Source organism: Cupressus sempervirens, chromosome 11, assembly GCF_028749045.1.
Source record: "Cupressus sempervirens isolate cs-2001-9-10 chromosome 11, ASM2874904v1, whole genome shotgun sequence".
NCBI classification, from domain to species: Eukaryota; Viridiplantae; Streptophyta; class Pinopsida; order Cupressales; family Cupressaceae; genus Cupressus; species Cupressus sempervirens.
In genome coordinates, this window is record NC_143128.1 from 596,359,081 (window position 1) to 596,431,169 (window position 72,089).

General features: G+C 34.2%; 1 protein-coding gene across 12 annotated transcripts; it reads right to left on the reverse strand.

Moving 5' to 3' along the window:
• Positions 1 to 12,231: 12,231 nt before the first annotated feature.
• TAF12 (TBP-associated factor 12) lies at positions 12,232 to 42,033 on the reverse strand. Of its 12 annotated transcripts, none has more exons than XR_016359199.1 (10): positions 41,528 to 42,033; positions 40,592 to 41,212; positions 39,702 to 39,902; positions 22,165 to 22,689; positions 21,891 to 21,965; positions 13,804 to 13,882; positions 13,516 to 13,580; positions 13,145 to 13,266; positions 12,807 to 12,976; positions 12,232 to 12,559 (listed from the first exon to the last, which is right to left on the reverse strand). XR_016359199.1 is itself a non-coding variant. In XM_089811717.1 (10 exons), the coding sequence occupies exons 2-9, from the start codon at positions 41,165 to 41,167 to the stop codon at positions 12,830 to 12,832; spliced, it is 1,704 nt and encodes a 567-aa protein (XP_089667843.1). In that variant the 5' UTR covers positions 41,168 to 41,212; positions 41,528 to 42,033; the 3' UTR covers positions 12,232 to 12,559; positions 12,807 to 12,829. The 12 variants fall into 12 exon arrangements, 6 of the variants coding, with proteins under 6 accessions (XP_089667843.1, XP_089667844.1, XP_089667842.1 ...); XR_016359200.1 differs by having other exon boundaries at positions 12,232 to 12,605; XR_016359198.1 differs by having other exon boundaries at positions 12,232 to 12,711.
• Between the last annotated feature and the right edge of the window lie 30,056 nt (positions 42,034 to 72,089).

The window sequence follows — 72,089 nt, forward strand, 5'->3', positions numbered from 1 at the left end:
AATGTAACACTGAAGGCATATCCCTTAATCATTAAGCATATAAGGCGGTTCCTAGTACACCTCATGAGTAATGATCATCAGAATGTATACATCACAAGTAAATGGATAATATGAATCATTGTGCAGCCTACTCAAAAGTGTGTCAAAACATCGAGTCATAGGTATCAAAACATGAATAAATCATATATGTTATGATGGGTCGAGGTGAGGCCTCACACCAATAGAGATAAAAGGTTAATTGTTGACACCTTTTAGAGGAAAAAAAATTAACTCTACTTACTATCCATCAACCCTACCATGTATCATGGCAGGGAGCACACCAAGGGCTCTATCCCTAGATTTTGAAAGGGGCACTGCCCCCAAATCGCTCTAGAAAACTTTAGGGGAAAATAGTGTCAATAAAAGTGGGGGAAAGTAACCTTTTGAGTGTAATTATGCTCAATATTAATGCAAAAAGCATTAGCCCTTGTGGTTGGTGTTGCTAGGATGGCATAAAAAGTGTCAATTATATATCAGGAACAAATTGTAGCATTGACAAAAGAAAATATATGGTTAAGAGAAAATTAAGTGTTAGAGTAGGGTATGTTGCTACTATGGAAGGGTCTCCTTCTGATGAGGTGATGAAGTTAAAGACTAAAGTAGCAACATCTGATATTGATAATGATAAATTAAAGGTAAGAATAGCACAATAGAATAAAGATATTAGATCATTAGATGTGAGGAAAACAACTAAAATCGTTCAAACTCTTATTGATTTCAAAGTGGCTAATGTTTCATGGAATGTTGATGAAATATGTACTAAGCACTTAGGATTTCTAAATTTTAAACAAGTCCTTCTCCAATGGCCAATACTTCTTTTAATTGTACATCATCAATCAAATGATTACTTCATCTAATCTTCCTTCTTTACATAGCCTAATGATCAAAACATTATGTCACTCTATTAGGGACATATAAACCTCTTGGCGGGTTCATTATAAGAGCCTTTTGTAAGGACCATGGTTTTGTGTGCTTCTCAAAATTTTCAATCAGAAAGTTGAATTAAATATTCTTATCCACATTCACATACAAAATGAATTGAATTTATTTATACTAGTAGAGTATTCATATCACATAAGCTCTAGTGTAATGAAATTTACAATATTGTATAATTCTATGGGTCGACTCTTACACACTGAAAATGGAAATAGGCTCCTCATTGATGAAGGGAAATTTATTTTATGTTGCAAGTTTAGAAGGGGTGGGATTTTGCACATTGTCATTATGCAATGTTAAACTTTTTTGTAGGCAGTCTTTGCATATATGAACCTCTGCAATAATAATTGGTACAATAGAAGTGACAATGTATACAATAAGGCTTCATTTGTTTCACTTTGAATATACAAATATATGAATGTAAGTAATTTCTCTTTTATATTGACTAATAGTGGAACCTAATACTTGGGAGTTTAGTTGTGTAGTAAAAAATTGTTCTATGTTGTCAATGACGTGTAAGTTGTAACATGCATCAATACAACTTCACAATGTTATACATGGTGAATGAATTTGTCTATTGTTTAATTAAGCATTCTCACAAAAAAAGTGATTCATCTGCAACAAACCAGACCACTGGGTGCGCGAGTGTCCTGAGCGTGCATGGGTAGCTGCTGTTATGGAAGAAAAGGTGCCTGAGATGAGGGTTTTGCAATTGCTGAACACACTCAAAGAAACTCCTAGCAGCTGGCCGACTGAGTTGAATCATCATCAACTTTGCTACGTGGAGGCGTTCTTTGGATCCAAGAAGGTTCTTGGAATGATAGACTCAGGTGCGTCTCACAATTACATGGCATTAAATAGGGTTACAAGTCTGGGTTTGCAAATCGACCTTTCTGATACTTGTTTTAAGGTTGTTAGTAGCCTAGCTAAGAAAATTGAGGGTAATTGTAGAAATGTCGTCATGAGGGTTGGTTCTTGGCAAGGTGTTATAAATCTTGTTGCTATAAACATGTTTGAGTATGATCTCATCTTGGGACAAGAGTTTATCCGCAGAGCTAATGTTGTGATCGCACCCCATTTGGGATGCATCATGGTGCTAGATCCAGATCGACCTTGTATGGTGCCGACAGTGGTAGTTGATGATAAGAGCACTAGAGTAAGCGCACTAAGTTTGAAAAAGATAGCAAGAAAGTAGACAACGAAGTTGTTCTTGGTTGCTATTGTGGGTGGTTGGGATGAAGGGGAATCCTCTAATTCGACTGACCTAATGCTATCAAGGATATTATTTTAATGTTTGCAGATGTGATGCCTGATTCGTTACCAACAGGCCTCCCTCCTCGCAGGCATGTGGATCATGCAATCGAGCTCATGACGGATGCAAGGCCGCCTACTCGAGCTCCCTACCATCTCTCTGGCCCAGCAATGGTTGAGTTGAAGAGACAGATAGGCGAACTTGTGGAGGCAAGATATTTGAAACCGTCGTGTTCTCCATATGCAGCTCCTGTGCTGTTTCAGAGGAAGAAAGATAGGTCGTTGAGGCTATGTGTGGACTACCGAGCTCTTAACAAGCTCACTATCAAGAACAAGTACCCTTTGCCACTAATCGTTGATAGCTTCGACTGCTTGGTAGAAGCATGATATTTCATAAAACTCAATCTTCGTCAGGGTTACTATCAAATCCGCATTGCTCCTAGTGATGAAGACAAGATGGCGATCACGACCAGGTATGGGAGCTTTGAATTTCTGGTTATGCTATTTGGGCTAACCAATGCCCCTGCCACTTTCAGTACTCTTATGAATGATATCTTCAGGCACTTGTTAGATCATTGTGTTGTTGTATACTTGGACGATATTCTTGTGTATAGTAGTTCATTGTTAGAGCACAAAGAGCACTTATCAAAGGTGTTCTCCATTCTGAGGGACAACCGGTTATTTGCCAAGAAGGAGAAATGTTGCTTCGCACAGCAAGAGGTGAACTTCTTGGGCCATGTCGTCGGGCATGGTAAGATTTGGCCAGAATCAGACAAACTTCAAGCTATTGTGGATTGGAAGCCGCTGAAGAGTGTGCACGAGGTGGGGTAGTTCTTGGGGTTAGCCAATTACTATAGGCGATTTGTAGAAGGGTATTCAAGACTTGCAGCTCCTCTCACCAATTTTCTCAAGAAAGAGAGAGGTTGGCACTGGGGCCAAAAGCAGCAAGCAGCGTTTGAATTGCTGAAAGAAAAATTGACTTGCGAGCCTGTGCTATTGTTGCCAAGATATGGTGAACCATTTGAGGTGTAGACAGAAGCGTCAAATTTTGTAGTAGGTGGAGTCCTCATGCAAGATGGTCATCTGGTGGCTTATGAGTCAAGAAAGTTGAACGATAGAGAGAAGAATTACCCTACACACGAGAAGGAGATGACTGCCTTTATCCATTGTCTCAGGGTTTGGCGTCACTACTTGCTTGGTGTGCATTTTGTTGTTAAGATAGACAATGTGAGTTCAACCTACTTTAAAACCCAAGCGAATCTCACACCGAAACAGGCTAGATTGCAGGAGTTCATGGTCGAGTTTGACTTTGATTTGGTTTATAATCCTAGTCGACACAATGTGGTTGCAGATGCACTAAGTCGAAAGACTCAGTTAGGAGTTGTGTCTGGTGTTGAAGAAGAGCAACAATTTGGAAGTCAGCAAGAGCTGAGTGAAGATGTGTTGAATCGGATCAAAGAAGGTCTTGAAGCCGACACCCAAGCTCACCAAGTTATGCTTCAAGTTCGTGCTAGGCAGACGAGGAGGTTCAACATAGTTGACAACATCCTATACTTTACTGGAAATAGAGTATATATCTCGAAGTGGAAAGAGTTGAGGAAGGAATTGCTACAAGAATGTCATGATTCTGCTTGGGCGGGACACCCAGGGCAGCATAGGACGCTTGCACTATTAGAAAGAGGGTTCTATTGGCCGAAGATGAGGGATGATCCCAATGCATTAAGGGAGTATAGTTTTAGTTAATATTTAGGTAACATGCTATACTTGTGAGTGCATTGACAACTAATTCGTATAAAATTTAAAAATTGTTAGGCAAATTTGGCACTACGTAATTTTCACACATGCTTGATTCACAAAATGATGTGTTGTTCGTTTACACTTATAACAAGACTTTTAATTATTGTACTCGTTATTTCACTTTCACATTCATTGTGTTTTCTTCCACCGCTATTCTCTCACAATACACAAAATTGCATCCTCCAATCTAAGAATACTTTTCAAAGGATAAAAATGATTGGAATTTTTTTAACCCATCTATAATTCAAAATAACCCAATAAAACCCTCTTCTTTTCAACATCTAAACCATTTTCAACCCTCTAAATCTATTAGACCCTAGAGAATAAACATACCAGCAAAAAATTAACCCTGGTTGGTTGGATGTGGGGAGTGATTAGAGATATGAAAGGTGTTGTGGTCTGTACAGTGGCACTCCCTTTGGATATTAGGTCTAACCACCTAGTGAAAGCCATGGGACCTCTTCAAGGGCTTAAATTGGCTAAGGAGATGAAGGTTGATAATGTGTGGATTGAGGGTGACTCCTTAAAAGGGGAAAGTCCAACTTCCTTGACTATAGATAGCATCACTAATGAGGCAAGGATTATCATAAGGGATTTCAAAAAAGTTTATATCTCACATATTTATTGGGAGTGTAAAAAGGTGGTAGATTTTATAGCCAACTTGGTTGTCAAAAGTAATCATGGGGAGAAATGGGAGGGTGGGGATAGGATTAATTATGACTGGCAAGCCTCATAAACCTTGATAGAGTAAATGGTAAGCAAGCTCATATTTTTGCCTAACTTCCAACACGACGATATAATTTTGAAATTAGAAAATAGCATGTCATTACGGAAAGATGTCACGTATTAATTAGTGATCATCCTCTACATGCTTTCTGGATTAGAAAAAGGTCCATGGTTTTTGGTGCTCATTTGTTTTATCTTCTACATTTTGAAGGCGACTTAAACTAACATAATCAATATGGATGGTGATTTGAATAGGCTTGAGTCTGCAACCTGTGAACATGTTTGGAAGAATTTGGAGATATGGAATAAATTGTTTAAGGGTGGGGATACTCCCTTCATGGAGAAATTAAGTGGGTATGGCATAAATGTTACAAATATCTTCGTTGATGATTGGGATTATGGGGCCATTACCATCCAAGGTAAGAAATTCTTTATCAATGAGAAGATTGTGGCGGAGGCTATAGGGATGTCAGTTGTTGTTACCAAATTTTTTAATGACATAAAATTTGCTAATAAGGCTTTTATTAGATACCCTAAAATTGAGAAGGAACAAGATTGTTTAGATAAGGGGAATAATTCTTACTACAATCTAGATCAGTTAAAGCTATTTTGGAAGATAATCTTTAGTAATTGTAGAGCTTTTCATTCTAGATGGCAGGTTCACTCACCTTCACACTTTGTTTTGTTTTTCTAAATCATTTGAGGCACAAGAATCACATTTATTTCCTTTCTATTTGATTTCCTCTCTAAATGTGAACATATGACCATACGAAAAATCCTAAGAAAATAGTTTTGCATCAAAGGCTTATGTTCATTCTGTAAAATTATTTAAGAGCTAAGATTATTGAAAACCTCAAGATAACAAGTGGTCTGGTAGAGCTTGAGTCCCTACCTTCAAGGGTTAGAAGGTGGAAAAGTACAAAATATAATGATATATAACATTATATTAATAGTAAAAAAAGAAGACATATATATAAGAATTTGACGTTCTTTTTGTTTGGAGAAATAATTTTATGCAAGTGAAAATAAAACACTATATACTTTAAGTGGAGGTTTTCTTTATTGTAAAAAATGATAATAAGAGTTAAAAATATATATCTCACTTTTATTTATTTTTTAAATTAAAAACATACAAAAATTGACACAATTAATAAGATAAAAGAAGATAATTCCCTAATGTACTTCTAGATCTTATATGAGAGTTTAGGGTATTACTTAGCCTCTCAAGGATGTTTGGAAAACTTGAAGAAATTACAATTGAAAGCAATATTTATAAATATTGAAATTTAAATGTCTACTTGTACTATAAATAGTTTGAAAAGTTTAAAATTGTATATTTCATTAAATCCATTGTTGGATAGTTCCTATTCCATTTTATATTGCAGATCTAACATTATATCATGTAAAGAAACATGATAGATGAAAATGCAATTGTTTTAACATTTTTTTCCATTTATGTAATATCATGTAGGAAATTATTATGTGAATTAATTCAAAAGCACTCACTTCTAACTTCTATATAGTAATATTAGTCGATAGGTGCACCTTATATAACTATATGTAAATAATTGTTTTTATTGATGTATTAGAAACATTTTGTGTAACTCTATAACTCAATGATTAAATTCTCAAATGTTTTATTACCAAAATAATCTATTATTATTATTATTATTTTATGGATACATAAGGCACATTTATATCACCCTTATCCCCTTCCGAGTTCACAAATACTTGGGAATATACATTCAATTTCGTTATGTAGCAAATGTTGGTTGTCACTTAACATATACTAACAAAATACCCCTTTGTGGATGGATTACGGACACTGTGTTTACAATAATTGCAGGCTGTTGACATTTGGGATCGATTACAATTCTCAGAGGGAAAGCTCTCCTCCACCGAATAAAACAACACAAATGCATCATATTCCTGCGTATTAAAATGCTCAAGATTAATTTGCATCGCAAGCTTTTAAACTTCTTGGATTCCTTAAATGAAAGATTTACAAATAGTTGAATCCAAAAATTTGTGATTGCAAGAAATGATATCCGTTATTCATACCTCATCAAAAAAATCATAGAAAACAAGTTATTTAACGGCTACCACAAGTAATTATTGGACATCTCCTCAATTGTGGTTTTCATAATGTGTTCTGCCATGTACTATATTGCAGATCTAAAGACTTATTGCAAGGCAATTTTGCGTGACTGAAGAGCTTGGAAACCACGACAATTTCCAAGTATGAGATATATATACCACAGCTATTTACCTTTGGCCTCTTCATATAATGAACCGATTTGTTGCTACCCAAAGATATTTTTGAACTATTGTTTGCATTGGCAAAAGCTTCTAGATAATTGCCGTTGGAATTACAAGAAGCTTCGAGATAAAGTTATAGAATTTTTTTCTTCTGTTTTTTCACTTGAAAAATGATAAAACCCCTAGCTAAATTAACAATAGCTAATAGAAAAAAAGAAATTAGCATTATTAAAATATTTTAAAAATAAAACTGTACTAAACTTTACAATTTGATTAAAGTTTTTGTTACAAATTAATTACAAGTGAGCCACCGGGAACATTAGTCCCTCCCTATATATAGGCAGGGACTAATAAATGAGGATGTGGGGGAAGGTAAGAGGGTTTTTCATTTGGATAATGATGGGGAAAGTCAATATAAGGAAACGTGGGATGAGTGGAACACCAAGGGGAAGAAGACGGTTTTTAAGAAGAGACAAGTGTCTTCCAAGACAAGAATTTACAGAGGCAGTGATGGGGAGGGTACTGAAGATAGTGGTGTTGAAATTTTTAAAAAGAAGAAAAGGAAGTCCCCTCATAAACCCACCCCTAAGAAAATGGTCCTTGAAGGTGACAAGGTATTCACACAACAGATAGCGAGGAACACGCATAGATGATAGCAAGGAAGACACTCATGCTAAAGGGTCTCCAACAATTGGCTCGGCTCGTACTTTATCTATGAGTTCTAGGAAGGATATTGTTGAGGAGGTGCTCGATGTTATCAAGGATGTTATCAATACATTCCCCATGTTTTCACAGTGACTGGTAATGATCAAAAGAAAGATGTCAATTCAATTAATATGGTCAATAATATGAAGGTTGGTAAGGAAAGTAAAACCCCTCTCCTTAAGGATTTTACTAGCAATATTATTCATGATGTCTTTGTCTCTACACCGCCTTTTGGAGAGGATGATGAGGAATGTCCCAAGGATGTATCTGTGGATCTTCGAAATAATAAATTCCAAGATAAGAAAGCACCATTGTTTGTGGTTTTGCAAAGTGCCAAGAATTTGTCCCTCGGTGCTTATTGGATTGATAGATGGACCTTCCATGAGATCAAAAGAAAGAACCTTAAGTACAAGGCTCTCTCTGCTAAATTTGAAGGAAGGATGAAGCTGGGGAATAAGGAAGTGGATGGTGAGGTGGAGAATACTCTTTGGACTACACAAGAGAAGAAACATATTCCTGATTCTATGGAGATGGAAGGGGAATGCCAGGAGGTTGCTAAAAGGAAGATTGACTCTACTAGGGCTCACAAGACTGAGGACATCTTGAGGAAGATTCTAGAGCTCAACCTCAAAGTCGTGAAGACTTATGTTGATAACATGAACACCCTCATAAACAAATTGGAGGGGAATGTGAAGAGAGGTGTTGTGATCATTGATGTTGTTAAAGATGAAGATGAGTATGTGAGCCTGGGAAAGTGCGTCAATCTAGCAACAGTAAGATGGCTACCACTACTCTGACTATCAATGGTGCAAAGGATGACTATTATGGGGAAGAGGTGGCTAATGCTATTAAGAAGTTGGTCTTGCTTTAGTCAGCCTTGTGCCTTGTTTTTCTATTCTTTTCATTTAGTGTTTATTGTTTCTGGTGTTTGTTTTGTTGTTGGCCTACTAGCTTTCTCTAGGTGTTGGAATTTTATCTATTCCAACACGTTATGGGGAAGAGGTGGCTAACGCTATTAAGAAGTTGGTCTTGCTTTAGTCAGCCTTGTGCCTTGTTTTTCTATTCTTTTCATTTAGTGTTTATTGTTTCTGGCGTTTGTTTTGTTGTTGGCCTACTAGCTTTCTCTAGGTGTTGGTCTTTTATCTATTCCAACACATGTTTGGCTTGGGACTTTTTGATACATGTACTTCTTATGTAATGGGTTTCAAGACCCTGTAAAACCTATTTTTTCCATAATCAAAAACATACCAGCAAGAAATTATGACAAATCTATTGAAAACACTAATTCTTGTGGATAGAGTTGACATGTGTGCTTGGGTGTTGGTGTTTGCTTGCCTTCTTCATATTCTCATTTGAGCATCTATGTTCTCCAACCCATCATAATAATTTGGAAGACAATGTAATGAAACCTCACATGTTATGCTCTTCTTAATGCTTTTTAAAAAAATTATTCTTCTTTTGTTGTGTTTCTTGTTAAATTGAAATGGGTATCTGATGAGGCCTTGTGAGGTTTAAGAGTGGGGAGAGTAAAATATACACTACTATGCACGAGTCAAAGATTATCAGGAGACTAGCTAAGGGCAAACACGTGTGCGGTTAGCTAAGCAGTTTTGGATGGATAGTTTTTCCGTTTCAATTTTGAAGGCAAAAAAAAAATGTCCCTACTACTTTGCTTACAGCCGTTGTTACCACTTAATTGATATTTTAGACTCACGAAGTTCAATGACAAGTGTGGTCAACCTTTTCCAACTCACAATCAAATTTCTCAGGCATCACCTTTTTCAACTATTGGGGTCTAAATCTTCATTCTATAAACCTAACAACAACATATTGAATCCTTACGATGACATCTTTTATCCCATTTCTCACTTTTCTATGCCCATTCACTTTTATGGGTTTGGTATTATTATTAACTCTGAAAGTTTCATAAATTCTAATCCAAATTAAATCAATATAAAATGAAGAATGGAATTTTTATATTAGTTATATTTATGTACAAAATTTTATTCTATGTAATGAAATGCTTGAAGTTAAGTTTGAAAAATTAAATATATAATTTTTAAAAAGAGAGAGAGATCCAAGACTATATCCGCTGTGAAATATTTTACCCACTGAAATATTTTATTTGAAATAAATTTCAGATCAAAAAAGAAAATACAAAAATTATTGATTCAGAAACTTAGTACAATAATAATAAACTCACCTAATAAGAAAACAAATTGCAGTAATAATAATTAACTCACCCAAACTCACCTAATAAGATGTCAAATTACAATTAACAAATGACCGTAATAATTGGAAGCAACCATTTGGAGACAGATTTAACATGAGATAGAACAAATATTTTGACATATTCCACGGAAATAGCATCGTTAAAAATTGAATATAGGAAAGAGCTATTGATATGTAAAAGTTTAAATGAATTCAAATTATGCAGGCAATAACTACTTTGACGACGAATTTAGTCTGAACCTCCAAAATCCGCAAGATTTCACATGCTCTAAGTGTTCCATCATTAAAAACTACTACTTAGCTCCATGCACTCCATTAAACTGCAGAGTAAATGTTAAATAGCTGATACTCATCCCAAATTTATACTCGCTGCAACACAAATCAACAGTCAGCCGTCACGCTTCGGACAACAGTTTTTAAAGCAAAGTTAGCTATTATAATATCTAATTTTCTCTTACATTTTATGCAACTTCAAATGAATCTATCAAGCCCATCGAGGAGCCGCTACTAGCCATGCAAATAAATAAATTTTTGATCTTTTTGCTGATATTGCCACTCATACTACCAAGAAAGGTGGAAATCCCATTTAAGGAAACCGATGGTTTAAGAGTAGGTAATAACAGTTTCAAAAGTCTACATAAGGGTCGTCTTAATTTTCATTTTTCTGTGTTGTATTTTCTTCTTTTGGGGGGAGTATCACAGATGCTGTGATGAAGTAGTGTTACCAAGAGTTGCCATGCATCAGTCATTAAATAAATTTAAAACATGTTTTCAAAGATTATAAGATCTCTTCAAGTACATTTTGCATTAAACTTGATAAATGAATAATTAAAAAACAGGAACTCTTCAACTAAATTTTGTGTAACCCAATCAATATCATGCACTGATTCTTATGATGGCTTCTCCTACTTAGCAAGTTTGAGAGTATATAAAAGAAAAATACTTGTAGATAATTTGATCATTAGGCATTGCCAGCGTGACACCAAAATCTTAACTTTCTAGATTTGGAAGATTTAATAAGATAACTTAGAACATACTTTGTGATTTCATTTCACTTTGCTTTCGGTCATTGAATGATGAAACCATCCACAAAAATTGTACCTTTTTAGCATACATCGGATATCATGGTTACAGGGGGACCCATCTTCCCCACCCCAAAAGTCATGTCTTGGTCTTGGAGATTTTTCGCATCACCTCAGACCTCCAATCTCCTAATCCAAAAAGTGAAGTCTCCCCGAAGTCTCTTGATAAAATATAAATGTAAAATATAATATTAAATAATTTTATATATTTTAGCCCTCATTTTAATGTTTTTAATGCAAAAATTAAGACCAATGAGATACAATATTGTGATTATGTGAATTTTGAATTATTTTGACTCTATATTAAGGTGACATTACTATTATTATTTACTTTAATATTTTAGTTTTATAGTATTACTATTTGCAAATTTTGTATTTAGTATTAGACTCTTTAAACAATTAAAAAAATATATTGCCATCTCCTAGTACCCCCGTCTCCTATTTTTGAAAAATTGCCATACTGGTACCAGTACCAGTACCAGTACCAGAGACCTCCAAGTCTCCCTGTCTCCCGGTGACCTTGTCAGATATCAACTCGGTTCATTCCTCCATTACATTCTGATATTTCAAATCTAGCACCTAACCCTTACTCTCACTTCATGGATTTGCTTTCTAATATCTTTGGATCTAGCATCTACAAAAATTATACCTTTTTAGTGTACATCACAAATCAACTCTGTAATATCCTCCATTACATTCCGATATTTCAAATCTATCATTTAACCCTTCTACTCTCACTGCATGGATTTGCTTTCTAATATATTTGGATCCAACATCTACCCTTTCTAATCTCACTCCAGGAAACCCAATATGTCAGACAGAAACCAATACGATGTCTTGATGATGGATCCTGTAATTTAATCAATTGTGGATAAAATAACCAATTTCCTGGTATAGTTGTGCAAATTGCACTCTTAAATGATGCCTTCATAGATTATTGTCACTCTAATATAAATTTTTCCCCTGTACCACAAACCAATCTAGGTCGGAATAAAGAAGTGGGCTAGTAGAATTTTGAAATCACATGAATATTTGCCGGATGTCTTAACTGCTTTGATGCCTTTGAGAGCAATTTAATCGTCACATTAGAATTGTTTATGTTTTAACTGGAATCCAGAAAGAATAAGACAAACCTACATAATGAAATTGAGAATTAATGAAATTACGATTCACATATATGTCTTCCAACAACCAAAAAAGGGTATGATCAAAAAAATCAGAGTCTGGCTTTAATTTATGAGAACAAATTAACCTATAACACAGTTTCCTTTCATGCTGCGTAAATTGAAAGTTTGTGTTTATATTTGTTCCTTGCAAGTGCACATTTTCTGCCCCTAGTTCAGAGAAATTTGCTCAACAGTGCTATGACATGAAACAGTAGAATATGTGTTCATGTTGCAGCTCAAAATACAAGATGACTTCACATTCCTTTTTCGCTTTTTGAGAGTAAATAAGTCATGTACTTCTACAATAAGTGGTCCAGTTCTCCCAGAAGATGCTGTTTGGGTCCATGCTCCAAAGAAATTCAAGAACTATTATCATTGAACATCAGACACATCAGTTGCTGGTAACTGTAATCTGAATACGGAAGCAAAATTTTTGGTCTTTATAAGATTCAAATACTGGTCACCATACAACAAAAACAACAGCTGACCAACAACTGACTGACAAACCCCACACAGTCCTGCTTTGTAAAATACATTGAAACATTAGAATTGGGAAACTCTAGTTTTAACTAACTTAATAATCATTTATAAAACAGATAGGTACAAATTTTACCTTGGCACAAAAGCCAACACAAATTACGGATGGTCTCCTGTAGCAGGTGCTTCCTGTGCTCCCTTTGTTCCAGGACCTTTAGCACTAGCATTTCCAGTAGCTTGTCCCGAAGAGCCTTTGGAATTTCCTGTTTCATTTCCTGTCTGTGATGTTGCAACTGACTTCCGAATCTGAGGACACTTTCTTATGTCAGCTAACCAATAACTAATATAATAATCCACCTATTCTATATGTCTTTAAAATCAACCATACAAGGATGAAATAACATTCGAACAAATGTTGTAATATAAGTGCTAATAGAAAAAGGCTGAAGGGCAAGATATTGTATTGAGTTATACCACAGCAAGTCGTTGCTTGTGATTCTCGTTCACAGACTGCACGCAATACCCCCAACCAATCAATAAAAGGCATGTGATCAGAGAGAAATATTTTTATTCGCTGGTAAAGAACGAGAAGAGTCCTGCATAGCACTAAGGCCTTCAATAAGTAGACTAATGCTTCCTACGACACTACCAATTACTTCAAATAAATTAGCTATGAAGCATATTTAAGATAAACTAGGGCACATAAAATTTCTGATAGCAAAATGACAGAAAATTTAGCATAGAGCTTAAAAGGACAGCTCCTGCTACTTATATTTTCATTGTCAATGCAAAACAGGTCCATCTTTCTACATAGCTCTTGGCAAGCAATCTGAGAGAAATCTTACTGGCCTCTTGTAGGTTCTATATTCATCACCACTAAAGCCGGGAAGTGTTATATGCCAATATCTTTCTGCAGAAAAATATTCACTGTTCAGATGAGAATTATGGGATAACATATTTGATGCATCAATCATGATGAAAAAATTCGACAAATATTTAAAAATGACATCCTTAAGCATGAAGCAAACGCTAGAAAACAATGTACAGCAACTCACTGCACATACAAATGAATTGAGGAACCATCAAAACCAACACCCGTTAGGTATTACAAGACATGAAACTCCAAAACTTACCTAACGGGAGCAATATATCCTTGGGTTCCAAGTACTCTGACTTTCGATGTTTTGCCATAGTACAGGCACTAGTTGCTACCTGATTAACAAAAACAGATCATGTTGAATATAGGTTAGCACAAACTTACAGAAATAATACTTCACAGAAGATGGCCAATGACTAAAAGTAAACACAACAGAGATATAAACATTTATTTAAAGTCCTGAATAATACAGGTGGCCCAGCAGATTCTCCTTTGATAATGAAGTGTCAAAGTGCAAGAAATTACAACATATGTAGAAAGTGCAATTATACAGATTTTTAAAAGATATTGGCTCCAAATCATATTTAAGGTTCTTCTTGCATCTAATAAAATTGAAGTGACTAGACAAGAAGTAATGCACTGAACCTTAAACCTCAATAGAAGCATAGGGTTGAGAATCTTGAGATCAATAGGAATTAATTGTATTAAGAGATTTGAAGGGACAAGACATGTACTAATTCCATAAGCCAGTCTTGGCAAACTCTGAATGGCATCCAATATACGAAATGTTGACATTGTAGTCGATGATAAAACATGTCTGATCATCCTTCCCTAGACTAGAGATACAAATCACTGACTAACTATAAAATATGTTGTTGAGACTTCTTTACCCAGTCATGCATTTAGGAGATTCATTTTCTCAAAACTGTGTCCAACCCATAACAGAAACTATCATGTCTATAGCTTTTTTCCCAATTTTGCTGTCTCCTGGGCACTGTTACCAAATCTGGCCAGATCCCATTATTGTGTACCAGCCAGAATTTTCTGAGTTGGTTCATTATTTTCAATTCCTCTACAAATTTTAACAATTTGTTTGGCTCATTGATGAATTGAATTTTTTGAACCTGGTGAATATGCTTCTGCACATCACAAACTGGATATTTCCTAGTGAGTTTATTCATTTTAGCTAGATGCTTTTAACATTTGTTAGAAACTACAAATTAATAGTTACACTCCTTAAATTTGCAGCCCACAAGTCCCTTAAAGGACCTTGGATGTGTTTTAAATAGTAATCTTCAAAATTAACAGATTTCCTTATCCCTTTCGACGAATAAAAAAGGAAATTCAACATGGTACTATGGAGAAAGTGATGGATAGTTTGTACATGTTTCTGAAATAAATATATCAACAAAGCATTCGATTTTCACAATTAATAAGTTGATGGAACCAAAGATAGTAGCTTTAAGATTGAGCTTTATAATACCTTAAAGTCATAAGAAAACAAGTAGAGGAAGATGTTTAAAGAAACTCAAAGTATGCCAATTTCATCAGAAAAACAAAATATTATATATGCTCCATAAAATTTCTAAAAACCTAGTATAAGTACATAGAAGCAGTTTCAAAAGATATAAAACACAAAATAGTTAACAAAGTTGAATGCAAGGCCTGTTAATGAGCTTCAAAGGGTTAACCCTCTTCCACAAAAGGTTAAGGAGGTGACATGGATTCCACCCTAAGTTGCTGTATTTGCCCCTGAATGTAAAAGTCGACATTTGATTTGCCCAAATTCATAGTCAGTTCACATTCGTCTCAAATTCATTTTTTTCCTGACAAATTCCCTATGGATTCGCAATTTCGAACCCTGGTCAACTTTGCAGGAATTTCAATCGAATTTGGTAAAGGTCAAATGAGCCCGGGCAGAATGTCAGTGAATTTGGGAAACACCAAAAATATTGTTGACTTTTCAACATTTCAATAAAGCACTTTTTGGTTTGGTTCGACCTAAAATGAAGCTGTTTTGGGCTTTTATGCAGTGGTAGACCTGCATTTTCAATCTTATAAATTTATTGCATACCGCCCTCCAATTTAACGGACATTGTGCTTCCATTTTCCCTCACCTCTGCCAAATTCAGTGGTGTCATCCAGGATTAATCTTTTTATCTTATCTGGGAGGCTCAGCAACACCAACACCAGCGTTCGACCACCTTATTGTGTAGCGTTTGAACACTAGTGTTCCCCTTTGCCCCTTTGCCAGCGTTCAAGCAGTGAGCAAACAAAGAAAAACATAGTGAGCGTATTTGTTTACACTCACAAGTATTTTTGTTAGTTTTTTTTATTTTATTTTTTTAAATATATTATTATAATTTTATCAAATGCATACTAGATGCCAATATTAATTTATAATATTATTATATCGAACCAGAGTTGCCAGAAACTCCTCTGTCCTTCCTTGGGCGCTCGTATCCCCGTATCCAATTTGGAAATGTATCCGATACTGCCTGGATACACGTCAAATATTGTACCTATGTCTACCTAAAAAAACTTGATTTTCCAACCATGCCAAATACTATAGGATTTGATTTTTTAAATGATTGGATGTAAATCTTCCCAAATTTGATTCCAAAAAAGCTTTATTAAAGCAATTTTTTTTAAATGGTTTAAACAAAACCTGCACCAAATGAGCAAGACAAATAAAATGTTTTTCTATTTCAGCAACCCATTTTTTCAGTTATCTTCTAATGTAACTCTACTATGTTTACAAATTGTGGAGTGTAAAATTAACTTATAAGTGTCAATATTGCTTTTGAAGTAATGAAAATCTCCTATAATAACTTTAAAACTATGTTAAATATGTGTATGTTTTATTAATTAATGTTGTGTCCAGCCATATCCATATTGGTGGTCTTAAAAAAATGGCCGTATTCGTACCCAATACCGTATCCATATTTGTATCTGTATCCGTATCCATGCAACTTTGTATCAAACTTTACCAGAACAAAAAATTTGTGATTAATTTGTGATTTTATGAGAGCATATGTATTAAAATTTAATTTGTGATTGCAGATGTGTATGACTGAGTCTGAAAGTTGTTTGCTTTGCATTTTTACAAAATAAAATGATTTGTTTAGGTTTATTATTGAATCTTTTCTAATTGGTGTAACTTGTTTTGTTTGTTTGTAGATTCTATCATGGTTGCAAGTGCTTCTGTTAAAGGAAACTCACTTCAAAATCAACAGATATTCCCCATTTTGGAAATATGTGCAAATGGTTCGACCAATGCCAGGTGGAGGAGGTTATGTGTGGATTTGTAGCCACTGCAAAGTAGAATTTAGTAGCTCTTATAGTAGAGTGAAATTACATTTGTGTTTTATTCCTCAAAAAGGTATTAAATTTGTATCGGGAAGCCAAGAGTAAACAAAGTGCTACCTAAACCCTCCCCTTCCAAACTACATTGTAAACAAATACATTCAAGAACAAAAGCAAGCAGAGGAAGTTGTTGGGAGGGCAAATTCTTCTCACCCGTTGGAAAGTGGTAGCCCTTCAAAAAAAGGAACAATATCACCTATGTCTTCAACTACCACTCCTAGTGAACCACTTGTAGAGGGCCATCCATTCTTGCATTATCCTCAGCAACAAATTGTAAGAGAGCAATGGGACACTTGGAAACATCATTTCAAAATGAAGCTAGAGACATTGCCGATCAAGCCATAGCAAGATGTGTCCACGCAAATAGATTGTCATTTAATGTTGTTCGCTCACCGTATTGGCAATACATAGTAAGGGTAGTTAATGAGGTTCCAAAGGGGTTCAAGAGCCCTAGTTATGGGAAGATACGCACCACTTTATTGGATGATGGGGTTGTCCGCATAGAGGAAGCCATGTTGCCCATCAAGGATTCAACAGATGTGACAATAGTATCAAATGGATGGAAAGATGCAAGGAACCATCCTTTGGTGAATGTTATTGCAGTGTCTACAAGAGGTGCAGTGTTTCTAACAATTGTGGATTATGAAGGACAGGTAAAGGACGGCCCTTTCATTGCAAACATTCACATCCAAGCTATTGAGCAAGTTGACCCTTAGAATGTTGTTCAAGTAGTAATCGACAATGTGAAGAACTGCAGGGTTGTCGACTTATTGGTTGAGGAGCGATACAAACACATTTTTTGAACACCTTATGTTGTGCACTCACTCAACCTATTGCTGCGAAAAATTGGCACTAAGGTTGAGTGGATAAAAAAATGTATGAAGAGGCACAAGCTATCTAAAAGTTTGTCACGAACCACCACATGACGCAAGCCATACATCGACAAATTCCCAAAACTAGAGCTCTTCAAGGTAAGTTCAATTGTTTAAAATTTAAACATGTTTCAGAAATCTAGTCACTTTAGTAAACTTTCTATGTTTTCAAAATTTTAATTTATTATTATTTTGATTTTAAAATATGTTGTTGAGACCCGCTTTGCCTCCAACACTATTATTTCGAGACACCTTGTCAAGGTTAAAGAAGCATTGTCTAGAACGGTAAGCAATGTTAATTGGAGCATATGGAGGTAATCTGATAGTGCCAAGGCAGCTGCCATTTAGGCCTCTTGGTGGGATCCAATTGAATACCTTCTGAAGATCATCAAGCCTATATTGAGCATGATCCAGTACACTAACATGGACAGGCCTTGCTTGGGTGAGGTATATGATGGCATTGACTCCATGATTGAGGATATTATAAATATCATAAATGAGAAAGAGCAAGATCCTGATGAAAAGTTCTTCGAGGAGCTACAGGTAATCATGGTAGAGAGATAGAACAAAATGACTACCCTTTGCATCTACTTGCCTTTGCATTGAGCCCCAAATTCTATAGCCAATTGGTCCTCAAGGGGAGTACCACTAGAGTTGCCCCATACAAAGATCCTAAAGTTGCTCAACGGTACAAGGCAGCTCTTCGAAGACTCTTTCCCAAGCACCTACGACTTGCAATGAGGTCTGAAGTTATGAGTTTCCCAAGCACCAATAATTGTGATCTTGAAGCTCTTGAAGACATAGAGAATGCTGATGCTCGTAAACTTATGGACAAATGTACCAGCACTAGCAGCCCATTGCCATCAAAATTTTATCACAAGTTTTTTAATCTTTAGATTCTAATTTCTAATTTCTTGTTGATAAATATTCAAAACTATTCATTCTATAATTGATAGGTTACTAGTCCATCATCATTTGAGAGGAATTGGAGCACATACTCCATCCACTCAATAAAATGCAGCCAATTGAACTCCAAGAAGGCAGTTACCTTGGTGTTTGTGCATTCAAACTTGAGGCTCACAACTCACAAAGAGAATGCCTACAAAAAAGGCAAGGCAAAACATTGGGATGTCAAACCAAAGTCCACTTTGATGCACTTGCAATTGATGGTGGTGATCACGAGATACATAATGATGTTGAAGCTGATCCTAAGACTACGGCTGAGACTGCTGATGCTAGTGGCACTAACTGTGCTTCTAATCAGCAACTGCCTACTGATGATGAAATCTTTGATGATATTTGATCACATGACTGATTCGTAATGTTGTCATTACTGTTTTTCAACTAAAACATTGAAATGGCGGTGTATTTTGACATTTTGTCATGCCATTCGAACTAAATCATTAATATATGTGGTGGAGTAAATTGCTAAATTGCTTTATTATTAGCATAGCGTTTGTATGAACTTATTTGCTGCAGCATATTTTTACAAATATAATATATAAATTAATTAATTAATTAAATTCTTGTACAAACAAAAACCCAAACCCAGCCCAAAAATAATAATTTCATACCAGCATCCAAACCAGGATCTGAACCAGCAATTTAGATTCCGCCTGGTAAAAGATGGACAAATAAATTTTGACATGGCCTCAAAAGGCAACCCGAGGCCATTTGGTGCTAGGTTTGTAGTTTGTGATTGGACAGGCAACACCTTGATGATTGGGGCAAGAAGTTTGATGAATGGAACAAACAAGAAGTTAGTTCAGGCAGCCTTCATAGCAATCAAAACAAAAAGAACACTCAATGTGTCAAAACTCCATTTGGAAGGGGATTTCCTAATCATAATTAATGCCATAAAAAAGGGGAGTCAGGAGTAAGGTATCTAAACCAACAAATTCAAAGGATTACAGAAAAAGCACTTAATGTGTCAAAACTCCGTTTGGAAGGGAATTCCCTAATCATCATTAATGGCATCAAAAAGGGAGTCGGGAGAATGCTATCTAAACCAACAAATTCAAAAGATTGAAGACAGTTGAGATCTTTTGAAGAAATTAAAATTACTTGTGTGAAGAGAGAAGGGAATGAATTGGCCAATGTCATGTCAAAAATAGGAGTTTCGTTATAGGAACAAGGCAAAAGAAAGTGTTAGAGGATTTCCATAGCACTGAAGGGAAGCTTTTTACTTCGTGGGTTGAAGTAGCAGCAAACTCAAATGGAAGATGAAGTTTATTTTGGTGGGGTCTAATGGCTGAGTTGAGATCCAATGTAGGCTATTCCCTGAGAATTAAACCACACCACGGATATCTAATTTCAAATTTATATTTATAAGTTTTCCCTCCTCATTGGAGCCGTTAGGTGATGGTAGATTTTAATCATACTTTGGCAACCTGGCAAAGCATTGTTCAAAGAGGAAGGCAAATACACAGTGCCATCATGACATGATACAATTATCATTAACGTTGTACACCCCAAGGCTGAAATGGGAGGTAATTGGAGTCAAACAGTCTAGAAGAAGGAATGGTGGCCCATGTGTTGTAAAGGGCAAAACAGTTGTTTCCCTTTTGCATTTGGCTGAGTCTATAATCTCCAGGTGGTTAGATGTGCAGAACAGTGATAGAGCAGAGGTATGGAGACCAATTTCTCTTTGCAAATGGCCAGCCAGCAGCAAATTTTTTTATTTTATTTTTTTTGGGGGTGAGGGAGTAAGTCTGACATGGCTAAAGGAATTTTTCTAATTAAAAACCCTTAATTCTGGCAGATTTTAAACATGTTGCTCGGAGAAGAGTTCATGGAAACAGAGCATCATTTTCATTCCAACTCAAACATTCCGTGTGCAGTGTCCGCATGGGCTCTTCAACTTGGGATGAAGGAGGATGCTTTGTGGATTATGAAAACACGTATCCTCAGTGGAATAGTAGGATGATTCCAGTTTTACCAATGGCAAAGCCAAGTGTGGGATTGAGGGTTGAGGAAGGTTATTGTGGAGCAGTGGAAGGAATGATGCTGAGCTACAAACCATTTCTTGTCTGCAGTGCAACAATACTGAAAGAAAAACAAATATAGGCAAAAGTCGAATGGGAGATGTTAAAGGAGTTCCTGATTCAGATGGTGAAGGAGAAGCAACTGAAAGAGAAGGTAACAAGGATTACCAAGAAGGCTCGGCTGGACACTAGAAGTGACATCTTAATTCCAGAAAATTTGAAAGTTATGGCTTCAAAGCCAAGGTCAGCAAGTAGTCAGTTCTGGTGCTTCATAGTTTTTTGTCAAGTTTTCTAAATCAGTGTCTGTATATGTTAATGGCCAGTTTTGTTATTGAAGGGGCATGGTATTTTTAGCCGGTATAGTCTATACCATAGTTCAAAATATCATTATTGCCAATTTATCTCTGAGGACCAAAAAAGAGATTGGGAAATATGGGAGGTAAGTCAGAAACTTCTCGGGAAAACATTGGGAACTTAAAGTCTGTTTTTTCAGACAAAAATCTGCTTTTCCAATCCTGATGGAACCTTCTTTCTCTTCTTTGCCCTTTCTCTCCTCTCCAAATCTGTTTTTCCAATCCAAAAAATGGTTTTCTTGACCATCCCTACATCTAACAGGCACGCGGTTGATTAATTTGCTATTTACCAGGATAAAACAGAGAAATATCGCCGATATTTTACCAAATTCTCTGCGATATTTTGAAGCTTTTCTGCAATCTGAGATAAATTGGCGTTACTTCTCGGGAGCCAAAAAATATGATGATAAGTAGGCTTACCACAGATGTATTTGAGATATTTGGAACTATGGTCTATAGTAGTTGCAGAAGGTAGTCAGGGTAGTTTGTGCTGTAGCTTAAATGGCAGACCATTTCCAGTCAGTATGGATGCATTATCTTGAACTGTTATTGCAGAAATATTTTAATATTAATACAAAAAATATATTACCGATTAAAAAAAAGGTGATTGAAAAGAAAATGAAGAAACTAACAAGCATAAAGTGACAAGTACGAAAATGTCAATTCTAGCAATCTTTGACAACTATTTGAATTTCATGAGAAAAACACACAAGCAATGTAAAGATGTTGCGAATAAAATACAAAAAGAAAGAATGTATAAAATTGTACTCTGCCAAGAAAATCTTCTGCTATCTCTATAAGAATGTCTTCGACTTCACCATCTAGCTTCTGCCGAGGGTCAATCTGCACCATCAATAGAAGAACTCACATATTTAAAACAGAACTATCCTCTGTCCTAAATTATTAAGTTAAAAACGAAGGCAGCCTTGGTACTGTTAGGTAGAAATTAGTGATAATCATACATGTTAAATTGAACAAACTCACTAGTTAAGAAATTCAACAAATGTTGCAGACCTAAAATAATGACATAGCAAGTCCAAACCTGATCAACTAACTCTTGGATGCTCCTCTTCTCAAGTATCTTATTACTTGTTTCAGTTGTCCGATCATTACTTACAGCTGGTACTGCATTTCCGGCTATAGATGTACCAACTGGAGTTCCAGCTGATATTGAAGCATTTTGAGTTGGAGTTCCTGCCACTCGAGATATCTGGTGCTGCTGTGATGTGATATGCAAAGGCTGTGACATCCGTTGCTGCTGAAATTGTTGAGTCTGTTGTTCCTGCAATGGCTGTTGCTGTTGCACTGTCAAAGGGTGTGCCTGTTGCTGTATTTGACCATGTGATCTCTGCTGCATATTTTGCTGCTTAATGTTTGATTGAAAAGAAGAAGCTATAGGAGGCAAGCCGGATTGATGCATTTGCTTTCCTTGAGGTGGCATCCATTGAGGCTGATTTGAAACTGCACTTGAAGCCACACTAGCTTGTCCACCTTGTGATATGCCAGGTGCTTTAGAACCAAGTGATCCCCCAGTTGTGTTTCTTTGAAAATTTGGTGAGTGCATCTTCTGGAAAATATCAGAAGTTTAAAACTTATTTTACAAAATTCACTTGCCAAAAAAAAAATCAGTATTTAGATTAACATGGAAAAGAGGATTTGATATATATATAGCGACTAGTAGCTATGTCAACTTGCTGTGAATCAATATCAAATGACATTGAATATGTCAATCACATGCTGAGCACAAACATAACAATACATAGCAATATGTGTACACAGGAAAAGTAAGATTCAGGAGCCACCCTACCATCACCCTATGATATAGGGTGCACTCTGTTGCCCCGAAAGGAAATGCTAAGAAATGAAAATAGATACGAATAATTCTTAGTTAAAAAGAAGAAAAGATCCAAGATCTAAGCTGTTTCTCTTGACAAAGATGCCATAAACATTGTATACAGGTAATTTTGGCTTGTTTGAGGACATAATGATAATTTATTAATCAAGTTTTTGATAACACCCTAATGATAATTTTGCTGGAAGCCCTGAATTAAAAGTAAAATCAATCATTCACTTTGTCAGTTATCATAATCCATACATGTGCATAAATTCTGTAGTACCAGGAAAAAGGACTTGAAAACAGAAAATCTCTGAAACAAAATAAACGTGTAAAGACACTAAAGTGGTCTAGAATCATTTTTTAGAAACTTAAGTAAAGCAAGTCGAAAAGTCATTTTATTGCTCATGTAACACGCAAGCATGACCACTATGTGTGTAGGACTCAAAAACAAGCCACTACCACTCATCTACATTATATTCTGCATCTGGGAAGTGATCCAAATCCAAAGTTCTCCTTCCCCTCACATACAAACAAACCTTGCCTTTATCCCTTCACTTTGATGGTTGCAAATTTGAACTAAACAACCACCTATTGCTCTTCATTTCCAGTAGCTGAACTTCCCCCAATAGTGAGGCTACTCATCTATTCTTGTCATTCTTCTATCCTGGATCAGACTAATTGCATGGTCAGAAGAACATTGTAAATGAGAAAGAGAGAAGATTTAAGGGCTGTACTAACACCCTAAGAGTTGTGCAACTTATAAAGGAGGTACTCTCACATAAAGAAAAACCAGGGAAGAAAAATGTATCTGAAGCCTTATTTGGAATGAAGATAAAGACCAATGCTTTTCTGCATCATGGCCCACCAAATCTAAAGCCTTCTCTTTTGGAGGCACCATACATATTAAGAGCATGGTAACATTAAGCTACTTGAGGAACTCTGAGTTTACTCAGGGTTGTACAGAGACATTGGAGAATCCTATCAGTAGATTGAATCACATATACAGCTTAAAAAGTTTGACTTTTGGGATGACCGCAATTCTGATAATTTATTCATTTTCTTAACTTCCAAGTCCCACTTTGTCATCCAGACCTCAAAAGTAAAACCCCACTCAAGTAAGGATGCTATTAACAAGTATTAATAAACTGGAGCTTTCCCAAAATGGCAAATCTTCTCCTAGGCATTAATTAAATAGTTCCAGCAATACTGGATCCCCAATGTTTAAGAATGCAAGAAGCTCAAATGAATTAAATCGAGATTCAAATTCCTTATATATAATTCAAATGAGCATTATGAAACAACATTATCCATAAGGGTAGTACTGCAAATATTTCCTCAATGAAAAATACAGTTATAATAGAGCCTCTAAATTCTCATTGTTAGTTAAAACAAACCAAAATGCTCAAGATCCTTGAAGCCCATTCAACTACAACAAAGCAAATAAGAATTGCCAACAAAGAAGCAACTTCCAAAGGTTGGGTTAAGCAAATCTTTATACCACAACTCGAGTGCTAGATCACTGCATTAAAACAACGATTTCCATACACCATTATGGTCTACAAGAAGCTTTTCTTGTACTAGAGAACAAGGTGCCTGATGTCAATTGACCACGTCATCATTACATCAAAAGAGAAAGGAAGGGACAATAATGAGCACAGCTATTATGGAACTGAGTTGGAACCAATCCAAAAGATGATAATGAGCACAGCTACTTTAAGACTCAATTAGCATGACTAGAAAAAGATGGAAGAGGTCATATAACAGTAGTAATAAGCGGCATGATTACAAGAAGAGCTACATGAACAAGACAATTGTGTATCTAGCACCCATAATCCAAAAGAATGCATGCAGAATAAACAGTGTAACCCGGGTGCGGCACCCAGATCAAAACCCCGACGCACCCGAGTACCCCTACCAGGAGAATTTTCGCCGCCGCACCCCCGCCACACTAGTCGAGCACCCAGGTGGGACGCGGTGCTTCGGTGCGTGGCAGGTGCTTGGGTGCGGGGGTGCTTCCTGGGTGCTCAAGGGGTGCTTCAAGATAGATGACCGAAAAAGTCAAATAAGAAGTTTTTTTGCATTTTTTTTTTTTTTTTAAGCATGCTAACCCTAATTGGGTGTGGGTCCCATGTGGTCTATTTGAAGGTTTAATAAGACTAATAGACCTCATTTTTATTTCACCATTTCATTTCATTGTTTTGGAGCAGCAAGGAGCTAAGTGAGCAAAGAGTTTTTAAGAGTTTGTGAGAGCTTAGTTGGTGATTTTGCAAGAGATTGCAAGATCTAGAGGAGCAAGAGGAGCAAGAAGATTTGATTTAGCAAGTGTCTCCTCAAGTTCAAAGTAGGTTTTTTTTATTAGAACTTTTTTTGGTTTTAGAAATCAATTTATAATTTTTAAATTTAGCATTTAGTTTTACTTTCAAATTGCAACTTAAATTTTTGAATGTTTCATTCTTGAATCTTGTTGATAGTTGATAGTTCTATGATTTTTATTATCTAAATTAATTTTTTCATTGTTCTTAAATAAAAATATGGCAATATGGCATATGCTGAAACGTATTTAGTAATTAATATTTAGCTTCCTTTTTTAATATTTTTAAATAGTAAATGCTAAAATTAAATAGTAAAGTTTTAAGTTTTAAGTAGGCTGAAACTAATTTGTATAACTTATTTTTACTTAGGCTGAAATGTACCATAATCATTTTTATAATTTTATTTTCATTTTGTGAAATGCAGTTTTATAAATGGCATCTAGATCCGGCCAAAGTGCAGAAGACGTAGAAATTAATGAGGCAAGTGCATCTGACTATGAGCCTGAGCCCAAAGGAAGTGATCATGGGGCTGATGTAGATGGTCAATTTGAGGAAGAGCCTCCTTATGTTGCACCAGGGGTGCCTTCTATTGATTGCCCTTCAGAGATTTTGACGAAGTATGCTAGGGGTCCTTATGATCCAAAGTCCCCTCTAAATCAGTTTGCTACGAAAATTACATGCCCTACACCTTCAGGTGGTGGCAGACGTAAATGGAAGTGTAATATATGTGGCACAAAATGGTTTGGCAGCATTACAAGAGTTAATTCACACCTTTTCTAGAGTGGCTATGGTGTGAACCCATGCATATTCTTGTCAAATCCTGAGAATGTGAAATACAAAATTGAAATAAACAAACTATGGGGCATTCTTGATGATAGTGATATTTCAGTGCCTAGATCTTTGTCTGCTAGGCAACATGTACAGAATATACAACAGTTACAGGGGCAGCGAGATACATCTACTCGCATCTTGCATCAAAGAGCAAAGACTATGTCACCTACACCATCATTTTCTTCACCTACACACAGTGCAACAAAGAATAGCGGTAGGGGGGAAACGGAAAGCAACTACAAGTCGTAGTGGTAGTAACCCCATTGCTCATTTATTTAACATGCACACAAGGGACCAGTTCGATGATGTTGTTGGTGATTTCTTCTTTGCCAATGGCATCTCTACACATGTGACTCGATCTCCCTATTTTGTGAGGATGAAGTCCATGGCAGTGAACAAGGGAGAGCCATCATATGTGCCACCAGGTGGCCATAAGTTGAGGACCACAGTGTTGGATAGAGCCTATGACAAGGTTGGGATCTTGATGGAGCAGATAAAAGCATGTTGGATGGATTCAGGCTGCAGCATTATCATGGATGAGTGGATGGACATTAGTCATCATCCACTCATCAACATTATGGTTACATGAACCGAGGGCCCATACTTTTTGAAGGCAATTGATTGTTCAGGGCATCGTAAAGATGTTGACTTTCAGTTTCATATGCTTAGGTAAGCCATTGGGGAGGTTGGGCCACAAAATGTGGTCCAAGTTGTGACAGATGCAGCACATGTGTGCAAAGCTGCAAGGAGGCTTGTTGAGGCAGCCTATAAGCATATTTGGTGGACTTCATATTGTGTGCATGCCATGGACAATGCACTCAAAGACATGGGGAAAATAGAGTGGATTAGAAAGGTGGTTAATGATGGGAGAGAGGTGCAAATGTTTATCTGCAATCACCATACATCACATGCACTTTTCAGGAGCTTTGCAAAGAAACAATTCCTAAAACCAGTTGAGACCAAGTACGCATCGTATTATATTCTCTTGAAGAGAATGATTGAGTTGCAAGAGCCATTGCAACTCATGGTTATGACACAAGAATGGAATCGATGGCCTGAGTCCAGAATAGAGCAGGGGAAGAGGGTAAAGGAAACAGTGAAGAGTAATCAGTTTTGGAGTGATGCAAAATACATAGTCTCCATCATTACTCCAGTGTTTCAGGCGATCAGATATGGAGATGCAGATTCACCTAGCCTTGGAGAGGTTTATGAGTTCATTGATTCCATGCTTGGGCAGATGAGGGTTGTTGTGCGTGACAGAGACCCCACTCTAGCATTCTATACAGAGCACATTGAGCCTATCATTCACCGTAGATGGGAGAAGTTGAACACTCCTTTGCACATGGCTACCTATGCATTGAACCCGAAGTGGTACATACCTAGGCCTGGTAGAGTCACACCACTGTGGGATGATAAAGTGAAGAATGAGTTCTTTTGATGCATTGCCAGAATGTATGATATTGAGACTACTCGTGAGATTCGCACCGAGTGGTCAAAAATTTGCTAGTCTTTCAGGTAATCCTTAAATCTTGATTCAGTGCTCTAAACTCTTTATAATTATAAGTTCTTTTAATAATTAATGGTTACTTTACTTAGAAGTTATAACTTTATTTAAGTTATTTTAATATTATGTTGTAAACTTTAAAACTTATAACTTGTAGGATACTCGGATATTGCAAAGGTGGATCTCAAAACAATGGCACAAAAGAATCCCATTTTGTGGTGGAAATGTCATGGGTCACTAAAGTCAAAGATCACCTCACTAGCCATCTGATTGCTTTCTCAAGTTTGTAATACTAATTACTAATTCCAACACTTTATAATCTTAACTTTAAGAGTTTTACTTTACTTATTTTAATTTATGATTCTTTGATTCAATAATCATTGATTTACCATTTATCATTTGTTACAAATTGTATAAACATTTGTTTGTAACTTGTAAGTCATAACTTTCAACTTTGTTACCTCAGGCGTCTAGCTCCTCAGCTGCAGAGAGGAACAAGTCCACCTATAGCTTCATTCACTCTATTAAGAGGAACAAACTTATCTAAGAGAGTGGAGAAGTTGGTAGCTGAACATAGTTACTTGCGGCTCAAAGATCGCAAGACACGCGAGTACAAGGAGAGCCCTACAACACAATGGGATGTGGAGCCAGGGGATCCAGCTCAAATTGATGAGGATGACAATGTAGCAAATGCCAATGTAGGGCTAGTTGGTGTTCCTTTAGAGGATTAGGATCTTACCCACGAGGAGTCTAGTAGTTCCAGTGATGAGGACTTTGGTATAGGGGATGATTAGAGAGCACTTGAGATGATTCCATTCTCATTATTGACATTTTGTCATTTTGTTGATTGTACTCACTTTGATATGGCTATGATACATTATTATTATTTCACTGTTTCATGCTATTTAGCTCATTGTCATCATGAGCATCTTTATGATATATGATATTCATAGAATCGTATTTGAACAATGAATTTTGAATCTTGCATCTTGAACTAAGTTAATTTGTTAAATGGTCATTGGTAATGGTTATGAAGTTTCAAGTTTCAAGTTTGAACTTATGGTTTGTGAATTGCATTTCAATTTTCTCTATTCATTGTATTCAACTATATTTGGTATGTTAATGTTATATAATATATTGAAGTGTCATTTCATAATTAGCATTTTCAGTCATATATATTATATATACACTATGCAACCCCCTTCCCCCCCACCTCCCCCGCCGTCCCCAAATTGAGGCCCTTTTTTTCCCACACCCGAAACTCGTCCTGACGTCCATCCGCACCAGGGTAACACTAAGAATAAATAAGGGTTACCTAAACACAGAAGATGATTAGATTGGGCAGAAGGAAGCTGTCAACTTGGTAGAACAAGTTATCATATTTTCAAAAGAATATAGGAGAGGTCTTATTGAAGAATACAAAAAGCCATGCATGAAGCTGATGAGAGTGAAACTTCTCACTCATGAAAAGATTTAAGCCGTCAGAAAATTTGAAGTTTGGTGAAGCATTATAACTGTTGCTCCATTTTGAATCACTTAATTTCAATGTCATTAAAATATTATGCCAAAAATATTGCCTGCCATTGACTGTTCTGCTTAGTACTTGTGAAGGGTCAAACAAAAGAATTTTGAGCATAAACCAAGTAGCAAGGTGTCTTAGATTATTAATAAGACTCCCCTGAAAGTTTTGCACAATCTCAATGTTTTATAGTGATATTATAATTGCTGCACCCTGCCCTCTATTTTGCCAAGATAGACCCACAGTCTAGTATTTCTCCGGCTTTAACCTTATTTAGTATGATCTCAGAATTTGATAACAATTCAATTCCCCACATCACACCTCCCTAATGGAGAGGCTCTTTGTCCCCATCAGCTTACCTATAAATATCAATTTTCCTTCCTTTGTCTGCAAGGAAGCTTTTCTTGTACTAGAGAACTAGGTGCCTGATGTATCAATTGACCATGTCATCATTACATCAGAAGAGAAAGGAAGGGACAATAATGAGCACAGCTATTATGAAACTTAGTTGGAAGCAATCCAAAAGATGATAATGAGCACAGCTACTGTAAGACTCAGTTAGCATGACTGGAAAAAGGTGGAAGAGGTCATATAACAGTAGGAATAAGCGGCATGATTACAAGAAGAGCTGCATGTACAAGACAATTGTGTATCTAGCACCCATGATCCAGAAGAATGCATGCAGAATAAATAAGGGTTACCTGAATACAGAAGATGATTAGATTGGGCAGAAGGAAGCTGTCAACTTGGTAGAACAAGTTATCGTATTTTCAAAAGAATATAGGAGAGGTCTTATTGAAGAATACAAAAAACCATGCATGAAGCTGATGAGAGTGAAACTTCTCACTCATGAAAAGATTTAAGCCGTCAGAAAATTTAAAGTTTGGTGAAGTTTTATAACTGTTGCTCCATTTTGAATCACTTCATTTCAATATGTCATTAAAATATTATGCCAAAAATACTGCCTGTCATTGACTGTTCTGCTTAGTACTTTAAGGGTCAAACAAAAGAATTTGGAGCATAAACCAAGTAGCAAGGTGTCTTAGATTATTAAAAAGACTCCCCTGAAAGTTTCGCACAATCTCAATGTTTTATGGTGATATTACAATTGCTGCACCCTGCCCTCTATTTTGCCAAGATTGTCAGTACACATTTCCCACAGTCTAGTATTGCTCTGTCCTCAACCTTATTTAGGATGATCTCAGAATTTAATAACAATTCAATTCCCCACATCACACCTCCCTAATGGAGAGGCTCTTTATCCCTATCAGCTTACCTGTAAATATTAATTTTCCTTCCTTCCCTTGTTTTGGGCTAAATCTGTCTTTGAGGGGCACAATGTTTGTTTCCTTCCTTGTAATCTTTTAGTCATAACATGTACTTGAGGGGGTCTTCCTCAGTTGCTAATGTACTTAACACCCTCTGATGGAAGGTGTAGCTCCCCGCCATTATTGGTTTTACCTGATTCTTGGCTTGGAGTTGTACTCAAAACCAGAGTTCAAAATATTTTAATTAGAAATGAAATTTTGTTGCAAAATTGAATGAGATGAATCTAAGAGTGAAGAAATGAGTAGACAAAACCAAGCTGTGTATAGATATATTTAAATGCAAAGAGGGTATAAATGACATCCTCGTGTGGAATGCTGATGCCTGGTAGTCATAGCCTGACAATCTAAACTTTGAAGTAAACTAAAAATAGCAATTTGATCATAATGGATTCAACCACCCCAGCTAAAAAACAAGCCCCACTTTGTTTTGTTGACACACCTTACAATCTCTAGCATGTTGCATTACATTCTTTTTTAACCATTTCCAAGAAAAATGTTTTTCAATTGTTTGCATGTTTTGTATTAGCCTTGACGGTTGACAAAGGTGGTATCCTGACGAGCCTTGATATTTTTTCCTTCATCTTGGACTCGGGTGTGATGTACACACATCCCTTACAGAAGATCAAATCATTTGCTACTCTAAACCTGTCATCTGGCACTTTCACTTCCAAAATATCATCAGCAAATGCATTCTTCACGTAGCTGAAATCAATGACCTCCAGTCTCTGACAATCTAAACTTTGAAGCAAACTAAAAATAGCAATTTGATCATAATGGATTCAACCACCCCAGCTAAAAAACAAGCCCCACTTTGTTTTGTTGACACTCCTTACAATCTCTAGCATGTTGCATCACAATCTTTTTTAACCATTTCCACGAAAAATGTTTCTTCAATTGTTTGTATGTTTTGTATTAGCCTGTGTTTTGTATTAGCCTTGACGGTTGACAAAGGTGGTATCCTGACAAGCCTTTAATATTTTTTCCTTCATCTTGGACTCGGGTGTGGTGTACACACATCCCTTACAGAAGATCAAATCATTTGCTACTCTAAACCTGTCATATGGCACTTTCACTTCCAAAATATCATCAGCAAATGCATTGTTCACGTAGCTGAAATCAATGACCTCCAGTCTGCAGATTAGTAATAGAATTCAGATGTAGTTACCTAGAGAGTGCATCAGACACTAAATTATTATTTGCCTTTATATAATCAATACCAAAGTCATAAGCTGAACTTTGCTTACCCATTTTTTGATGCCTATCATTCAAATCTCCTTGGTTTAAAAAGTATTTCAAGGTGTTAAGATAATTTTTTACCCAAAAACATACCACAAACCAAGTACCGCCTAAATTTGGTTAAAGCATGCATAATGGCCAGCATTTCTTAATCACAAATAGAGAACTCACACTCAGCCTCCTTGAAATTTCTAATCTCACATGTTATAGGGTGTTTATATTGCATCAAAACAACCCCTGTTCCTTCACCTGAAGAATCAAAGTCCAAAAAAGGAAGTGTAAAATCTGAAATTGTCAAAACTAGGCATGAACTCATTACCTCTTTGAGTTTGTCAAACGTTGATGTTGGGTTTTCGAAGTTCTTTGTGAGATTCGTCAAGGGGGGAGCACATTGTGAAAATCCCCTCATGAACCTTCTATAATAGCTGCACAATGTTAATGATTGTAGCTGCAGGAGATATTTTCTGTACTGAGATTGTTTCTAGCCAGTATATCATGTGGCAGTTTTGTTATTGATGCTTTGAAGATGGTTGGAAGTCTTTCGGATCTCTATGATAACCATCACCATCAACATTCATTGCTGGCATAATCATCACCTATTAAGCTGTATAGAATTAACTACGCTTGTTGGGAATGATTGAAATGTGAGCGTCTTCCTTTATTGTCAATATTTTATTGTTCCATGCTGGATTGTTATAGTAAAGAACAGTGTACGCGTAACTGTTGAGAAGTAACAGCTTCTTGTAACTGTCGTCTACTGTTTAATATGCCACAAGCAGTGACTCTTGGATTCCCAGCATTACTAATCCTTCTGTGCAGTATCAAGTTTGTGTAGAGCTATCACAGAAACAGATATATAATATATATGTATATATGTATTTGTATATGTATGTATATACATTAATATATGTATGTATATGTATATATGTATATACATATATATGCATATAGATACATATACATATATATGTGTATATGTATATTTATGTATATGTATGTGTATGTATATGTATATACATATATATATATATATATATATATATATATATATGTGTATGTATATGTATATACGTTAATATATGTATGTATATGTCTATATGTATATACATATATATGCATATAGATACATATACATATACATATGTATATTTATGTATATGTATGTATATGTATGTATATGTATATATACATATATATATGTATATATATATGTGTGTATGTGTGTGTGTGTGTGTATGTATATACATATGTATATATGTAATACATATGTATATATGTATATACATATACATGTATATATGTACATGTATGTATATATGTATATATGTATACATGTATATATGTACATGTATGTATATATGTATATATGTATGTATGTATGTATGTGTATATATGTGTATGTGTATATATGTATATGTATATATATATATACATATATACATACACATATATATACATACATATATATGTATACACATATATATGTATATGTATATGTATGTGTATGCATATACATGCATATGTGCATTTACACGTATATATATGTACATGTATATGTATATGCATATACATGTACATATATATATACATGTAGATGCACATATACATGTATATGTGCATCTACATGTATATATATGTCCATGTATATGCATGTATATGTACATGTATATACATATACATGTATATGCACATGTATATATGCATATACATAATATGTATATGTATGTATATGTATATATATGCATATACGTATATGTACATATATGCATATACATATGTATGTATATACATATACATATATATGTATATGCATAGATGCATATACATATACATGTATATGTATATATACATACATATACATATGTATGTATATATACATATACATGTATATGTATATGCATCTATGCATATACATATACATGTATATGTATATATATAACCTATAAATCATAAATTCGCGATTAAAATCATATAATAGTTGAAAAATTATGGAAAAAATTTATGACTAAAAATTGTGGACAAATTTTATGACTAAAAATTGAATATAAAAAATATAATAAATTATTAATATGATCAAAGTATATGTTACCTGCATATCAAATGCAAACCATTTAATCCTCCAAAACTGAAACTGCACATGCCCCTCATAACAAAACATTCCATCATTTACAACAGTTAGTAAACAAGATATTCCATCATTAATAACAGTTACTAAACTCCGTACAAAAATATACCAAACAGTTAATTCTGCAGAATCTAGTGTGGACTGAAGTGAATACAAATGTGAAAATTGATACTCCTCTTAAATTTCAAGCCCACAAAAAAATTCCCTCCACCTCAAAACTTTGTTTCATCCTCAAAATGGGTGTTTCTTGCATTGAAACGCATTGCCTTCATTTAAACGCAAAACAGCAAAGAGCCATCGCATTTTGGGCAACTTAAATTGTTTTTATGATTATTAAAGGTGAGGTTTATTATTATCATGACATTATTGGATCTGCTCCTTGTATTCACATCTATGACTATCACATCCAAAAGTTACATAGCATTTGCACAGATATTATGTCCAAATATATACTATGTTCCCCGGGGACGCGTACCCGGCGTTTCGGGAACGGGGGGACGGGTATGGGACGTCCCCTAACCGTCCCCAAAAAGTGAAAAAATGCAAGGGACATCTCGGAAACTTGGGGACGCCTAAGAGGAAAAAGGGGGACGGCCAGCCGAACTAGGTACTTCTAGCCGTCCCCCTTTTTTGTTTGCATAAAATTAAAAAAGTTTTAACATAAATTTTTTTTTTAAAGCCTCCAACTTGGTCGGCCAAGTTGTCCCCACCCCTCCAAATGCCCTAAAAGGCAGTAGAGGCAGAATAGGAGCAGCAAGCTGCTTCATTTTTCTATGTTTCTTTTTTATGTTGAACATGAACATGATTATGATACATTGATACTTATGACTTTATGGCAGCCCTCTATCCTTTGGGCCTATAGCTTCGGGCATATTTTGATTTTGATTTTCAGATGTATCATGTTTATCATTATGACATTATGATATTGACAATTGTTAATGTTCATTGTTCAGTGTTCACTGATATTGATATGCATTTTGACAATTGGGTACTAAAATCGGATATTATTTCCTAGATGGCATTCAAATGTTGTATTTTATGGTTCTATAATGTTTTAATGACATGCTCATATGAATGACATGTATATTTGCAAATTTCAATATATATTTTAAAATTTCCCTATATATATATAGCCGTCCCCGTTTGCCGTCCCCCCCCCCCCCCCCCCCGTCCCCAAAATCACCAAAAAAAATTGCCGTCCTGGAAACCCGTCCCGCCGTCCCCATACCGGAAACTTGGGGGAACATAGGATATATATGAAGCAAAAAGTATGTTGTGGGGGACCCTTGGTGGAGCGTTGGGTTCTGTTTTGCAAATACTATGATCATGTTTGAATGATCAGAAAGATGATCATCTGTTGCTACACGGTCAAGGAGGTGAAGAATCTGTTCATACATTCTAAGAGAAGTCAAGTGTATGATGATCATGTGCCTAGAGCACAGTGAAAGTTTTGGCTATTTGTTTTCAGTGATTCAATATCTCTCTCTGAGTAATCATCGAGTGGCTATTTGTGCATTTCATGTAAAAGCAGTTCATATTCTGCAGAGCCATCTTTATTCTGTAGCTGCATGTTCGGTGATAACAGACCTTAGGAAAAATCATTCATCTGATTTATCTTGTGAAGCCTTGTATTGGATGTTTTGAGTGCTCAATAAAGAATCAACTGTTTGGATGTGGCTGGGTTTTTTCTCTCAGACTGGAGGGTTGTCCCAGTATAAAAATTCTTGTGTCTTCTGTTCTTGTGTTTTGAAGTTTCTGGATTTTTCTTCTATGTTATTCTGGTTCAAAACATTAACATGGTATCAGAGCAGGTCTAGAAAAGATCCAGAATCAGAACCTATATTTCTATTATAGGCTGGCTTAATTACCAATATAGTTGGTTCTCTATTTAAAGAGACTTGGCCAAAGGTATTGAGCATGTTGTTTGATTGGATATCCCCTCTGAGTGCGCAGATTGCTGGGACACAAACCCCATGGTCACCAGTAGGTAGGACAACCACCCTATGCCAGCCTTTCATTCTGATTAAGTGTCACAAGTGAGGAAGGATATTGTTCATTCTCTGATTGCAGAATACATACAGGAAGTTTAAGATCATAGGAGGCCATTGCATCACTGCATCACCTAATCAGCCCACCTAGGAGTCAGAATCGCAAGATTTGGGAAGCGTGATCATCTATCTTTGCCTTTGTCTCTAAGAGAGCAAAGCCATGGTACTGGTCGCAATTGACACAGGGACATCATCTGCAAAGAACGTCTACAAAATAGCTTGGAGTCAATCACACTCAATCCAGAACTACTGTAGCTTGTGCCTGGGAATGCAAGACTAGTATTGTAATCTTCTTAAGCCTTCCTAGGAGTATTCACACTCAGATTCTCAGTATGACATTTTCACTAGAAGTCCAGGCCTGCCTTACATTGTCAAGGACTGAGGATCTCTGCAAAGTCTTATATAAACATCATTTGTGTGGAGGATGCAAATTACTGACAGAATCCTAGCTATCAGATTCCCGTTCAAAATACTCTTGTAAATTTATCTCTGGTATTGAATAGAACACAGACTTTTTGGTGTTTAAAATTTTATTTATCATCTTTCAGAGGTATCAGAGTCTTAGGCCTGCCAGCCTGAGGGCTTATTGATGAATGAAAGGTAACAAAAGTACCAACAAAGAGAGAAGAAGGGTACCAGTATGTGAGAGAAAGACGATAGCACAACTAAAGCCATCTTTAAGAAACCGGAGGAGCTCCATATTGACATGACTGAGACAATGAGGCAAATGGTCCAATTGCCAAGAGTTTCCAATCAGTATCAGAATTTTGATTTTGATAAGTCAGCAAATGATAAGGGTGAAGATAGCAATTTTAATTGGGAGAAATCTACTGCAGACACTGAATAATCATTAATTAATACCGTGTCATTCAGAGCCAAGTTTCTGTCAAGAAAAGATATGAGCGAAACTGAACCTGATCAAACTAATGAAATGGACCACCTTCATGTTGAATACAGTGCATTGAGTGAAGCAGTAAAAAATGACACAACCTTCACTAAACATTGTGGACTAAAAATGAAAGAAGGGTATAAGAGCAAGGGGTATGAAAAAAGAAAGGATATCCAAAATAGTTTAGGGAAGACCACAATCCCCAATTTTGATGGGCCAAGCAATACATCAGCAAGACCATGCTTGCAAAAACTTATACCTATTTCTCCTTGAAACAAATGCTCGAACAAGATGCTATTAAAATTGTCAATTTGCATTTGGAGGGACTCAGTAGTTATCACAGTATGGCAACCAAGGGCATGGCTATATTACTACTACAGGGCTATATTACTACTACAAAAGATCTCAGTCAAAGGTCGATTGAAATATTTGATAAGACAGACCCAAAAATCCATTTCAAAGATCTGGCAAAACTGAAACAAGAGGGTAAGGTGGTGGATTATGTAGAAAAGTTTCAAAAAATCTATGTAATGGTGTCAATGTGACAAAAAAGAGACTTGTGGTGGTCTTTGTTGAGGGATTACTTGAAACTCTTAACGGTTTACTGTTTTCGATCTGATAAAACTAATGGAAGCCATCACACGAGCTCTCAATTTAGAAGACTCGATAGTTAGGAACAGCTTTCTTAGCAAGAGGACAACAACTTCAATGCTGCCTAAAAGGCCCTTCCAGAAAAATTCAAAGTTCTTTAAGAGTCAAGTCACCACCAGCCAAGCCCAAGCAAGCTAATAGATGTATCTAAAAATGAATTGCAAAGAAGTAAGTTATGCTTCTCATGCCAAGAATCTCGGCAGAAAAGGCATAGATGTTTGGATAAAGGTCAATACATAACATTGAGGTGGATTTTAAAAGGTAATACAGAAGGCAATGAATCTGAACCTGAAAATGAAGCAAAAAGTGAGGAGCTAACACGCCAAGGACTTTTAGGAGGCGCTCTTGTAGCACTGAGGAGAATATCAATCTTGGGTACTAAAGAGGATGCTGAAAAATGAATTCATCACAAACATAATACTACCACCTGGAAGTGAAACTAGAAATAAAAAAGCACAATCCTCATCCAATTTGAGTTGCCCTAAGGATACTATTATTTTGATGGGTAGCAATATTCTGAGGGATCAGAATGTCACATCCTCAATATTTTTGCACAACCTTAACGAAGCCTAAGTTTATGTATTGTTCATGGCTGAGTAGACATGGGTAAAGCTTTAAATTTTCAAAAAATACAAGGGAACATCACTTTTGAGATAAGTCACAAGGTTCAGGTTTGAGTTCGAGTTTGACAACTATGACGATTGGATAACGGTGGACAAGGTAAAAAAATTACTAAAAAATCAAGAATAAATTTGCCTTATATAATTTTCAAAAAAATAAAAAAATATAATGCTGATTCCCAACTCTAGAGGGTTTGTAACTTTGTGGAAACAATTATAGATTATGATATTTATTTTACTTTTCTTCGCTAATAAAGTGAATTAAAATAAAAGAATGATATTTTTTTATCTTATCTTTACTAATAAAATAAAGCTGTGAATACTACAGAATTAAAAATAATAATAAAATAGTATAATAATATATAAATTAATAATCATAAATAAACATATAAAATATCAATATTTTACCGATAATAAATATATACATAAATATACATAAAATATACACAGAATATAAATATTTTTCTATGATAAATACATACAGATACAAGTATTTTACAGTTAATAAAAAATTAATAAATATAACATTTATTATTATAATCTTATTAAGCTTTTAAACCTCAACAAATAAATAAAAATGTTACTCTAACGGAGACCATAGGCTACAAATGGCCGTCGCAGATGAAGTGTTTTGGCAAAGTTTGCAAGCACAGGTCTGTAAAAACAGAGCAAAGCAGATGCAGACAAATGCATAGTAAAGCAGATGCACATTGCATAGTAAAGCATATGCAAACAAAAATGGAGAAGACGAACGGCAGGAGGCTGGAGCACACAAATTTGATCTGACATGAGCTTCAGACGCAACCCTCCAACGGCACCAGACAAAATCTTTTTGTCAATGGTTTTTTTTTGCTCTAACCATGCTTCAGATACACAAACAAAGGACATTGTTTTAGAAGAAGTTTTTGGGCAGAAATCCAAAAACCACTTCATGCGAATATTATAACGAATTTAGACGAATTTTTTCCATTGTTTATGGGTTCACCAAATTTCAAACCTCAAGCCGAAAATTCAGCAAACCCTGAGACTGCTTTTGAGAAATACAAAGGACCATGGAACTATTGAACCCAGACTTCCAACAGTAAGAAAATTATATAATGACGCAGGATCATCTAGGGGTGTAAAAATCAATCTTACATTACCCAAGAACATTTTCTTTCACATCTGTTTTGTTTTGCAGATACCTACTAGTCTCATGGCCAACACGTTCTTATCAAAGAGTTTAATTCATTGAGCAAAGGATCACTCCTGCCAGAGTCATCATTTCAGCACACAAAACATGAAACAGTATTTTTAGTATGCAATAACACATTTGATAACAGGGAAGTCAAACTGATATCAGACATTCATCAAGACATATTATATCAAACCACATCATCCATTAGTGTTCTCCTATCACTTAATGCAATATCACTTCTCAAATTCCCCAGAAGGGGGAAATAATTCCACTGTGTCCCACACATTTCAATCTCATGCCAATTCATACCATCATGCATGAGATTACATTCCAGCACAGGTAATGATCAGGGCCTCGGGCAGTGCAGCAAAATTCTGGTCAACAACAAGGCTTCTCTCTTTGTTATTCAATAAGTTTTAATGCAGTCAAAGATAGCTTTTCTATTCACCCCTTATAAGAAGCTAGGATTTTTTTCTTCATAATCATATCGGTGACATTATACCTGTTGACTGAGAGGTTGAAGTTGAGATGGAGTCTGCGATCTTGACAGCCCTTGAACAGGCCTTTGCTGACCGTGACTAAAACCACTAATTGGTCTCATCTGAGAACCTACTGTACTCATTGATGGAACTGGTAGCGTCTGACCTGAAGACGTGGGATGTTGGTATGGAGGAACCTGAACAGATCCTGGCTTCTGTCTACCCTGTTAAAGCCAGAAGCCTTAAAACTGTCAATGCTTATTAAAACAATACATAGCTCCATAAAATATATCATTTAAACAGACGAAACAGCTAAAACTTGATTAAATTAGTGGTCAAAGCAGGAAATTGGATACAAAACTAGCTGAATACAGAAACTTCAGCATCTATTATTGTAAAGTTTCAACAGGACAATCATGAACATTTCAATAATGTAAAAAAATGATGTGCCACATGAAAGGACGAAGCAGATATGAAGGTCAAAGGTAAAGCAGATTTAGCATAGAATAAAGCTAGCAGATAAAGAAATGGTAAGCTCTTTAGTATCTAGAAAACATCTTGTTTCTTGCTCATCAACAAAATGCAAATTCTCAAACACAGGGCTTGTCCACCACTAGGTAAATGTGCAAGTTTAGTCCTCCTCGTCAATGTAACATATGCAACAAGACAAGACAAAAAACGTTCAAACAAATATTACTATCCTCAGCTAAAAGTATGAATTTCAAAGCATTCGCAAATGAATTAGACAATGTAATTTTAGAATTAAACAGACGTAATCTTTATCCTTGTGCTCAGTTCCACTTTGCTAGTGACATTGGCCATTGGTGGAAACAGAAATGATAAAGACAATACAGAACACTGTGACAATAGGAGTAAGTGCAAACAGATCGGCAAATACCGTACAAAAAATTACCTGTTGACCTGCATACGGTGCCTGCATATTGGAAGCTTGGTCCGTCTGTCCAGCAGGTATCATTGAAGAAGTAGCTTGTGTTTGTCCCACCATGGTTCCCCTCGGCATACCGTAACCATATGAGGGTGTTCCCAAAGTCTGAGGCCTATGCGGACTTCCCATCCCTTGCATTTGAACACCCCCTCTTGGCTGGTGCATTGCAGTTGAATGTGACACGTGTGTGTAAGTTGTTGGGTGCTGTCTGCTTCTGTTTACAGCCACACCAGGCCTTGATTGCCCTGGATGGAAACTGGATGATGTGGACACAAAATGTTGATGTGTTTGTTGCCCTGAGGATACAGTAGGTGATGGTTGTTGTTGATGTTGCCCCCCAACAATCCCTGTCCCTCCCAGTTGCACCGAATTTTGCTGCGGGTTTTGAAGAGTAGAAGCCACAGTGGGTGATGGGACCCCAATTGTCGATGACACCCCTACTGTGGTCGGGGTCGGGGTCGGGGTTGTTGAGGCGGCCAAAGAAGCCGTCGAAGGAATATTTGTTGCCCCTTGCTGTGAAGACGAACCAGATTCCCCTTCCATTTTACTACCCAGTAGAAATGTAATCAATATTCCAATTTTCAACACCTAGAAAGACAACCGATCATATGAATTAGAAACCCAGCTTCACAATTAAAAACCTCTAAAAACAATATTTCATCAGAACGCCTTCTAATTTTACAAAATCCAAATCCAGAAACCCGATAAAAACATGTACAGAAACCCCAAACCTAACCATTGAAAAAGAAAATTAACTTAGTCGCATCTTCAAAAACCTAGCCATTGAAAAAGATAATAACTTCGTCGCATCTCACAAACCTAACCATTGAAAAAATAAGTCACCTAATCGTATTTTCAAAATTAGGAACACGGAAAAGAAAACCAAGAAAGCGAAAAGCATACCTGGTTGCTCTTAACAGCCTTACTTCTTATCAAACTGATTTTAAGACCACTTCGCTCATCCAGATATAATTATTCAACACGGAGAGTACTTGAGCGATGGAGGAAACTTAAAAGAAATCGAGTATAACTTAAGCGCCCTGTAGTATTTAACTGTAATGAGTAAGGAATAACTTCCATCCAACAGAAATTGTTCAACACGGAGAGTACTTGAGAGATGGAGGAAACTTAAAAGAAATCGAGTATAACTTAAGCGCCCTGTAGTATTTAACTATAATGAGTAAGGAATAACTTCCATCCAACAGAAATTGTAATGGCTAACTCCTCTACATTTCACACTCCACTTCCTCTCTGCCCATAAATTCTAGAGTAATAGCAGTCGCAGTAGTTTCCGGGTCTCCCTGAACCTCGTGCAACTTTCTTGTATACCCTACATTGTTTCCGGCCTTTTTTGTTATTGTTTTTGTAATTGTCATGGGCCAATTTTCTAAAAGGAACGTTGTCTCCTTAAATTTAACGGATTTCTAAGAATGGTTCATAAGGCACAACACTTCCAAGGTTTTGCAAATAAGGTTGCAAGCTTTGGGCTTAACCATGGAGGAAATTTCGTAGTTGGAGTACAACTAGGATGGGTGACCTCTCAGGAAGTCTCTGTGCTTCACCCCTGTGAGCATCACCTAGATCCAAAGAGTGTTAAGTGTAATATCACAATTAAATTTCTTAATATGCCGTCAAAATCTCTTATAAGAATAATATAATAAAATACTTTACTTAATAATATAGAGTATATGCAATATATGTATGATAAAATATAACATATTTTAATGTATATATTTCTATTTCATTAATATTAATATAGGTGTGTGCTTGTTAATGAGCTTGGTAGGGCTAATCATAATGGTTAAAGGTATGTTGGATACCAGCAGTGGAAGGATGGGTTAAAATAATCTTTGACGGGGCTATCAGGGGAATTTGGGGGTCTTGGGGTATGGTTGTGTAGCGAGAGATCATAAGGGCAACACTCTTGCTTTCATGGTCAAACAACTGAACGATGACACGAATAATGTGGCAAAATGTTGTGTGGCAAAAGAGGTTTTAGTTTTAGAAGCTAAATTGGGCATTTAAAGAGTCCATCTTGAAGGGGACTCAGAGATAATCATTAATGGAATAAAGAAAGGGAAGCTGGAAGCATGGCATCTCGACAAATACATTTAGCAAATCAAATAATTGTTAATGGAATTTGAAGATTTTAAGGTTTCTCATACTTACCGAGAAGCAAATAGGGTGGCAGACAAGTTGGCCAATATGGGCGCGAATGCAGCTTTGGGGATTCATAATGAAATATATGAAGACCTTAGACTTCTTATTTTAGATTGAAGAGAGGATTTATTATTAAGAGGCCAAAAATAAAAAATACAACATCCTCGTTGATCATTTAGGGAATGTAACTTTCATCATGACTCCATCCCCTAATGGCATTCATCAAATTGCAGTATGCAAAGATCAAAATCTCCAACACGTATCAGATTGTGATATCATTTTTGGCACCTCGACGTATGCTTGCTTCCAGAGTATATGAAGCAAGTTAATATAAGGAGGAAAGACGGGGCAATACACAGAGTTTTATACAAGGGAGGCAAAAATGGAGGCAAAGCTTGTGCTGGGATAAAAGAACCAGACGCAAACTTATGAAGGAAAGATTATAGTCTGGCGTTTGAAGAACATTTTCATGTTCGATGATCTGGATTTCTTGGAGGGTATATAGCAGATGTACGATTTGAAGTACCTAAATGATTATTGGAAGCGGCACTCAAGTTTAGACACAACCTCACTTTTTGTGGCACTAGCACTGGTGGTGGGCAAATCAAAGGAGGAAGTGTGTCGGATCATGGCAACTTGTGTCAACCCATAGTGGCTACTGGGGTTGGAAGAGATAGTGGAACGTGTTGTGTTGAGTGTGGGTTTAGAGATGGGAAAAGAGTCATGGAGACTGATTGGAGGTGGGGAGTCTTTTGTACAACCCCTAGTAGCTTGGTCTTCAGCAAGTCCAAAAGGGGTGCACATCACTAAGGCAAAGCAAGGATGGAGGAAGATAGTGGATACACTAGATGCATTAATGAGATTATCGTTAAATAGATGCAACATAAATGATGTAAATTGGAATGAAATATATAATATATGGAAGAACTCAAAGTCAAGAAGAGTTCTTGACCTTTGATTAATTTGTTTTTATCAGTCTATGTTTTGTATCCCAATTTTAAATGAATTTTTTTTTCTTCTAGATTATAATATTAGATATTTTACTTTTGAGTATGTTTTTAATATTTAATATGTTAGAAATTACATAAATTTAAAAGTAATTTATTAAATTATTCATATTAAAAAAATAGACAATCAATATTTTTTCTTAAAACATAAAATGAAAGGCACTAAAATGAACCGGTCATATCAAAAATTCATATGATAGGCAGGGGTGACCCTCAAATTCAAGGCCTACTTCCAATTACATGCAACTATTTTTATGTTTTAATGATATATGTGAATTGAGATTTTAGGAAATACTAGTGATATTATGAAGCAATATTTTAGACCCCTCAAAACTTTATGAGGCAATATTTTAGACTATTTTATTGTAGATTTAGTTATCAATTTATATTTTTATATTCAACTATATCATAAACTTTACAAATATTTTTGCTACAAATAATATTCCAAACACTAATTCATTATTTTTCAATAATTATATTGTATGTATTTATAAAAAGTACATAAAACTTATTCTTATTATAATTGTATTATTTCAAATTGTATTTAATATTATATAATCATTTTATTTAAATGAATTATTTCATCAAACTTTTATTACTTATATTTTACCCTTTTAAGGGTGCAATAGTTACATCCATACTAAAATAAATATCGTATTATTGTTATGCATAATGTGTTACCTTTTGCAAAGATTTTTTTTGTGTTTTAGTTGTTCATCTTTAATTACATTACTATTTCCAATCTCAAAAATATTTGTTCTCTAAGCTTTTCATTAAATCACACTCTTGTCAAAAATATATTCTAGTACTATCTAAGTGTGTAAAGGTCAGAAAATATATTCTAATTCTAATTCTATTGTTGTTATTTAATGAAAAGCTTTTCCATTTTAGTTTATATCCATTTAGAAAATATATTATTGAATCTAATTTCAGTCAATGAATCTTGTTTGTTACTTTTATTCTAAGTTGAAAAAATCATTTTAAAAAAACTAGTTGAATAAATGCATTCTCACCTCCAAATGAACTATTTGAAAAATCTCCTAAGAGTGGAAATTTGCATGTAAGGTAATAGATTTTAAGGAATGGTTGAACGTACAATGTAAATATACTCTCTTAATCTGTATGTAATTTTTTTAATTTAGATTCTAGAGAACAAATATTTCTCTAATTTACTATAACTACTATAACTTCTTAAAGTCAGTGTGCAATTTTTTTGTGATATTGAATTTTAATTGGTGTTTTTCTTTCTTATTATTTTCAGAGTATTTGTACTTTTTTGCTCCCTTGTGCCTTGCATTGTCCTTCGGAGTATTTGTATTTTTTCGTTCATTTTTTGGAAGAACAGAGGATTCAAAATGGCCAAGTGTTGGATTCAACCTATGATAAAGGAGGCTTTGTCTTTGTATAATTGGGAAAAAATTGTGCTAATGTTTTTTAGCCTGTGTTATGGGTGTTAACTGACCAATAATGGCACAATATTGAGCTCTTTATTTTCTTGGCCTAATTTGCAAAATAGGTTAATTTTTTACTCCTAAATAGTTTGATTTTATCATTGGTTATGGTTTACTAGCCTGTAAAAATTAAAAATAGTAAAACACTTGAATTTTCATCTAATAATTCATTGTGAAAATACTGATACACAAGGATGATTCTCTTTACATTGCTTGATCTCTTTTTTTTTGGTTCTCTTCATTAAATGGAATTCTAAAAGCTAATTCAAATTGATTAACCCTCCTACCAGGGGAGGCTTTTTCAGAGGAGAATGGGAGCATTAGGCACTGTACTACAAGTTTACTCCACATATGTACAGATGGACTTAAGTTGATACATTATAGTTTTTCTCTAATTTATCTCTGCCTCTCTTGACAAATTTCTATCTACTATATTAAATCCAACAATTTTGAATAAGTGGAGACAATTTTTACTCTTTTAAAAAACGTTTAGAAGAAATATTGGATAATTGACATGATAAAGAGAACAAAATCTTCTTGATCGTGATAAGGAAGGCAATTTAACTTGAAATTGTAATAAAAGAGGCTTGATTTTCTAAATATATTTTTATTGTGTGTAAAATTCTAGTGTGGCAAAGGGGAGTAGGTTGAATTTGCTTTTAGTTCTTTTGCTTATTCAACATAACCTGACTCGATAAGTAGGAGATAATTTCCATAGCAAGTCAAATTGTGATATTGCTATCAGGTTTTAACTGTGTAATCTTTGAGTCAGACTCATTGACTCATGTTTCATGAGTAGTGATTCAACATGAATCCATCTCTCATGACAATAAATGGAACACTTAGCACTCATTGGATCTAGGTGATGCTCATAGGGGTGAAAGCGGAGGACTTCCCGGGAGGTTATTCATCTCAGTACTACTCCAACCTAAGCACACTTAACTATGGAGTTTCCTCCATGGTTAAACCCAAAGCTTGCAACCCCATTTGCTTTTGAAAAATATAATCAAGTTGTTGAACATTAATATTTTAGACCACCACCATTTGTGGGAGCTAGAAGTTATATAGTATGATAAATTTGGCAGTACACTAACCTCATATTTCAGTCTTCACTTAATGTGACAAATTGCCTGATTTCTTTCCTTGTCGGTCTCATTTTGACAGTTGCAGTTGAAGTTCAAAATTATTCTTTACAATTCTAGTAAACAAAAAAGAGGAGAAATGGTGACATTGGATTTTTTAACCTTTTGAACGATTGTGGCATTAAATTCTTAGTGTGATTATGACATTGCCTTAGCTTTAATTGGATTTGGAAAACGTGTCGATTTCACTTCCCATACAAATGTTTGAATGAAATTCAAGAAATTTACATTGATCATGAGATTATTTGACGCGCTCCCCACCTTCCCCACAAAAGGAATTCATGTTAGAAATAAGAAACTCAAGTTTTTTTTTTAGTTGTTGAGAGACTAATGTTTTCATTTCTCCAAATGCAAATAATTATGCCTTTGAAAACTGTGCCAAAAAGTTTATTCTATAGTTTGTTATATATATGTTTAACATTTCTATTAAAATGACTTTTCTCTCCATTTTTTTCTTTATTTTCATTGGTTAGTAAGATTTTCCCTTAGATTTTTATTAATTTTATTTAAAAATAATTTGATGACCAATCAAAAGGAATCATCCAAATTGTTTTTATAACTTCTCAATGTTTTGTAGGCATATATGCATGGTGCCACATATAAAGTGTATGGAGTCTTCTAGAATATGTGAGCAAAATTTTCTTGGGGATATTAGAAATAATAAAAATCCATTTGCAAGATAATTCTCAAGAAAAGTCGTAGAGCAAGTTGAAGGCCCGTTAATGAAAACAAAAATATAAAATAGCATACTATTGAATCACAAAGCTGAATAAGAACAAGAATAGAATAGAGAAATATAACTGGTTTTATTGATAAATTTATGTGACTACAGTATATCACAACCTGTGATTATGCCTCTATTTAAAGAGGACTTTCATGAGCCATAAGCTGAGGAGGTTTCTAGAAGTATCTTCTGCATAGGCAAGGTCAAGCAGTGAAAGGAGGAGTGTTGACAACACTACTAGCTCATTTACTTATTCATATACTCATTAGATGGGAAATTGTTCCAAACTAGCATTAGACTAAGAGTTATGTTATAATCGATTGGAGACATGAACATTAATTACTCTAGAACACCCTCCCTTAATTTCTACCACTAAAACAAAAAAATTATGTGGGAGAAATTACAAGAAGAAATTTAAATAGTTGTCACCCCAAAATTAAAATAGGATGGGTCCCGACATTGAGCCTTCTTAGGTACCCATTTACAATATAAGATTTGTGTTCCCCTTATCACTATCACTAAGAAAAAATATTCATCTTTGACTTATGCTTTGGGTTTTCAACCGCTTGATCCATAACCATTTAGGATTTCCCCCAAGTAGTGCAATTGCTCTACTTTAGGGTTTTTCACCCAAACAAGTGGTTTTGGCTTACCACAAACCCTTTAACAAACTTTTAGATTTTTTCACCTAAACAATGTGGTTTTGGCTTACCACAAACCCTCAATAGAATTTAAGATTTCTCACCCAAACAAGTAGTTTTGGCTTACCACAAACCCTTCAAGAACTTAACAAAAAATATCATTTCAATGATGGTGAACTATCTTTAAGCTTTTCTCCTTTATGAAATCTCACTTTTCATCGATGTCTTGCTAGATGGTGATTTTGATTTGATCAAACCATTTACAATCCTTCCTGAGAGTTCACACTTTGCTAAATTCTAATTATTCCTCGCATTTGAACATTTGTATTTAAATAAACCTCTAATCATACTATGTGCTAGAAAATGTGACCTGCAAGAAGCATGGGTTAACAAACAAACACTAGTTAAAAACTTTGAAAGTATAGCAAAGATTCATCAACATGAAAAGAACAAACATTAACTAATGCTTGCTTGGGTTTCGCAACCCTAAGCAGCTAACAAACCCAATCTTCCAGCCACCTCCACAGCTCAACAAAGGCACCCATAAGAGGCCTTGTTGGTGTGTTAAGATGGGGGTATGTTTGATGTGCTCTCCCAAACACAACAATAAATGAATCTCTTGAGTGAGTGATTGCAAGTGTGTATGCAAGTAAGATATGAATCTAGACTAAATGAGATGAAGAATACCTCAAAAAATGGCTATGGAGAGAGCCATTCTTGAAGGCATTCAAGGATGAAGATGATATGCAATGAAAGAACTAACTAGATATGCAAACTATGATAAAAATGCAAGCTAAAATGAAACTACAAATGCATGTAGAAACTAGATTAACAATGCATGATGTAAACTAAATCAGCTACCAAATTGTTAGTATGATCTTAGAAATCTCTATGAAAATCAAACTACAATGCAAACTCTTAGCATGAGAACTCAAAACTCAAAATGGCATGGTAACAATGCAAAAATGAGAAATGTAAATGCTTGAGACAAGCCCTCTATTTATAGGCTTGAGGGAGGGCTTTGTGAGGTGGCATTCAAGTAGGTGCCACATAAGGTGACGTGCAAGCCATGCAAATGGTCAAGAATTCAAAGTTTGCTCACACATGTGTGAGCAAACTTGAGAAAAAGAGTGGGAGACAAGAGTGTGTAGGCATTTCATCTCACACATGTGTGAGCACACTCTTAGGCTAATGAGGGGGATTAGGGAGAAGATTAGGAATGATTAAGTGGGATTAGAGAAGAAGTAGGCTTAAGAGGATGAAAATGATGGGTGTAGGTTAGGCTCTAGGTTAGGTTTAAGATTAAATTAAATGAAATTTAATTTAATCATGGGTTTAGAGGAATTAATGGGATGTGAGGATTTAAATAAATAAAATTTATTTAAAAGGGGGGAAAGATGGACGATCATGTGTTAAATCAATTTAACACATTAAGGCTAGAAGTATTTAAATAGTTTAAATACTTAGGAGAATGAACTCATTTAATTAATTAGTTTAATTAAACAAGTAGAGGAATGTGAGCAATATAATTAATTAATTAATAATTAATTACAATGTCACGGGCAATATTAAAATTAACTAATATAGTGTTTAGGGACAATTTTAAGCGTCTACACATACTTGTGATCTTTTGCCAACTTGATCCATAACTCCATCCAACATCCATTTTAAAGCATTTCTACATAGAATTATTTATACACACTCTGTTCCAACATGTCTTTTCAGAATGACTCTTTAATCCATAAAGACTGCATGGATGTAGATCCCAACACTTATCTTTTGTGTGTCCTTTCCTATTACAATTTAAACATTGCACATATTGTTTACCTTGAACAAATTTGATTGAATCCATATCATTATTTATTTTATCTGTCATATATCCTAGTCCTTCATACTTTAGTCTCATTGTTGGCTCAATAGGCTCTATGATTCCTTGTTCATGTTTTCCCAATCCTTTACCTTTGTAACCCATTTTCTTCATGATATTCCAACCAACATTCTTATTATCGCAAGTGAGAGTATTTGATGCCACATTTTCATGTTCTTTCTTGCATTCTTTATCATAAGCAACTTTAGTAGAATCACACTTATCTAGTGGTAAATCTAAATCATTTGTACTACACGAGACATCCAAAATTGATTTTATTTTCAAGCATTCATTTCTTAGAATAAGTGATTGATTTAATTCATCTTTTAATAAGTCATTCTCCTCTTTTGGTTTCCTCATTTTCTCCTCTAATTCCTCATTTATTTTCTTACCATCACGAAGCATCATTAATTTGTGTTCTAGCTCTCCATTTTCTTATATATAAACATTGATCTGATCTAAAAAATTAGAGTTTTCTATTCTCATTTCATTTCTAACTTTGTCACTTCTTCTTCCAAAACATTCTTTTCACAAATTAAGTTTATATTTTCTTTCTTCACCTTTATTAATTCTTCTTCTAAAGTCTTTGTCCCATAAATTAAATTTGCATTTGTCTTGAACACTCTTTTACCTTATTTTCCCATTGCAATTAATCTTCAAACAACACTCTCTTTGAATTTTCAATAGGTACAACAATATATTTACCTCACTTCACATAAACAAATCACAGAAGATTGGGGCAGTTTCAGATTTCTTCATCTAATCCTTTAGAAGAATTCAAATGTAATCTTATTTAACATGACCACCATCTTAACAACAACACACCATTTTATTTTCTATACATTGACGAAATTGATAATTTTACCTCCAACAATTTCATTATTCTCTTAATGTGGTGATAGACAAAGTAGGAACAACCAACCTTCCCTTCTCTTCAACAATATTTGATCAATCATTATTTTTCTCCTTTAATCTGCAACCTCACAAACAGAGCAATCCATTCCACCATCTATTTGGCTTTCCAAACACTCAAAGATGTCTTTGATGATGCTCAATCATATTATAACCTACAAGAAGAAATCATCATTTCACACAGAAAAGAAAATTATCATAGCCCAAGAATCAAATTTGTTCTAATACCATGATGAAAACTTAAATATAAAATAACACACTATTGAATCACAGAGTTGAATAAGAACAAGAACAGAATAGAGAAACAAAACTTATTTTATTGATAAATTTATGTGACTACAGTATATCACAAGTTGTCATTTTGCCTCTATTTATAGAGGACTTTCATGAGCCATATGCTAAGGAGGTTTCCAGAAGTATCTTCTGTGTGGGCAAGATCAAGCAGTGAAAGGAGGAGTGTTGAAAACACTAATAGTTCATTTACTCATTATTCCAAACTGGCATTAGACTAAGAGTTCTATTATAATCAATTGGAGACGTGGACATTAATTACTCAAACACTCATACTATTTGTGGGCTAAGTTTGGCTTCTCTTCTTCTGAACAATTTTCATCAATAAAATTCACTCCTAATGAATGAACAAATTCTTCTCATCTCCCTTCCTCTACTCATTCTACAACTGGTAAGAAAAGGGGAACACTAGCCTCTTTTTATAGTAAAATTTTGTCAATTTTCTTGTTACAACTATGATGCAAACTCTACCCATTTTCTGTTACATTGGTCTCTATATATCCCTACTTTAAAATATATTTGTTTTTTGTATTATTATTGATTTAGGTTTTGAAGTTTTTCTTTTTTCTTTTTAAAACTTAGATGTTTATGATTTCAATTAACATCAAGCATAAATCCTCCAATTAAAACCCTATATGTTGTGGTTCCCAACAGATCTGAAAAGCTTTGAATATTTTGCCAATGGCTTTTATTGGTAATTTAAATTTTTTTTGCATTGGAGAAAAAATTCTACATTTGGTTTTCAAGAATTCTAGAAATTAGATCAAAACAAACTTATTTCATTTATTTTTCAGCTTTAAAGGAACATTGCATCTCGATTATAACATTCAAGAAATTTGAATGTGTTTTACTTCTGAAAATTTGGGAAAAGCACTCAATATTTACATTGTTTGAAATTTGCAAGTTGCAGTTCACAACGTTTGTTATTCTTGACCGAGCAACTCTGTTGCGAGTTTAATTTTGTTAGTTTAGATTATTCTCCTTTCTCTATATTTTATGCATGTATGTGTCTATTTTCCTAGCCTTTGATTACAAGGTCTAAATTTTATGGGAGGACTTTGACAGATAGTAATGAGATTGTGCTTTTGTGTTTCAATTATGGATGATGCTTCACAAAAAAGAAATAATCAATTTTATTTTTACTTTTTTTGTCAAACTTCTTTCTTCTTTGTGCTCCATTTGAGGATTGCAGTAATTCGGGTGGAACCATTTATGACATTGAGCAAGTGGAGATAAGTGAGATTAATATAGATGAAATTATGATGATTTTTGGGATGGAGGAGAAGAGAAATCAATTACCAATCTTCTTTACATTCTTTTTTAATAGATTGGTCTGTAAAATTACATAAAATACTATTTTATGTTGATTCATAACCACTATTACATTTTATTAATGTTTTTCTTCATTTTTCTTCTAATGCGGATAATTTGCAGTTTGAGAGAGTAAAACTTTTTGATGATTATGGTGGATTTTTAGATTGTTTTGAACATTAATATAACTCTTTATTCTCTTTGAAAGAGTTAGCAGAGCCTTTCGCATGGGCTTTCTATTTGTTTGCCTCATAAGCTAATTTTATGTCTTTGGGATTGCCCTTGTGTTTTTGTTGAGTGAGTTCTCCTTTGCCTTCTTTTCTATAAAGGATTTCTTGTATCTTATACTTTCTTGAAAATAATTTCTTACTATTTATTGCTTTTTCTTTTTTCAGATATAGTTGTTACTGTTATGGAAATAGAAAATTTGATGGGCATGTTCATCCCTTGACTTGAACAAATTACATTTCTTTGCCTCCACTTGTGATTGCCTATTTTCTTGCAGACATTGAAAGATTTGTTCAATGAAAGTTATTATTTAGTTAATTCATGTTTGCATCTTCAATATTATAGATCTAATGTAGACTTGGAATGGTAATATTTAGAGTTGAAATACATGTCATCTTTGATTTGTAGGTTGACATTGACTTTGAGATAAAATCCATTGGTGTTTTGAATGCTAGGGATATGTATTGAAAATAAATGCATGTTAACAAGAAATGTATCAATTAGAGGTTGAATATTGACAAGTACATGTGACAATGCAAAAATAAATTGAACAATCATGGTTTATTGCAATTAGCTTCACTTTGTCAAGAAGTGTCAAAGGTAAGAATCAACATTAGCCGCTCATTTCAATAGTTCATTTTAAGCCTTTTAGTCAAATTAAGGACAAGGTAATTAATATATATTAGGGTGTAGGAATGAGAAGATGCATTCAAACATTCTTGCACACATTTCACCTTGTTTCCACAGAAAGAAAAATAATTGTTTATAACTGAGAAGTGTGGGTGTGGATGAAAGCTCTTCGTAGTGTTCATTGCTACTGAAATGGTTAAAATATATTAGTTTATTTGCTTCAAGTGTTGATTTTATTTTGTGGGGTCTTGTAAATAATTTGTCTCTTCATTCCCAGACCTTTGTTTCAGACTATTAGATCCAATATTATGGAGATGATACCTGAAGGTAGAAGGAGTGGGATAATTTGTCTCAATTTGATCATACCTATTATTTTATTTTTTTTGGTGCTAAGAAAGACATTGTAACATTGTTTTATGTGAATGAATATATTTTTTTCAAGCAAGTACAAGATATAGAAAACAGTAATGCATTGGCTCTATATAACTAAAGTTCAGACTACAAGGATACACACTAGGTTCATGCCTATAAAATATATGCAAAATGTTAGTAAATTATTCTATAAGCTTTAGAAACTTAAGTAGATGGGAAGTAACATCCTACCTCTCTGCACTTAATTTTAATTGAAAATAACCACTTAGCAGTTAACAATAGAGATACAGGCTTGTCACTGCTTTGATTAAAGTGTTGGCATATTTAGCAACAAATGCAAAATCATAACAATTATAATAAAGGAGAACTCCAACATAGAGGTTACTAATAAAATTAAGAAGAAGTAGCAAACTATAATTTGAATCCATCACGAGGATTATTGAATTTAAACCCTTGTTGCTTGCAATGATTATTAACCTAAATATTCCAAAATAGCGGTAATTGTTGATGTTGACAACATCCTTGTTATTAAAAGCACCACCATGAGCAATATTATAACTTGAGTGAACATATCAATACAAATTCAGATATATATCTTCATTGACTACTTGTATTGTGCCAATTCTTTGATTCAATTTGTGATTACTCTGTAACATCCTTCTCAGATATGCATAGTTTCCTTAGTTTGAACAAGAGCTAGAAATAGAGGTGTAGAAATTAAATCTTATGTTGTTGTAGCCATAGTTTGATGCAATGAAAACCCAAGGGAAAACTAGGAGTCTAGGAGTGCATGTGTGAATAAGTGGATCCAACATATGGTTTACTAACCCCTGCTTACTATATGCAAGTAGATTGATATTAAGACCAACTTATATGTGGTCATAATTGGTGATGCAACTTTAATACAATGTTTATATACTTCACTTTTTAAGTCAAAGTCAATTGTCTTCTGGTTACAAACCTACTTTCTATTGTTGACAAAAGGCAAGGACTAAAGCTCTATCAAAGCTCTAGTTATAAATAAAAATTCTAAAAATTTGTAGTTCAATAATAATATTATACTAATAAAATAATAATCAATCTTTGTTAGTAAATTATATGTTTAATAATAATAATGATTTTTATATTTTAATTTTAAAAATGTAAAATATCACATCAACCTTTTTCATGTCACAAAGGTGCAGACGATGGCATTCCAGGGAAATGTGAAGCTTGAAAGATGGAGCTAAGTTTTGAAGCCAGTAGGTGATATGGCCAGGATAGTGGTTAGTCGAGCCATTGGAGAGGGCACTTTCAATTACAATTATACCTGACAGGCCAACAATGATATTATAGGGACATTTATAGGTTGTTTGGCCAGAGCTAGAGTGGAATAGTGGGCTATGATTAGGCTTTGTTGCAACATCTTTGACCCAGTTTGGCACGTGGGTCTAGAAGAAGCCATCAAAAGCATTGACAAGAAGCTCAGGATTCCTCTTCTTGAAATGTATATGGCACACCCACCTGGCAGTTTCGACTTGGCCATTATGATTCGACACCCTTCCCTAGTCATTCATGAGAACGTGACTTTTTACAAGGAATGGTCGAAAATGGAGGCCAGCATCTAGTTCCTCCTTTAGTGGAGAGGGATTATTGAAGACAATAGTAAAGATTGGCTTAAAACCTATCTAAGCATTTTTAATTCATATATCCATCTAGGTGTGGAGCTAGACAATCTGGAAGCATTAAATTTTTGCATCCCTAACATGGAGAAATCTAGCAAGGACAAAAATGCATTTGAATTCTTGCCAAATTTCCAACTAGAGAAGCCCAATGACATTGTAGAGATCATTATGGTATATTGGAAGTAGGCATCTAGGCTAGGAGGGCTTTCTCATGTTGTGTTGTTGGTTTGCTTCCGATTAGGCTCCCCAGATGGTTGGTTGGGGGTATCCCCTATTTTTGTTCCCCCTCCCTTGGTTTTGGCTTGTCATGCTTGTTTTGCATTTTTGGCAGTGTTCCTCCTTTTTTTGTGTAGGCATTTTTTGTTTCCTTTTAGGTCTTGTAGGTCTTATGCATTTATCTTATATGTTTTAGTCATCTGTCTCTGTCCAGGATCTCATGTAGTCAATTCTTATTTTGAATCATGTAATTTCCATAATATATGAAAGGATAGTAGATATAGGAAATACATATTGCATCCTGGTCCCTCCTCCAAAAGGTGGTCTGTATATATGGATGTTTATTAATCTCCCAAATTAACAATATGTAAATCTTACCTTCTTAATATATATGAATGTTTATATCTTCATCCTCATGCTTCGATTAATCGGCTATCTTTACCTTTTCGAGCACTGATGCTTGTAAGAACTAGATATTATTCTTATTGTCATGCTCAATTTCTTTCTTTTTTAGCAGTAACAAAGGATGTGATTTCTATTTTTTAATAAATGAAATGAAAGCAAATGGAGTAGATGTGAAGTACTTATCTCACTTTGGTTTAAGTTTAATTAAACTCTACACATAATGTCTTTTAGAGGAATCTTGATTAAGATCTAAATTAGAAAAAGATATTTAAAGAAGATTTTCCTCCTTTGAACGGTGTAGTATAGCTAGAAGGAATACGCTTGGGAAGAATTACATTTATTGTTAATAATTCTGGGCTATGGTTACAACAATGATAGAAGAAATATTTGATTATAATTAGACTAATAAAGATAATAAAACTAAATAGTTTTAAAAATTTCAAAGTATCCTAGAAGGGTAGTTAAGTTACTTTACAAGACATCCCACAAATACAAATCAAGAAAGAACAATATTTAAATATGATGTTATTAAATGGCATTTTTGGTTTAAGTAACATTGAAACCCCCTTTTCATATTGTTAGTAAATAGATTTGTCTTTCCACAAAATGATTACAAAAATTACTCAAGAATGCCCAAAACGAAGATACAATAATCTACCAATAGTTGGGTTGCTTTGCCATTGGATTGAACAAGCACCCTCTGAATTTTACAAGGTACAACTCCCCAATTAGATATGCAAAGAATGAGATTTACAATGCTTTTAACCTGAAAGTGAAGGCTGCCCTCACTATTCTTGGATAGTGGGCACATAACTAAGCAACAACTAAAAGAAATAGAAAAGATAAAATGAACAACTTGTCTAACATATGCACAATATAATTATCCAACATTAGAAAGAGACTTTAACAATTCAATATCAATTCAATATTGAGTTGACAATGAACAATCCAATGGCAAAGCGACCCAACTATTGGTAACTATTGTGTCTTCATTTTGGGCATTCTTGAGTCATTTTTGTAATCATTTTATGCGAAGATAAATCTGTTTACTAACACATATGGAATAATTAATCACTAACAACTCAGTGGAATTTAGATTGACATATTAAAACTTGGTTTTTAGTAGGACTCTAATGTATTAATGTGGTATTTGGTTTTGACTAAAGAATGTTAGGACTAAGTGAATATTTTTAATCATATTTGGAAATGATCAACATTTTTGGATTGATCTTGGTTAGCAAAGCTTGTTAGTATCCCACTAGGAAAGCAATTTTCAATTTCTCTTAATTAATAATATTGATGATTTCTTCTAAGTTGCTTTACTGATCTACAGAATAGTAAGGCATGTGAGTTTTAGGCAAAACAACAAAGAAGGGGTGCCTATTAAGAGTCTAAAAGCTTTGGCTAGAATGGTTTTGTTGGAATAGAAATTGGTATCGGTTCCATTAGAATTGTCAAAATTTAGATTAGGACTCTTGTCCACTCCCTTGTAATAACAATCAAATTTGAAGTATGCCTACTGGGGTATACCCCTTTTATAACGTAATAATAAAGGACTACGGTCCTAGGCAAGACTAGAGGTTTTCTTCTCCATTCTTTCCTACCAGTGCTCGTTTGAACAGAGATACTTCTGTTGTATCTTTATTTTAATTTTAAATATAATCAAAGGCTTCGACCGTTTACCGATCAAAAAAAAAATTCATGAAATATGATTTTATAATGTAAACAATTTAAGTCTAAAAAGTAATATTAGTAAAATTTGTTTAGTCATGAAAATACTTATAAAACAACCTTGAAATGTAAACATTAATTCCGATTTTCACACCTCTTCCACATTCAACTTGCAAAGATTCTCTCCCCGTACCGTATTAGTTTCTCTTCTCATACCAGAGGCTTGTTGTAAGAAAATAGTTAAATAGAAATACATGTACTAAACTTTTGTATTACAAAGATTGGTTGGATTGATAGTATGGTAAGTCCTTTTGGAGAAACACATTTCCATAATCAGTCTTAAGGTGTTTGAATAAATAGACATAAAACCTAAGAATTCATTAATGATAGTTTGAATTCCTTTGCAATTTTGAAAAGAAAAGCCTTCCCTGGATCTCATTCATGCCCAATCACCTCTATTGACTACTCTAAAATAAGCTTGAAAGCAAAAATCAATAATGTTTAAGCATCTACTTCAGTGCTTCACCGAAATTTCTCACAAAATAGGAATCTACTAAAGCGTTTAAATATAACTTAAATTGGGCTTAACAAAAGGAATTGTGAAGCTAAACATGTCCTTAACACAAAATATTTCAATTAATTTTTAAAAATAGAATTCTTCTGTAGGTCATACTTGGCCTCATAAGAAATGACACAAACCTTTTAGATATCGTTAAAAATGCATAAAATCAAAATAGTCGAGTTCAAGACCATCCATAAAATAACTAGTTTATGTTTTCTCAAACTAATTTACTAATAACCAAACATAAAATTCAAATAGATAATCATTTATAAAAATAATGAGCCATATATTTTTATATTTTTTTGATAAGCAAGAGGCTGAGGCCATATATTAAATATGAAAAGAGTACAATCCAACTTTTGAGGCACTGAAAGGATGAAATTGGGTGATGGTCCCTTAGCTTAGCCCAATTTTTAAAAATATATCCTTGATTCCACATCCAATGGTTATAATTTTTCATCTTCTCCAAAGAGATCCACTCTTGTGTCTTAAACTTTTTGAAATGTCACAAAAACACTAACCAAAATAGACAACTCCATATTACTTTATTAGGGGTTAGAAAACTTAAATAAAGATACTATTGAAAAGATAAAAATAAGAAACTACAAAAGGCCATCAACTAGAGATTGAGGAGAAGAAATCCATAAAATCTTAAAGGATCATCTAAATAGAAAAGAAAGGCATCAAATCGAGTAAACATCAACACACCTAGAATTGATTAATAACATAACAAAATACCTTTTTAAAATACTTGTACATACCAATCACACTGATACATCTCAAAATATGATCAGATAGAGAGTAAGAAAGGCAAGAAGCTTGAAAGAGGGGAGGCTTCTACCAATTACTTAAAGGGAGTTATAAAAGCCTCCCTTACGACCTCATATTTCCAACTTTGCATAGATTTAGAGCTTGTGGATGCAATCATGATTCAATAAGGGGAAGAGCACAAAAACTAAAGATATCTCTCTTTTCCTACTTAAAAGAAAACTTGTACTTACCATCTTTTTTGAGCCTTGTAAATAAAAATTAATAAGGAAGATGAGGCAATAATTAAAAATTTGATGCTAAAAAGGCATTAATCTCGTATCAACTAACTCATCTACTCGCTTATTACCTTCCTAATAGATATGATTGAAAATATTTTGTCAAAATATTTGCAAAGTTCTAAAGCTATAACTATTTTTACGTTTATTCATCGGTTAGAAAGGGAAACTTTTCTAAGGGCATTAATTATAATGACAGAAACAAAATCAACTTCTAAAAAATAAATATTTAAGGACTTGCACGATCGAAGGCCCTCCACTGGAGCATAAATCTCTGCCTAATTGCTTGTAGCTTCACCTATGTATTTGGGCAAATTAGCTACTTCAATCCCTTGATCATTGTGAATGCAACACCCTATACATGCTTAACCTAGATTTCCTCTAGAGGCTCCATCAAAATTGAGCTTGAACCAACCATCCTATAGAGCCTACCAAACACATTATAATCTCTTAGTTTGTCTAGAGTACCTCCATCACCCAGAAAGGGAGGAATTTTCAAACCAATCCATCTGTCTCTCGTCCTTTCATCCCAATGAGCCATCTTAGCATGTTTGGGAGAGAATTAAGAAATTTTTTGTTAGTTAATTCAATGATAGAGACTTCAATCTTTTATTTTAATATCAATCAACATGCATATGCTTATCTTGGAAGATTCTATAGTTCCTCTCCTTCCATAGTTTCCATAGAATTATGGAAGGAGGTTTAATTCAATGGCTATGATATATACTATATGTTCTTAGTAGAGGCTAAGAAGTTAACATGGTCCTTATTTAATTTGGAAAAGCCAACATAAATTTCAATTGCAAGCATAACCAATGCCAACATGAGCTTGAGTAAGGGTAGTTAAGAAAGAGGTGGTCAACAGAGTCCTCATTAGATTCACATAATGGGAATCTGCTAGGCCCCTCAATCCCAAACTTTTTGAGCCCTTCTATTGTAAGGGCCCTCTGATGAAGGATGATCCATAAGAAAAATCATGTCTTAGGAAGGCAAAACTTATCCAAACATAGACAGAGAGAATCCTTGCAGAGATTCAAGATAAAACTAGCGCATTTTTGAGCTATACTCTTCATTTTTGCTCCCATCCCATACGAGTTTATCATCCCCTATCTTAAAGGAGATCACTCTAGATCTTAGAATTAACTGAAGAAGAAATTTCTCTTCTAAGCGAATGTCTTTAATATCAATATCCATTCCCAATGGAATCCATCTTCCCTAAAAATCACATTGTCCTTCACCTTTTTTTCCCCATCTCTCTACCAAATAAGATTTGTCTTTCAGAAGGGAAGGATGACAAAAAAGGGGCTTATAGCCACCCCAAGAGTCTTTCCAAAACAAAGCCTCCTTTCCATCCACTAGATTTTATGAGAGCTTATTCTAAATAATATTTCTACATTTTAAGAGGAAATTCCAAAATCTTGAGCCTTTGGCAGGGTTGACCTCCCTAAAGATATTGACTTGATTAGGGGATGAAAGGTACTTGTGGGAAATAATCCTAACGCATTTGAGGTTTTGGAACCTAACCATCCTCCATAATAATCGTGTTCCTAAGGTCATTCCTTGATGTCTAATATTTTTTATACTAGCTCCACCTAGACTTTTAGACCTACAGATTTAGTCCCCAAAAAGAAGGGAAAACTTATGTTGATCTGCATTACCTTGCCAGAAAAAGGTTCTAAGCAGACCTTCAATTTCAAACACTTTGATATTTGGGAGATCCAAACATGAAAGCTAAAAAATAGCTTGCACTAACAAAACAATATAAACCATAGTCTTCCTACCTGTTGAGAAAAGTCACTTACCTTTCCATCCAATTATTTTTACTTTTATTTTTTCTACTAGGGAATCCCATGGTTTAGAAACATTGTGACCTGAATTAAAAGGGAGATCTGAGTATTTGCAAGGAAAGATATGTGATACCCTCCTTTGCTATCATGTAGACTTAGTTGTTAAAGTTCTATATAACTCCTCTATAGATGTGTAAGCCCTTAATTGATATTTGAAATGCAATACTTTGATATGTTGAGTATTGATTATATCAGGTTGTAACAATTTCTTACTTGTGAAGAGGATGCTTTAATTGCTATTAGTTAGTTAATGAAATTTATTTTATGATGATGTCATATAATGTTTCTTCGAAAGATGTCTATTATGTCCTCATGATGATGATATTTTCATGTTAGAAAGTGATGTTATTTATATTTTGGATTCACTATTATACTTACCCCATAGTTGCATGTGAATGGTGTGTGTGTGTGTGTTTTACATTTATGTTTGACATGCTTGATATGGTTGAGGGAGGGAGTTGTAATCACCAGCTACTCGAGATCTATATGATGTACCATTTCCTATCATTTCTATTTAGCTTAAATATATATGCATGTGCACATGTTCATTTTTTATATAGATTTGCAAGGATTGGACATCGACTTCTCTGAATTGCCAAGATGTGTGTGCCCTATCACAATAACTCAATGGTAAGAATGGGGAGAAAATGTTCAGGTCCAATCCCAACCTAGCCTAATTACTTGTCACGAAAAGTAGGAAACATATTTGATTGTCCACCCTTTTTAAACCCATGAGTTTATCTTTATGTGTAGTTTAGTTTTGAGTTTTGGTAATGTTGCTTTTATGCGATATTGGCTATGTGATTTATTTGGTAAATGGTTTAATTATAACATTTGGGTTAATAATATATAATTGATTAAAAAGAAAATATTAAAAAATAAAAATATTTAATTCATTAAAAACTAATTAAATAGGTGCTTTAATTTAAAAGATTTAATTTAAAAATCTAATTTGGAAAAATGGATAAAGAGAATTAAAAGATTAAATATTTAATATTACTTTATTATAATTATTAATTAATAATAATTGAATTAGAGTTACATTTAAATAGTGAGCTTTAATTATTATTATTATTTAAATAATAAACCATACTTTAAATAGTGCTTGTAGTGCCTCTCATGTTTGCAGTCTGTACCTTGTTCTTTATTTTGATTCGAGAGATACTAGATACTCTTATTTTGTACTTTGAGGATGGCTTGAGGGTTAGATGTTATACTTTGATTCAGTACCATAGATATCTTACTGTTATGTTGTTCAATTTATCATATTTGCATGTTGATGATATTTTGAGATGATAGTAGATCTATGATGATATCTAGTTATATGGTTTATTGGACATATTTTTTGATTATGTTACGAGCTGAATTTTTATGCTATGGTTATTTACTTCATTCATGTATCTTTACGCTTTCTACGAATGTGAGTGGTGTAAATGGATTAATTAGTTATTTAATGCATTAATTGTTTTAGCTATTATATTATATGCAATTACACTTGATCATGTGTTTTAGTGTGTAGGAATTATATCCCTAGCAGTGGCATATGGAGTTAGTGATTTAGCTATTCATATTTTACCAATGATGTCCCTGTATGGTCGACATATCCTTATTTTAATTATTTAAATTAAAAATTTTTGATGATTAGTAAATCTGAACTCATCTGTATTGTGTGATTAGACTAGTGAGCATGTCTGTGCATTCAGAGGTTCGCTCTATTGTGAAGGTGTTAAGTGATTTTCTATGATTTTGGGTTTTCAGGCTTTAAATCTTTTCGGATTTAATTTCTGGCAACTTTTCCTTAGGTGAATTTTTGTTACGGAGAATAACCTATTTTCGTTTGGGTCGATTTGAAGTTTAACTGCTATAGTTGGCTATTTGCCCTAATCGACTATTCACTCGAAAAGTGATTAAGTATTGAAAAAGTGTTTTTATTATTTACTTCTCACTTTTTGAAATAGAAAACTTGAGAACTTTTTTGAGAATCCTCTTCTGAAGGATTCAAATTCTATTCATTTTGGGAGTTGTAAGCGTGGGTTTTTCATGAGATTAGTCTCGTTGGATCTGGCTCGGGGACTTCTTGCTTTATCGTCACTTTCAGCTGTTTCGATGAATTATTTATTTTATTCTGCAGGTTTCAGTTTCTGCCCTTTTTCTATCAGGTAGGGCCTTCTTATTTTGTTTTTATTACTCTGTTTCAAATTCCATTTCTTGTAGCATTACATTAGGAGGCTAAGAACTAGTATTCCCCTTTGTTTCTGTTTGCTAGTTTTGCCTGGTTGGTTGGGTATGAACATTTTTTCGTATTTTGGGATGGGGGTTTGGGGTTTTGAGCCGTTATGCTGGTTGTTTTTGCATACGGTGTCTAAACTCATTTATTTTTGGATTTTCAAAGTTTTTGTATCCAAAGGTCAAATGGGTTTTAATTTTTGAATTTTCTAAATTTTGGGGTTTTTACTCATTTTGTGTGCCACCCTATTTTTTGGATTTTCTTGGCATGAGTTTGGTCATGGACCTGGATGATCCATTTGGATGTTAGTTAGACCACTAATGCACTTTTATGTTGCATTGGGATGCATGTTGCATCCGTCATCCTAATTCTATTTTTGGTTGAGTGACTTTCTGCACTATTTTCTCATCCAATCCTTATGTTATGATCTTTGTGATGGTAGTGCACCACACATGAGTACGGGCACATAAATTTCTCTGCTAACTTGTGAGTTTCGATCTTCTATGGTACTTCTGGAAGTTATGATCATTGGGGTTGGGTTGAGAATTTGCATGCCTATGGGCACTCATCGTTGGATGAGCATGGCTAGGGTAGGGTAGCATATGGAGGGGCTTCTATCTCGCAGCTCGGTGATCATGACATTGGAGATTGGTAGAGGGAGCTTTATATAAGTGATAACTAAATAAAATACTGGGTGGTAACAAAACTTAAGATAATAAAATGTGTGAGCACCCAATTAAGTTTGAGGACACAATGTGTGAGCACCCCTCTAAGTTTGAGGACACAAAATCCAAGCTTGGGCTTTCTAATGCCAAGTGACTCTCCATGATGTCAACCCCTACTTAGTAGCCCATAGAGTGTCAGACCAGGACCTATAGTTTATGCATTTTTTATGTCTTGGTTTTAGTCATCATACTGCCTGACGTGTGTGTTAGCCATGAATGTTGCTTGTGTGTGTTTGTGGTTGGATCATTATCCCCATCAACATGACAAGTGTGGACCTATGGGTGCCACGTGGTTGGGAGGTGTAGCTACCTATACCACTGCTAGGGACCAATGTACAAAGACGATCTATTGTTCTAGTGCGACCATTGCTGAATGTTTCCACTTGGTACTTCGGGTTCCAGAGTATACCTTCTTGTTATTTATGCTTTCATTGGAATGCTTGTATATCATGTTTAGATGATGATAGATTTGATGCATTTCCTTATTATGATGATTAGCATGTGATAGGTGATGTTAATCTACTTGTAGGATTATCTTATGCTTTACTTCTAGCATGTTAGATTTCCTTGTGCATATGTTGTAGCATGTTTTAGTAGTGATGTCCCTATTACGATAGTACCAACGATCTAGTCGGTGGCTTGGGATGTTATGCGGGGGGGATGGCTAGGGCAAACGATGGTCTTATGATGCTATTAACGGTTTGGAGGAACCACATACTTAGTTTGTTTGTACTGCTCATTGTGATATTAATTTTGTTCATTGCAATGTTACTTCTGTTTACTGCGATGTTGCTTTCAGTACTCTGTGATGTTTCCCTGTTTGTTCTTTTCCTTTGCTGTATGATTAGATGGGTAGGTGTTATTTCCAGTTTTCCATCTTTCTAATATGGTTTGAGTGTTCTTGCCTCGAAATGTGGATCTGGTACTCCTCGATGTGGAGGAACTTTGTTACTTAGTTTTCTTAGTTTCCTTCTCTATTTATGTTTTCTTTTTCTGGCATGTTGATTTGAGATCTCATGCAAAATTGCACTTTCTAATGTGAGACTACATGTCTTCGCATGACATTTTGGGTTTCTTCGTAGGGCTTGGCACTTTCTCGTGTGAAACCCTACACCAGTTCTGGGGTGTCTTGGTTGTACGACCAAACACTTCCTTGTGCCTTTAAGCATTACTTCATGTGAAAAAACACTTCTTCACACAACATGATGCACTTCTTTGCACGAAATTCTGGCAAAGAATGTTCTTGCGTGAAAAAACAGAGGCTATCTAGGCTTGTCGGAGAAAAGTTTGAAAGTTGGTTTTGGACACCCTTTTTGGTTTTACACCTTCCTAGTTCAAAACAAATCTCCTAAGGGGTTTAAAATATATCATTTAAGTATAAGTTTCCTTATACTTAAGATATATTTTAATATATGCAATGAGTCTTTGAGATATGTTCCAGACCTCTACAAGCTAAGATAAAGATTCTAGGATATTTCAGGGCTTCAGAAATTCAAACTTAGCCAAATTTTAGGGCTTTAGGATTTCAAACTTAGCCAATTTTTAGGATTCAACTTTTGTCTTTCAGCTTGGTTGATCCTTTATGTTTTTGATCAGCGGTGATGCTTGGAGGCCTTTGGTGGTTGGTTGTTAACTGGTTAGTTTACTGTTGCAATCTTTATGAGCCACATATGATGGTTGTCTTGTGCTTTCATACTTGTTTTTTATTAAAAAAAATCTTGGCTTATATTTAACCTTTTTCCAAAGATCTCTGAGTGAGGCATTACAGTGCTTGCACTAATTGATAAAGTGGGGGAAAGGAAAATAAAAGAATGTTTTAATTAAAAAGTTCTTTAAGTGTGCATTAAATGATTAAATAATTAAAGTAATTATTATTTAATAAAGTTAGTAGCTTTTAATAATTGGAGAATAGAAACCCTAGTTAGGGTTATGGTTCTTTATTAGAGGGTTTGTAGTTCATTTGAGAGACACAGAGGTTTTGGGAGCAAAATTCAGAATTGGAGCACAAGAATTGTTGAAAGTTTTGAAGGGTTTGGATTTGCATGTGTTCATCGATTGTCTTAGATTTTAGCTGTGGTTTTGAGGTAGGGTTTGAAAACCCATTATAGAATTTTATTGAAATATTTGTTTACTTTGTGTCTTCCTGGGTGCTTGTATAATGCTTATTAATTTATTGTATTGATTTTTGGATAAAGAATTATGTTGTAGATTTTGAAAATGAAAACTTCTTAATCAAAAAAACTTGACTAAGGAAAAGTGTAGTGTTAATGTTTTAGCGTCAATAGAAGTAAAACATTGATTATTTGATATATTAATCTATGTTTATGTTTTTCAGATAAATTCTTATTGGTGATTCTTATATATATAATATATATTATATATGTAATATAATATATATTATATATTATGCATTATATATCTTATATATAAAATATATATGATATATGTAATATAGCATGTATTATATATATTATGCATTATATATTATTATATAATAATATAATAATATAATATTATATTACACATATGGTTAATATATTAATCTAATATATATAAGATGAGATATGCATATAGTTATTTATAAACTGAGTGGTGATTAACTATAGAGACATGTCTCTTCATGTCTCTTGAAGAGACATGTCTCCTCCTCTCATATTATACATATATGAGATCCAAATCTGCATTTGAAAATCATCAATCACAATGACAATGAGAGTACATTTGCAGAAACGATCTCAGTTACTTTAACATGGTACAAAGCCAATCAAAAAATGTAAGAAAATAATGAACACAAGAAAATATAATATAAGTTATCGTGACATCCTTAAACTGCTTAGGAGGTAGGATAGTCAAATTATAGATCTTAGCAAATAAAACCATTGGTTAAGTTTGCATCTGCAAAGCTTGCGAACAATGATATTCAACGTAAAAGAAGCCTTTAACATATATAGACTAGCAAATTATATATGCTACATTACTTATGGCATGGTCAATAAGGCATATGTGGGGATGTTCAGACCATCATCGGTTTTGATTAGGGTGATGTAGAAGAAATCGATGATGAAGGTGATATATTGGTTGAATTGTATTCCAACCATCGTGCATTTAAAGGGATGCCCACATGGATTAGGTGGTGAAGGTGTTAGAGTAATTAGTTGTTTTCACTTATTAATTAAATCACTTTGATTTAATTAATTAAGTTGCCTATTACTCTAGTTTTTCTAAGCTATCTTGTAGGTACATATAATTAATATTTTATTAATTATAATGTGCAACCCTAGCTTTTTTAGGCTTTAGGTTACCCTTTTCGGGTTTCGATCTCTTTTATAAGGATTGATCTCTTTGTAAATTATGAAGAATCTGTTGAATAATATTTTTCTTCTTCGTATGAGTTTTTTAGATCAAACCCTTGCCTCGTCTTGTCTTTTTCTTCTTTGTGACAGGTTTTTTGCATGCAAGTTTTCTTGGGCTTCGTGGATTTGTTATGCGCTTTTGCTCAAATCCTACATGGTATCAGAGCCAAATCTACTGTAGCTTGTTCGGTGTTTCAAGAAAAAGGGAGAACAAGGGTTTGGTGGATCAAATTTGGTGTTTTTTCAAGTTTTTTCTAAGAAAATAGGGGGGTCACTGATTTTCAAAGTAGTTTGAGGCCAAACAAACATCACAGATGGATTCAGAAGGCGTCAAAACCCTCATTTCCATATAAAAATTGTCTAATTCGAACAACGTCGATCTGGGAGGCAAAAAAAATTTGTCGCACAAGGCCGTACGACCTCTACACGCACTCTGAGGCACAATTTTTTTAATAATTTAAATCGCAAATTTTTTTATTTTTGCACAGTTTTTAGCAGTGGTGGTTAGAAAACCAAAGTATTGATAGCAAACACTTGTAACTTGAAACAACATTGCACGTAAAGGAATATTTGAATCCAAAATGAAAATAAAACAATATGAATCTTTTCTAAATTTGAAATTAAGGATGCCTCACTTTACCAATTTTGGACAAATATTTTTTCAAAAAACAAACCAAACAAAATACAACACAACTATTAATTTGATTTCTAATTATTTGGAAACTAATTATGAAGATACCAACAATAACTATGTAATGCCTTACTTGGGAACCCAAAAGAAATAAATCTAATATGTAACAAAGTTTATTGAAATAAAAAAAAAAAATTAAACATACATCAAAGTAACAATGTGGAAGCAATATACACAAATACAACATTTACACAAATGCAATAACAATACAAATTTCAATCCTAAAGGGTTCCTTCGCGTTGAGTCACATTTAAGAAAGTTTTATTAATAAGTTTAAGTCTCATTACAATGTCCATAATCATAAAGAAATAATAGATACATAATCGTATATACACATACATAAAAATAACTGATATGATAAAGTACATTTAGATAACATCATCTATTGCACATGTTGCAGGGTATGTGAGAATAGATACAAGTACATCAAAATACAAGATATATGATAACATATACACATCAACTGAACAAAAGTCTCCAAGGTAGGAATAAGAATGATAATGATGCAATTGCAGAAACAAACATCTAACATTTGTCAATCTGAGGGGGACCCAAATGGTAAGAAGTTTTTAACCCTCAACTACGTGGTCACCTAATCAAGTTTCCACTCCCACTATTTAGAAGAGAGAATGTACGATCCACACACAAACAATCAAATCATAAAACAATCTTAGGCAAGAGATATTGATAGTCAAATCTTCCTCAAGGGTAACTCAAACTACTAATAAAGAAAATATAACCAAAGTAAAAAAGACACTCATCCAAACTAACATCACATACCAAAATCAACAACATATACCAAGTACAAATCAAATATCAAAACCAAAAAAATACAACCACCTCCAAATCAATGTCAAGTGTTACAAGCACAATAACCAATAGATAACAACTGTCATTAAATAAAAGTAAGCCACCAATCACTAACTCCAACAATAAAAACACCACTAATGAATAATTGATACCCATCAATAAAAGCCAACTGTAAACAATAACTAACATCTAATCAATAAGTAATGACTCACAATAAATACATCATAAAAATTAACATCCAAAAAGTAACCACCAATAAATACACCACCAAAGGAAAATTTAAAGAAGACATGAAGGAGACTCCAGCTACATACTATGGAGTGTCATCACATGAGGAAAATCTAAGGTTATCCTGATAGGCTCTTAAGACTCTACCCCTCTAGTGACTCTATGTGGAACCAAAATACCCTCTTATGGAAATGAGGAAACTAGTCATACCTCTCAAGGTATCATCTCACTTCCATCCTTAGCATATACAAGCACTCAAGACATGGATGAGAAAAAATCTCAAACTTATCTTTTTAAGTTATCTTAATGCATAAGTGAGGTAAGATTTTTAATTACTATGTTATCACTTGTTACACAACTTACAATGAGTTACCTAGGCAGACACTTTGGGCCCCGATCCCCATTGCAAGCCACTCCAACAGACAAACACCTAGACTATCTTCCCAAAAATTTACAAACCACTATTGTGTCCCATACCACAAAAGTAATACTCATCAAATTAGGTTCCTTAGCAGGAAACCCAAAAATAACATTAGTTCTCATAAACATTCAATAACATAAAGCTCATAAAACATAAATCTCAATTCAAATCATAAAGTACATCATGACATCCAGTCAAATAATCATAAAAGAAATCTCAAAAATGCTTTTGGTGCACATCCTAATTTGGCTAACTAAACTACTCACAAAGAAAATCATCACGAAAATAAACATCACCAGACTATAAATAGAATATTTAAGAAAACATTCAACCATATGATTTGATTCCATCATTTTCTCTTGTTTAGATTGGGTCATAAAGATGTGTTTAGAAATAAAGTAAGAATATACATGTTAATATAAATTGTTATGCTAATATACTTATTTAAATCAATAAGTATTTAAATGTCAAATCTCTTTGTGCATATAAAATATCATGCAACGCTATCAAGTTATTAATTTAAATAATTTTTAATCATAAATGTATATCATTAGATTTAAATATTGATATCAATTTTATTTCTAAAATATTAATATGACTTCTATTTAAGTCCAATATTAACATTTACTTTTTCGTTAATTCATAATGCAACTAGAGATAATGCAAACGTTAAATTATAGTTATGATTAAATTATTTACAATTTCTCTCATAATATTTTATATTCATAACTAGATGATTATATAGTGAACTCCACTATAACTTCTCTTAAAATATAACTATTTCACAATTATATATTTATCAGTTCCTACCATGGTAGGAAACTTATGCATTCGTTAAAAGCGAATGACCTTATTAGTTTGTCTAATTAGGGGCTTTTATTTATTTTTATCTATTTTTCACTATAGACATTTTTTTTTTTTTGACATTTTTGCAAATTTAATGAAACTTATTTTCATGCAATTTGATTGGTCTATGTGTGCTACAATCATGAGTTTGAAAGTTTTTCATTTTTTTTGCACACAAGATAATTTGTTTTTTCTCTTTTTCAAAACTTTAGATATCAATACTAAGAATAATAATAATAATAAAAATAAAACATATTGTCAAACATTTATAGATTGTGGTTACAATTGTATTCCATTTCTAAAAAATTAACACAAACAAACAAAACAAAACAACATGATAAGCAAGTATAAAGATGACATTTCTTGTCTTTTATTATTGTTGTGTTGCATAAGTTTCCTTGGAAATGATGCTAGGGAATATTTTTCTTTATAATTGTGGCTTATAAATTATTTTTAAGTCAAATTTGTCTTGTGTGAGCATTGATTATGGAATCTTTTAGAATTGTTGTTTCCTTATTTATAGCATTGGTCGAGGCTTTTATTTTTATTTTTATCTATTTTTCACTGTAGACATCTTTTTTTTGACATTTTTGTAAATTTAGTGAAACTTATTTTCATGCAATTTGATTGTCTATGTGTACTTCAATCATGAGTTTGAAAGTTTTTTTTTGGCACACAAAATAATTTGTTTTTTTCTCTTTTTTGAAACTTTCGATATCAATAATACTACTACTAATAATAAGAATGAAACATATTGTCAAACATCTATAGATTATGGTTACAATTGTATTCCATTTAGATTAGTGAAACTTATTTTAATTGGAAAGGATGTCAGGAATTTTTTTTTTTTATAGTTGTGGCTTATAAATTATTTTTAAGTCAACATTGGTCCTCTGCGAGCATTGATTATGGAATCCTCTAAAATTGTTGTTTCCTTGTTTATAGCATTGGTTGATTATTTTTAATTAACATTTCTAAAGGCTTTCGTTTCTTCCTATTAGAATATAAGGTATGTCAGAGATTTTTCTATTCTTTTTATTTGAAATTATATTGTGTTCTAGTTGTATTATTTTTTGTGATCATCATATTTACATGAAATCTTATCCAAATCTATTATTTAGAACATATTGTGTTGTACTTGTATTATATTTTTTAATCATCATATTTACATGAAATCTATCTATGGAAGCTTGTCCAGATCTATTGTTTAGAATCGATTTTTTTGTAAAAGAATTGAGTTTTTTGTTTCAAAATTTGAGATCCATTTGTTAAGATTTGAGATCTATGATCTATTGTGTAGAATCAAGTTTGTTGTAAAAGAATTGAGTTTTTTTGCGAAGATCTGTACAAATATTTTAGATCACAATAATTTTGTGCACGGATAAAATTTAGAACAATATAATGTGCTTGATATATGGCTTCTGATTATTGTGAAAAATTATATTGGAAATTTGAGTATAGTTTGTGATTAAGGTTTTTGATGTTTAGTGTTGTTTGTGTAAACATGTTATCTTTGTGTTGCTTGGGGGAGAGATTTAGACTCACCATTTTCTTGACCATCATGCCAAACTTGAATTATCATCTCCATCCAAACTATCCTAACCACTCAAATTGTTGAATAATGATGTGTTGCACAAAAGTAGTTCCAAAGCATGTAATACAGAGGATCTTGTTAGAAAAAGCCTTGAAGCTTTTGAAATATATGAGCTTGGCTACTGTAGAATGAACCTTGGTAACCTTTAGATTTCTATAATTTAATTCAGAAAATGGTTTAGGAGTTTATCAAAACACAATCAAACATGGATCTTGTCAAATTGTTGGGGAAACTCCCCTGAAAAAAAGTGTAAAGCCAAACTCAATGAACTAACACAATATCATTGGTAGCTTATTGTGATTCCAGTATGTTTGTGATTGTTGCTACTAGAACATTATGACTCACAATTGTTTGCCATTAGAAAGATCTCCAAGTTTTATGAAAATAAGGTTTGAATAAAAGAGTAGATCATTTTCTAGAAGA

Excerpts from the sequence above, each read along its gene's own strand:
- TAF12 (XM_089811717.1), bottom strand. The coding sequence starts at position 41,167 with ATGGAAGGGGAATCTGGTTCGTCTTCACAGCAAGGGGCAACAAATATT. Across the intron at positions 13,581-13,803 it reads GGATATATTGCTCCCGTTAG|AAAGATATTGGCATATAACA; the intron begins GTAAGTTTTGGA and ends ATTTTTCTGCAG. Across the intron at positions 12,977-13,144 it reads ACAAGCAACGACTTGCTGTG|ATTCGGAAGTCAGTTGCAAC; the intron begins GTATAACTCAAT and ends AAGTGTCCTCAG.